This window comes from Micropterus salmoides, unplaced genomic scaffold (genome assembly GCF_014851395.1).
Source record: "Micropterus salmoides isolate LMB-PRFRI ecotype aquatic unplaced genomic scaffold, ASM1485139v1 Ms_hic_scaffold_8, whole genome shotgun sequence".
NCBI classification, from domain to species: Eukaryota; Metazoa; Chordata; class Actinopteri; order Centrarchiformes; family Centrarchidae; genus Micropterus; species Micropterus salmoides.
In genome coordinates, this window is record NW_024044570.1 from 7,753,327 (window position 1) to 7,825,194 (window position 71,868).

Below are 71,868 nucleotides of genomic sequence, written 5' to 3' on the forward strand. Positions count from 1 at the left end.
TGTTTACAACTTCAACAGCTGACTTCTCATGTTTTTTGCCCCACCAGAATTTGTCTACAAAAATAAGACCAAATTTGTAATAAAACGGAATTATTCTTTCAGGTGCATTATAAAACATTTTGCATTATCTCTTGTAAAACTGAGTAAGTGCCACAGTGATTGTCAACATTATTTTTACTTGGACTAAATACACATATACAGTGTCATTGTTGATTAAGTAAATTATGTAATAATAATTTAAAGACAATTAAAGTCAAGTAAAATCTTATAAAATATAAAATAATATATAGGATCTACTGGAACTAAATGTATCCATTTGCAATGTGAATAACTTTGGTAAATTATTTAAATGTTGAGAATGCAGAAGAAAATAGTACAACAAAGGAAACCAAGGAGTATTTCATAAAAATAATTCACACCATTGCTCATCAAGTCAACCCTAACATGAAAAATCAAGAGACGAATTTGTAGTAATAACAAAATATCTTTTGATTGTGAGACAGAGGGGGCAGAACAAAGTGCAGGGAGGGAGAGTAGATGTGTAACAAGGTGTTTTTTGCACATTAAAGCAACAAATGGTTTGCTGTTAGACTCCCAAAAATAAAATAAGAACCTGAAAATGTGTATTGAAATATGGCTTCTTTTAGGGTGACGATATCTTGGTGGAAAATTCTCTACCAGAATTTCTAGTAATGAGATTTGGTGCTACCACAAACAGCTCATGGCAATAAAAACGCATACTAGAACTAACATAAACAACATAGCGTAAACACCAAATAGATTAAAATCTAGATACAATTAAAAAATCAAGAAACCAGTCTGATATGTAGGTTGTGTGTGTGATGTACTGAATTTATCAGGTGAAAAGTCATCATTGCTGTGACTGTATCTTATCAATATTACATTGTCATTAATGAAAAAAAAATATTTTCATATGTTCTGAGGCCTGTGGATTTTGTATGACAACAGTTAAATGACCTTTGCAGAGTGATTTAATTTAAGAAGCATGTGTCAGGTCTTAAACTGTACCTGCACCACAGCAAACCACTAGAGGGCTGTAAAGGGAAAACTATCTACATCTTTGGACTTCCAATTTGGAAATTTCACTTCGGGCTTCCAGAACTGGGAATAAGACAAGAGAAGCTTGTCCCTTTTCCTGTTTTGCCATGCCCGGTGTGCAACAGAACAGGAAAAAAGCATTTTAAATGTTTAATCATTAAAGAAGTGTGCGGTGCAATAGTCAGCAGAGAAAGATAGTATAGTATAGTATTGTAAGACTTCATAAGAGAGCTGCAAGTTCAGAAAAAGTCCTTTGTGTCTCTGAACCCACGCAGTAGTTTTATTGGTGTTGATGTCTATGAAGATTCTCAGTCATCCAGGTCATAGTTATCCAAGGATTGGCTTTAACCTTCGTTGGATATTGGTGTTGATCATTTTCTTTTCAACCCTCTTTTCTTTTCAGAGTGTTTTTTACACACCTGAGACCAAGTCCCTTTAATGCATTTTAATATAACTTTCAAAAAACACAAAAAGTTGAGAAGCTTTAGTAAAATAAACAGTACTATTGTCAGTAAGAACTGCATATGAATGTAAAGTGTTTTAGAGTGAGTACAATAAGTATTAATGTGTTCTCCAAAAACATGAGGTTCTTTGTTTTATTACATTCATTGATTTTCTGTGACTTCAGCATGTCAAAACTGACCATGTTTCTGCTTTCAGGCTTCAAGTCAGGTCAAGTCTTACAGAAGAAAACATCAAGTCATCATTTCTTTTTTTTTTATTTCAATCTGTTTCCTTGATGTACATATATAATGCTTTACATATAAGCACCAACTACATTTGTACAGTATTTGTAGTAACAGCATCCTTACTTCGTGAAATTGTCTTTGCTACAGCCTGACAAGAAAGTCTTACAGTATAATAAATGATTTCTAAAGAAAACACAAATCCATCTAAGAATATTACACTGAGCCAGGGAGAAGGCTTATAGAAATAACTGTTCTTATAGAAAAAAGAAGATGGACCGATGGTGAGCTGGTCTATCCATTCCAGAGGAGAAGACGAAGTAGAACATCAGTGCTGAGTGATTAGAATAACAGTGTGCCGACAGCAAGTGTAGATCTTTGCTGTGGAACATACGTGACTGCCGACTCCATTTTTCAGCTGCCTGCCGCTAGAATGTTTGATCTAGCTCTAGTTCTTCATGTCAACCGCGGTGTGTGTGTGTGTGTGTGTGTGTGTATTTTCACACACATACACACACACACACACACACAGGCCTGTCCTCCCCCGCGTGAGGTAGTGCGGGAAGTAGGGAGGCAGGGGAGGGAAGCTCTTATATTAATGGCTGCGGTTAACCTGAGAGGGTCAAACCCATTGGAGCTGTTGATGGATCTGGTCTGCAGGAGCTTTCTCTTGCCCACTCTCTCTCTCTGTATCAAACACACATACTTGCACACATGTGTGCAGGGCTGGTTGCATGACCATCAGTCTCTGATTGTCGAGTCACAATGTGATGATCACTGCTGTACAGAGAGATGAAGATGACGGGAGAGGAGGGGAGGGGAGGTCAGGGCAGGGCAGTGCAGGGCAGCGGGGACACAGAGATGAGCAGGGTTTTAGGCACCGGCAAGTTTACCAGAGGCAGAGAAGTCTCTGGATGAGGTAAACCTCACTGGGTGGAGTCACAGAACCAGTGTTTGTGTGCTGGAAAAAAAGGAGCTCTGGTCAAAATAGAAACAAAAATACCATTTTATATGACTGGATTTCATTTCCTCATTCATTTACAAAATAAAATTTGTTTTTGTTATTGACACAAATTCTTTCCAAAAAGACCCAGATGACTATAAAAAAAAACAAATGGCCTAACATCAATGTTTCTGATTTGCCAGCTTTATGGTTAAGATACAGTTATGTCCAGCGAACTAAAACCATTTGGTCAGTGGTAAGGAAATATCACCAACTATGGTCTCAAAGTCTTCACCCAAGCATTCACCTTCACATCCCACCCTAAGATGTTTGGTGGGCCTTAGGACTTTTCTTCTCAGCTGTCATTCTCATGGCCACAAATGTTAGCTTGTCAGGAAGTGTTTGAAAAAATGAAAGATATTCGTGGGTTCTGGTGAGGACAGTTTCCTCAGAAACAGCAAAAGTCATGACAGACATACCATGTAGTACATACATTGAACTTGTTTTGGTGGTTGGTTAGGAGGCTGCAGGTGTATTTTTGTTTGCGCTTGCAAATGGGTTATGGTTATAGCTTGGTTATAGTGTTATATGGTTATTCAACAAGGTAGCTCAAACCAAGGTCAGCTTGTCACAGAGTTTTTGGTTTGTACGTTCTGGGTGGTGGTGGTGGTGGTGCAACATGGCGGATTCCGTGGAAGAGGACTCGTTCCCGCTGTAGATATAAAGGGCTCATTATAACAAAACATGATTCTTATTTTCAGGTGATTATACACAATTGAAAACACACTTACGAATAATATATTCCATTTCTAACACATTAGAGATCCCTCTAAATCTTAAACACTGGACCTTTTAAGCATCGAGATAAATCAAGTCGTATATCATGCAACTGGATTCAACAACAGACAACAGAAAATTGCAGGCACAGATGCCCAAGGTTTTTGCGTAAAATACTTAAAAGCGCAGAATAAACATATTTCTGGTGCTGAAGAAAGAGAAGCTTTATGGATTTTTCTCACATATCAATTGTAACGTTTACAAGATTCTGTACATTAAAATGAATGTTTAATGCTTCAAACCAACTCCAAAGTCATGTTTAAAGACTGGATTACCAACACGGCAAAAGTGGACCCCAAAATCCCTGTCATTGGATTTTTGTAATTTGAGAAATTGAAATTTTGCACTACTAAAGTGCAAGTATCAATTCAAGTGGGTTCTACATTAGCAGCTAATTTTGTGTCCCGGTCTTATAGAGTGACCTTTATTATTTTAGTTTATATTGTGCTCACATAGTACATGTACCACTGTTATTCCTAGTACATTGTTATTTAAATTACCACAAAAAAGGGACACACTTATACTCAGAGCCATGTGATATATTCTAGCACAGGGGGAAAAGTTCTCTGGGTTTCAAAAAATATAAGATGCCATGAATAGTTACCTCTGTGCACTTTACTTAATGGGAACAAGGTACAGAGGGTTGGAAGATCAACAAAGGCCCAAAAAAGTACCAAAAAATACCTCACTGCAACCAGTCAAGGAACACATCCAACACTGTTCCATGGACACTTCAGGATCAAAGCCTCTATGTTATGATGCGTACAGATAACGTACTTGGGTTTGTACTTTTGAATGGCAGTGACCAGGAAGTACCCCAAGGAAACAAACTTGTTTCCAAACCGAAGCATCTGACACAAATTACAGCCCTAATTGAATCAAGTCTACCGTTCCAATAGAAAGGGTTTCCCTGAGATGCTATCCAATGCCGACCGTGATCTCAGAGCAAAACAAAGGGATGATGTCAGTAAGGAAACAGAAGAGAAAGAAGACATGCTCCAATTACGTGACAGCGTGATAGATTAAAGAACAAGTACTGCATGTTTGAAGACAAACGTGTAGTATTGGGGCCTCATGGAAATGGCTACTATTGACGAATGAAGAGATTAACTGTGTTTAATGAGCTGACATGACTGTTTCCAAACTACAAAGGTTTTGATGGAGTTTAAAAGATAAGTTTGTTTAAATTCTTGTTGTCAACCAAACCGATGTATGTACTTTCTAATGAGTATTGTCTGTGTATCTAAGTCCTGATATATCTTATTCCTATGGGCCTTAGAGTTCCATTATTGTCCAAAACTACTAAAAACACATCAGACAATTTGCTGATTAATCAATTAACCCATTGAAGATAAATAAAAATTATTTTGATAACCGATTAATTGCGCATGTCATTTATTCCGCACAAATGCTTGTTTAGCTTCTCAAAGGTAAGAATTAGCTGTTTTTGTGTTTTTATTTTTTTTAGAACCTCTCTGTAGACACCAGGAACTTGTGATGGACATTTTTCAGCATTTTCTGAAATTTTAAATACTAAACAATAATTAACAATTCAATGAATCAATAAATAATTGACCATATAATAAACAATAAAAAATGTTGTGGTGTAGTTATGTGCCACTGAGCAAGACCATGCCTCACGAACACGTAAAATCTTTATACGAAGTAATTGGGAATATCTGGGCACAGTTTTTAGCAAATGTTACTCAAAAAAAGCAAATAGTGTTTTTTTGTTTATGAAGTATTTTCAGCTGCAGATTAGTACACATTTGTTGCTCTAGTGAGTATTTACAGCAGGGTGGTGTATTTGGGATTGAATAAAAATAAACTACAGTTCCCATCCATGGTAATGAAAGAACAGTGTAGCATAATGATGTGTTTTTAGTTTTTTAGAGAATGAGGAGGAATAAAATATATATTATAGGAATATAATATGTATCAGACTTTAGATTTACAGACAAACACTTCATGTTCACAGATCAATTCATATTGGTTTTGGTCTTTTCGTAAGGTTTGCTGAGAATAAAAATCCAAAAATTTACCACACTTATCCTTTAAACACTATAATTTTAACAAAAAAGTGCAGTCATGATGACAACGATGGAGTGAAGTGACATTCATTTATTATGCTTCCACCAGATAAATTTACAAAACATACTATTTTAAAACCTGCCTCTTCTGCCTGCGTCCTGTACCTGTGATACAGAACAGAGGCAGACGACAGATATTACAGAGCTTTGCTGCAAAGCACACAGACACCTCAGTACGTCGAGTCAGTTTGTCTCAATGCTGCTCATCTTCAGTCCTGAGCTGGAACGAGGGAGGAAGATAAAAGGCGCAGGTAAAGGAAGCTTATTCACAGTGCTTAGAAATGCTATAGTGGTTTGGGACCCCTCCCTCTGGATCCACATGTACCCACACGGGGATCCAATCCCACAGGCACCTGGAGTTGTACTTGCTTCCCCTGCCTTTCACACTTTCTTTCTGTCTCGATAAAGAGGAAACACTGAGGACTTCCCAACCTCCATAAAAAAACAACAACAAAGAAAGCTTATTCATATCAGAGCTCTCACCTCCACCGAAGGGTTCATCAACCATCTGGTCTGACCAGAAAGGACAACAGTTTGTGGGCTGTAAAACAATGCACTGGACATTACCCTGAAAGTATGAATGATATGTATATATCGCTTTAGCTAAGCTACATGAAAGTCTAGAAAAACTCCACCTTTCAAAAGTGTCTTTGACTACTTCATTGTATTTTACTAATAGTATCAGTCCACCCTACTGTAGATCTGCCTCAGACCAGAAACACAGCTGTTTGTGTCTGTCACAAAGCATTATGGCAATTTATTTTTTAGTTCATAGCTTTAGATTATTGACTTGCAACTTTTAGAAAATGCTGAAAACCACAAATCCTCACTTATTTTCCATTTAGGTACTTTATCCAGACCTTATTTTAGTGACTCAGTGAATAAAATGAGTTACAAATGACGCAGATGTAAATAGCAGGGCAGTATTATGTGAAATTGGCCATTTCACTCCACAGCAGATTTTTATTCACAACAAATAAGTGGCTAGTATCACTAGATGGTCTTGTTATATCTGGATTGAGTTTTTTTGAACATGATTTCAGACTCTTTGGACAATTCCCACACTTGGTAAAAACTTCTTAAAAATATTTTTCCATACATTATCCACACTTTCCAGACATGCACAGCAGCCCTGATCACATGGCCCACGAGATGTTGGCCGTGTGTTCCTTGGCCTTCATGCGCAGCACAGCGATGCTGGACGAGCGCCTCTCGAACTCGGGCTTGGTCTCAAAGGCATGGTGGCCGTTGGCAGCTGGTGTTAGGAGGGAGTCTGCACTGAAGAAGTTGTTTAGGGATACATGACCAAACTGGTTCTGCTGATTGGGGAAGCCCACGTAGCTGTGGTCTGCGGCACCGGCAGCTGAACGAGGCGAGTGCGAGTAGGAAGTGACGCAAGGAGGGGAGCCTCGGGGCAGCATGCAGGAGGAGACCACAGAGCCACCGGGAGCAGGGCTCGGCCACAGGTTGTTAGGAATCTGTTGGGTGAAAGAGGGTTTAAGGGGAGAATGAGGATCCATACAGAAATAAGCAGATTTTTTTAAAAGAAAAATGCTCTGACGTAGTTTGAATTTAGTCACTGATGTGTTGCTACATGCAACGTAGCTGTTGAAGTAATATTGTGTTAAAAGTTTAACAGTGGACAAACATGCACATTTCTAACATACACAGTGAAAACTGTAATGGGTTGTTTCACCCATATTGCTTACTCTAGTGGTATCTGGGCATGCAGTGACTTTTGGTTTTATTTGCCCAGGTTATGATAGGCTATATCTATCTGTCCATCAAAATCAAAACACATCACACATCTCTTCTCCAGTACACCATGCTTGATTCACCATAACCATATCTGTATGTCCATACACATATACAGTATACACTGGAACTACTTTCTACAGAAGAAATAGCCCCTGTGAAAACTGCAATGTGTGTGGATTATCCAGATTAGCAGACACTGTTTGTGTACAGAGATGTTGCAGTTTATTTTTCTAATTGTGAGACAGATAACTCAAAATCTGGACAAATAAACCCGAAACTATCAGCATGGCAAGACAACACTTGAAGCAATTAAGAAAACAGGTTGATGAAGTGACCCTTTAAGGGTCGATGGTTAAATGTCATCTGAACGCACACAAAGCCAAACAATTCCAAAGATATGATTTTAGAGGAGTTCACATAATTTAAAATTGTATCATAAAAAGGGTCATGCATCCTCTGTTGGAATTTTATTAGATAACAAAGAGGACAGAGAGGTGATATAATCTCACCTGGTCAGAATACAGTAAACACAACATGGCAGATTTTGAAGGCAGGAGCTACAGTTTACAGAGCAGCATGTCTTGAACTGACGGCTCAGTCACATTCAAATGACTTCATTCACTCTGTGGCAGTTCATTTGGTCTCATTTGCCAAGATTTCAATCAAACTGACAGATTTCAAGTAGCATGCAAATGAATTTGTTTCCTGAAGTCACTGAAATGTGCCACTATAGCTTTCTACCTCATAAATAGTATGTGATATTTAAAGAAATATAAAAACAAATAATTGTGCCAAAAAAGTTCCATGTACTTTACATCAATTAACAAATATACTGGAGTGTCTTTTTCTGGAGTGTATAGATGGAATAGCTGGCTATTGCTCAGCACAGGACAATACCTTTTGCTAAATTATAGCTTACAGTAAAAAAGAAAATCAAATACCACAAACCAATAGTTGTTTGGTAAAGAGTAAAAGTCCTCTTTGACAGTTAGATAAACTTCTTCGGTACCACAAAAGTATGGTTTTAGCTTGAGAATCCGCTTGGCCAACATGTTCTTGACAACATGTGCCATCCATAAACGAGCCACTGTCTTTGCCCAAAAAGCAAAACTTCTGGCCAAAACCTCACAGTCAACAAAACAAAACAAAACTCTTTAAAACCCACAAGAATGCAATCTATGTCCACTGTGTGCAGGGAGACAAAAAAAACCCACTGCCAGCACAATTACATGTAGGACTGTCCATTTAATGACAGTAATCTGGATCAGCTGTAAGAAAGGGCATGGCTGGTATCCAGGGGTATTTATCAGAAACATGTGCGAAGAAAATACGAGACGGTCCAAGAGATTTCTGACCTGGTCTTGGGCCAGGGCATAGCAAAGCTGTGACTCTGACTTTTCCTGCTTTTTTCTTTTCTTTTTTCTTTTTACAATTCTACCTTTTTGAATACAACACTAAAGCTGCTTTCTGTAAGCTTAAAATATTAACACACACCCTGTGGCAGGAGTAAAAGGAGGAGCACATTTCCATCTGAAAACCCTAAAAGGGTTGGAGGCCTAATCTCAGTGTCTGATAGTGAACACCTACCAAAAGGAGGAACTGACATTCTGCATCTCCTCTCACCTCATTTTGTACCTGACCTTTGTCCAAACAGCAAGATGAATGTTCCACTAACATGAAATCTGATATAAGGCCATTCATTTCAGCCATGACACCTCACAGAGACTCTAATCAGTGTTTGGCTTCTTATCTGAAGATGGGTTTTATAAGAAGTGATTTATAGAGCAGCAATTACATGCTCTGATTTACGCAGAAAAAAAACATTCATTTGTTGTGGCTTACATAAACTGAGTATTTTAGAAGAGAGGACTTTGAGAAAGTGAACACAACTTGCCTGTGTGTAGCTGTCGGTCCTTGGTAACACTGATAAATCATAGGTGGCTGCAAAGTGAGTTTTGGCTTGTTGGATCTGCCCATAGCGCTCTCTTTTCCTCCACTTTGCTCTTCTGTTCTGAAACCACACCTTATTGTAAAAAAAAAAAAAAAAAAAAAAAAGAAGAGAAAATTGAATAAGTCAAACCAAATTCTGGCAAAACAATAAATAATAATTTAAGAGATACAGCAGCCTAAAATTAAAAGACATTACTTTTGCATTGGTTTAATAATAAAGTGTGTGTTGATGATTTGTTTTAATTACTAAACATATTTTGTGGTGCATTTATTTGAGCTACATTGATTATTTTAATTGTTTGGCATAGCAACGTAGCTATTTCTCCACATTTATGTTTTATCGTCTAAACTCCTTCTTTCTTTATTTTATGGTTTCTTTTCTCCACAGGCCTACGTGAACGTTAACAAAATAAGAGTCTGGTGATAATTGTAGGCCTACCTGCACTCTGGCCTCTGTTAATTCCGTCCTCATGGCCAGCTGTTCCCTCACATAAACATCTGGATAGTGAGTTTTCTGAAAGACTTTCTCCAGCTCCTCCAGCTGCGAGCTGGTGAAGGTCGTCCTGTGTCTCCTTTTCTTGCTGCTGGACACGTTACTGTCGCACTTGTCTCCCATGTCGTCCAAATCCGTTTTCTCCTGTCCAGTTGTCACCGGAGACGCCCGAACAGTGCAACAATTGTCCATCGTCCTCCCGAGGTCCGAGTGCAAAGTGTCGTCGTCTGTTTTTGGCCCAGCGTAATTGGCTAGAATGAAGTGAAAGTGATAAATGAATAACAATACATTTCCAATTGTCGTGACAGTGCATAAAAATAAATCTGTACAATTCACATTACTTCTTATTCTTATAGTCTATTATTCTTATAGGTCATTTTAACACTAAAATGATTTATGTGTGTTTGTTTTAAATATAAACAAAGATTTTAAGAAATTTGAATAGCGAAAACGTAAAATTATTGCAATAGAAACCACATGTAATGAGATTAACTGAACGCCATAAATGTAACAGAAAAGGTTTGTACAAAAAAAGAAACGACATTTCTCTCAAGCTTTTCTCCTTAACTCGCACACAGATGAAGACTTAAGTGTTGATGCACAAAAAGTTTCAAAAGGTGTTTTTACGCACCGTTTTGGTCTCCGCAGGGCGAGGAGCGGTGTTCGCCGCTCTGAAGCCCGAAGGCCTGCACACATTTCGGGGAAGTCTTTGTGAAGTACTGCGCGCTGTCCAGGCTCTCCATGACTTGGTCCATGTAGTAATCGCTTGCCTTCATCGATTGGCTTTTCAACGCAAACTTATCCTCCATATACTCCATCATCTTAACTGTAATCCGCTCGCTTTAATCAAATGTCACCATAAAAAAAAGAAGAAGAAGAAACTAATCGTCGTCGCGCACCGATGAGCGGAGCAATGCCTTGTAATGCAATAATTCGCCAATGGAGTTAATTTGCTCTGTCTTGCAGGCACAACGTCTTTATAGCCCCAAAGAGAATGAGATCCTTAAAGAGTCCCCCTCCTCTCTGAATATGAAACAGCACCCAACTCCTCCCACGACCTGAATCCAAACCAAACAGCAGTTTGAAGAGATTCTAGATCCGCAACGACTTTGGGAGGAAACAATCAAAAGTGACTTTAATTTACAACATGTTTAGACATCCAGAATGAGGCAATAATTTATCTACAGCTACAAGTTGTGACTGCAAATGGGATTTAATCTGATCACTGTATACTCAAGGTCGCTGGTCTCTGCTGTTGATTCATTTCGTTTTTGGGGTACCGGAATAAAGTGAATAGCAACATGCCCTAAAATGAAAGCATGGGGGAAAACATATATTTAATTTATCTTAATTATTATCCTATGGCCTTTAGGCAAACTGATTTATAGCCTTTTACTTTTATTTAGGCCCTGCCAATTTTGTTAAATCGTAGGCTATATTTCAAGCCTATAAAAGCTTTATGTCAATAATTTAATATTTACAAATCTGTATAGAAAAGCAAATAAGCTACATTTTAACGTTTAATTGGGAAAATTTATTTTGTTTTTGTTAGTTCTATAAATGCGTATTTTAAATGCGTACACTATTAGATTTATGATTTAATTGTTATTTAACAATTAAAATTGCAGGCATGCTTCAGACTTCGCACTCCAAAAGGATTTTAATTAAAGATATTTTATTTTTGACATTTTGACACGCAAAGACAAAAAATTAGCCTAAAATGTTCACGTTCAGAGATTTATTTTCGCCAATGTCCAGTACGTCCTAAACTATAAATTAGATTCCCGAGTTGCCCCGAAGAACTTAAAAAAAAAAAAGTTCAGTTCTTTAGTTTGACAATCTGATCTCAAGATATTCGATAGTTTGGCGCATGTCCATCCCAGCACAGTACTAATTATTCTCTATAAAAAACTTCTTCTATAGACTGGCGCTTTAGGTCAGATTTTTACAAAATTATTGATAAGATTTTGTCCTGAGAACAAGCAATGAGTCAATATGGCATTTTTTTTTTTTTCAGTGGTAACAAAAGCAAAAAGCCTAACCACACATTAAATTAAACAAGACCAGTGCCCTTTGCTTAGTGAGCAGTAACAGTGTATTTCTCTCAGCTTTGGCCATTAATCCTTTGTGAAAATATTGTATGAATAACATCAAATTAGTAATTAATATCTGACATTAAAATGTCTTGTAAATTAAGTATTGAGGTATTCTTGCTTAAATTAAAGACCACATCATCTTCATGCAGGTAAGTTGAGTTTCATTGAACCCAGCAGCCCTCAAGAGCAAACACATACTGCTCAATGGGAACTTTTGCAAAAAGGACAGGAAGAGCTGTTCTTCTATTTCTTCTTATTGGAGGAATTATGTTACCACTAACCAAAGCCTATCTCCCACCTCCACATCTCCACCCAGAGCCACACCACCTGCAATGCACACCATGCCTAGCTTTGGTTCGCTTTGGGGTCAGTGGCAGTTACCTGGAGCTTCATGGTGCCACAGGAGAAAAAATAAAAATAAACAGAGGTGCTCTTAAGTTGCAGGGGGGTGTCTTATTGGTCTTCTAAGATGACCTCGCACACTGACTCACGCTGAGGAGAAAATGTGAAAAGTTCACTGTGGTTTGGTGGGTCTTCGGCTGGAAATTCCTGCCACAATACATGCTGAATTGGCCTGTGAAGTTGGAGGGTTTGGTCACCTTTAGGCCGATCGGTCAGACTAATTCTTGAAGTGCTGCAGCCAATATGTCATGTGAGCCACCTGGAAAGATTTACACCTTCACTTTTAATAAAAACATATTCTGCCAGTTTGTTATAATATTATTTGGCATTCATCATGGTCAAAATATGATTGAACTGAACTAACTATAATTCATTTCAGTCTTAATGTGACTGATCACAGTCCAATACAACCAAACCAGGCCAAACGTGCCACTTCAGAAGGCAGCAACATGACATCATCTTGCCTAAAGCCACCCTTGGGTCTAATTCAATATATTGAAACAACTTCAAACTGCCACGAAACACAAAAACAACCATCAGTTAATTTTCCCCAAAAGCACAAATTTTGTGGAGCTTATGAATGTCATTTGAGCCTGCAGAACATTTGGTTCAAAAAGCTCAATATCAAAAAGTGAAAGCAGCGCATTTGTGCCTTAAAAGTTTGTTTATATTTTGTTTGTTTGTCATATGTTTTTCCAGGAGTCAGGCATTCCTGAGCTCTGAGCAACCTCAGCTCTCAGTTGCTTGACTAAGTCATCTGGGTTCATGTCGAAACCAGAACTAACCCATCAGCAAGGTTTGTCAGACTAAATCTAGATGCTGTGATACAAAGCTAAAGCAAATATTAATAACAATACGATTATTTTCTCATTTCTCAGATCACTTCTTTCTCATATTTTAACAATATTTTCTCATTAAAAATTGCTTTACATATATATTATCAATGCAGCATACAGCATCAAAGAATGGTGACCCCGCAAATTATCACATTTTAAATGCCCGTTAGCATTATGTTTAACATGTTTTCTTCATGTTTTCAATGTTAAAATAAACAACAGATTTAGGTCTTACCAAAACATAGAAAACATCTAGAAGCCTCAATGAGTGCTTGGTTTTAGCTTTGATATTTTTCATTTTAATATTCATTTCATTTAAAAGACAAAATTAGACAAAACATATAAAGAGAAGGAAGAGGGTCAACAGTTGGTTTTATAATAATTACTGAATCCAGTAGCAAAAAGAACTTGCTGTTTATCATTTACACACTAATAAGACAAAAATCAAACAGGCTAAAATAAATCATGCTACTGATCAATTATTTTCAATCTCAGCTCTCACAGCAATACAAAGAATATCATGTATTTATTTCATATATCAGACTTTATTATGAAAACACAATTGAAAGACACATGCATGCACATGTAGATGCATGTACTTACTTTTAAATGTCCTCTATGTACATATTTGTAACATCTAACAAATTGAAGTGATTCTGTTTTACCTTAATCTCCGTTATGTTAATAATCTTTCAATTTGTCTAAACCTCTAGGGGTAATTTTCTCAAGGCTTGCTACCTGGGGCATCAGCCCTGCCTCAATTTTGTGAAAAGAGCAACTGTGACCTGTTTTCATTTAAATCATATTTATAAACCAGCAGTTGTCATTCAGGGATTAAATTAGCTTTGACATTTACCAGAGTTCAGTGTTGAATAGTTTCTGCTTGTGTGAGTGTATTCCCAATTTCTCTGTAAGTTGGGTTCACATTTCCAAGAAAGCTTGCACATTCCTCAGAGTTTATATCCATTTCCCATTTCTTTACCTTGGCTAAAAGAGCTGGTTAATTGTCATGAGGCAGAAATAAATAAGAATAGAAAGAAAATAACTCTTTTGTTATTTGTCTTTATCAGTAAGTGTTTGTGGGATTTGGAGTTACTGTTATTTTAGGATTTCCAGTGCTGAGACTTCAGTAAAAACGCAGTATATGTGAACAATTATACAAATATTTTCCATTTAAAGATTTCCTTCCAATCCTAATCACTCTATTGGTCTTTTTATGATTTACTATTTATTTGATTAATAAATAGCACAATACTATACCTTCAAATCAGCTTTCCTCCTCCTATAGTACAACCACATTTCAGTTAGTATGTCATTCTGCTTGCACACACGTACTCTAGACTGTCTATTGTATGCCCTCCACTGTGTCGCTATTGCTGCACAATATGCTTCAGTATAGTGCTGTCAGTTTTTTATCGCAGCTAATCATCCTGTAAGCCTCGCTGTATTATTTTAGAAATGGTATTATCTTTCCACAGCAACAATTGGCTTCAATTCATTTATATAAAAATCAAACAGAACATTCTCGAAACTCTGCATTAATTTTTTTCCAAAGATAAATCATTTTTTGTATTATATAAAGTGCCCTACCACGCAGTGACAACATAAAATTGACAAAAACTAACGCAGACTTGATATTCACTGTGATTAATTACACAACTCAAGAAAGTTTTTGAGTCTGCTAATTCATTTTCAAACATATGGAAATGAATGGAAACCAATAGCTGACTGGAATTGTTTACAAAAAAATCAAGCTGTAGCATGCATTCAAAAATGGTCAGCAAAAATGTATATTATATATAATTTGAAGCATTTGAAGAAAGTACTTAGAGGGATTCGGATACAAAACCTCTTTCTGCATGACTCCGTGCTGACTTGAGGTCAGGCTGGCAGGGTAGTCTGGGCTAAGAGGGACATTCTTCAACTTATCTGAATGTGTGGTGGAGCACTCATTTCAACAAGTAATGGATTTTGGATGTCTTAGGTTACATATAATTTACCCATAACCCGAAAGTAAACAAATGTAATGAAGACTGGTGGACGACAGTTTATCAATATAATTTCAGAAGCAGCAGTTGTAGAGAAGAACTCTCTATAGAGTTAGGGCAAATCTGAACTTGTGTCAAACAAAACAGCAGTGACAAAATATGCATTTACAGTACTTTCATGTCACCGGTTTGTTTATGTTGTATGTGCAATAAAAATCAGAATTATCCAGTATCACAGCTTTGTAATGACAGTTAGATGACAGGGAAACCTCCCCTTGATGTCCCCCACAGAGCCTGAAGAATCAGTCTCCCCCTGAAGGAGGATAGTGCTCTTGGGTTTCACAACAGCCCCTGAGAGGGCAGGACCACCACATCTCAGACATACGCCACTCTCAAGACAAAAATCCCCATCAGCTCATGTACTGTCAAAACACACCCTCCAGACATGTGTAAGTGAAAGATAAAAGAAAAATAAATAGACATGCATTTCCTGCCAGGGAGCCACTCTGCAGCTCTGACTATTTGTTTTGACATTCATTAAGTTATCAATTCCAGGCGGCGGACCAGCGAGGAACCTCTAAGCCTGAGGTTCACCGCCTCCGGTTGGGCAGTGTTTGCGGACAGACGCCTTAGCTCTCCAAATTCAAATACACAGACATGCCCATTATAATCCACGGCTGAAAATAAAAAAAACATCATTCTAATTCTAACACCAATGTTTGTGCTCGGCTCATAGAAGCAGTAATTTCGAGCCCACTGTTGGTGAGCATGAGCTAAATATAGCCACATAATTGGGAAATTGCACTTAAATCTCTGGGCTTTATTGAAGTCTCTTAAGAGAGCACAGGAGAAGTGGAAAACACAAGTCTTTTCCCATGGCTACAAACTATGAGTTCAACATCCTAAGCAACATGAATCCACAGGTATTGGAGGTCCTGGTTCTTATTTCTTGCCATGATTTTCATATGAAGGGTACCATTTTCTAAAGGTTTGTGATTTTGTCCATGTGTTTTGGTACTGGTTAGCTACGATCACATTCAGGCAGTGACACCTGCGCAGAATCAACATAATGGAACTGCCTGAAGATATTTGGGCTGGTCCAGGTCTTATTGGTCTTCTAATTTTCAGGAGAGGGAGCTCAAGTTTTCAGCTGAGTTTAAAAAGAACAGCTGCAGGGGGATTCAGTTCAGGCAATAAAACAGCATTATAAATAAAAATAAAGAGTCTTCATGGATGGAAAAATTGCCTTGTGAGACTGAAATCTATTAGTTTAAATTGGGTGATTTAATTTTTGTTTTTTGATGCATTCCTTGTAGGGATATATAAAAATGTATCTGGCTTTATGTTGCTCTGGGTGTTAGTTAAGGACAGGGAAAAACGTGATGTGGTTGTAGAATAGCTTGCATTTTACTTGTACACTTTGTCCCTCTTCTTGCCACCTCCCCAGCCGCCGCTCAGCTGGACAGGGTTGTCTCGGAAGGAGATGCGCTCTTTTTTTGACGGAGCAGACGTGACTCGCTTAGGAGATGGAACCTCTTTGCCTAAAAACATAGAAGGAAAATACATGTAAATTGAGCAGTGTGAAATCAATCTGTCATAGACTTCAAATCCTAATTCATATGATTTGTGCTATTTAAATTATATATTTGATGCCAAGCACTCATTGCTGTGTATTTTGTAGTCACTTGTTGCTGACCAGGTCTGCTCTTTCTGTCTGCTCAGCCATGTTATGGTCCTTGATGACATGGATTATTAATAACCAACATTATAAAATAGGTTTGAAGAGCTACCTATGCCTTCTAATACAAAATAATGTAGGAGTTCTTGTAGACCTGAGGATTTTCCCTGGAAGGACCAAGTAAAAACGTGGTTTCATGGAAACATATATATTGAAGATTTGCTCTCATTATTTGCTAACCAGCCAGTACTGCCAATTCTCAAAGCATTAGCTTTTGAAATCTGAAGAAATTATTTCACGTTGGGTAATAAAATCTTGAAGCTTTTCTATTGATTTCAAGAAAACTGCTAACACATAGATTGTTACAACGAGGGATTTGAATTAAGTATTTAAAAAAGTCACATTAGGAAATATATTAAATTATATTATTATATTAAGGAAGTTTAGTCTCAGGAGACTAAAGACAACACTATATTAAATCTCACTGTAAAGTCTGAGCAGGTAAGTTTTGTTTGTGTGCTCCATCTACCAGGAGCGATACGTGTTGTATCAGAGGCCCTTCCATTCCACCTGGGGGATCAGCACATAGCTTTTCAAACACACAGAACAAAGGCAGCGCTTCTGCTGGGAATTATGCTTTCCACGTGTAGAGCCCAGGCCTGCGGTCTCCACGGCCTCCCCACACAGGGAGACAAACAGTGGGGAGGGCTCTGGAGGAGATGGGGGGCCTAGGACGCATCGCAGGTACTGACCTAGCTCTAAATGTCTGCACAGCTGGCACACTGTGTAGAATATCCATGCACTCACAAGTCATACCTAATCGTACCTCTCTAGTTTTTGATTGAACTCATGTCCGTAGTGTAACGCTGTGCTTTTCCTTTCCTCATGATTTGTATAAATCCATTTAAAGTTAAACCACCACAGTCTTTTCTGTTTATTTTTAGAAATTTTTGGCCAGTGTTGGGGGCTGAACTTAGTTTATTAAAGACTTTTGTCCAATTATCTTTTCCAAATCAAAAACAGTTATGCAAAACTTGACACACATGTTGCTCATTTCAACACAAGTTGTGCAGTCATGCTATTAGAAGTACAGAGATAAACAAATGGCCACACATTTGACCCAACCGCTGTGACCAAACTAATTGTTTTCGATCATTTTACTCCTATTAGAGTTGAACAGCGGACAAAATTGAGGGCGCAGATATGCAACTTAAGTGGTTTCCTCTGCACAAGTAATGAAAATATTTTGTGGGCCTAGAATCGCATTTTATGGCACTGTCCCAGCAAGTGGTGGGTATCACATTGCAATAGGTTATAGAGTAGGTTATAGAGTATTTAAGTAGGCTTTACTGCTATGGCAAACTAAGCAAACCTTTTCACTTTAAACTTTCACTTTGATGTATGCATGCCACTTCAGAGGCAAAGGATGTGCACATTTTTGATGAATAATGTTTGTTTTTACTGACTTGTGTGGGCTATAAAAAGATTTTTGTCAAAGAAGCTGCATTCCTATTTTCCTGAATACCTGTTTACCCAGGTAACCCATTTCTTCTCATATGAGTTTTTGATGATGTACCACGGACACCATTAAATGGCATTTCCAAGTTTATGAAATATCTAATTGGCTTTTTGAGAAATGCTCTTGCCTTACACATACATTCATATTTCAATTTGCACTAGACAATTTTGATAAGTGGTGTTTTCAGTGCAGACAAAGAGGCTTTCTTTCTCCTGTCTGTACTCCTGAGGGGAACAACAGTCCGCCTGCATAGCCCGATGACACTCCTACTGCTGCTGCACCTCGTGGATATCATTCTGAAATCATCATCGGAATCCAATTTGGCTTCGTTAACAAGGACAGGGCTCTCCTTCACTTAGATTCCTGGGCTTGTTTAATGTGGTCATCTGCTTTCAGCCTGTCAGTAGCATCTTTGTCACTCAAAATCCTGAGCCCCACTTCTCCTGACAGAAAGGCCAGTCATTCTTCACTGAAAGGACTGTTTTATTTTTTTCTTTCTGCCCGTTTCCTGTCAGAGGAGAAATTCACGGCACTCTGTCCCCGGCCCGACCTTGTGGCTCCCCTCCCCTCCCCTCCCGAAGCAGCCGACCGGTGGGCTGAATAAGCAACAGCCTTTATCCCTGCCTAGGCGCACTCAGGTCTATGTGACCCAAGACCCATGGGTGCATGTGTGCAAATACAGAAATATCTGTGCACACATGTGTTGAATGTACAGGTATATACACACACGTGCACACAAATATATGCAGACAATCACAATCTATGATTAGTTAGGTTTTAGTATGAAACTGCTGAGAAAGTTTGACTTTGGCCAGTCTATCTATACAAACATACTGGAATACCAATTTTGTGTAAAGTTGGTTAAGTATTTTTACTTAGTTACTCTTCAGTTTCTGTTGTCAAATTTTCTATCAAAAACAGGTATATTTTTTTATAAATGTCTAGTAACTTCAACCAAGTCCAGTTGCACTTGACTTTAACCTTCTTCGGATAAATGTCAGCTTAAAATAATAATAAGTGCAATAAATAATACATTTGCATAATACAGTATATACTGGATATGTTATATAAGCATACTGTCTGTTCAATCATATATACGGTATGTGACTACGTGTAAAATAATATTCCATTAGTAATGCCTGACCAGGAAAGTTAATAACCTTTACATTTAGCATTTGCAATAAATTTATCTATTTCTGTTTATCTGGATAACAAGTTATTATGAGATAAAGTTAGAAGTAGAGTCAGTGACACAAATGATTTACTTTAGGGAGATAGATGAAGCTTGTGTTTCAGAACATTTTATGAATGTTGTGTCGTATTTTGTTTAAAGTACAGTTAAAAATGCCAAATAAAGTGATTTTGGTGGGAAAATGGCTGTGAAGATCACAAGACTCACTTGCATGATTCAAAGTGTTTCTGCGAGGATAACTGTTGTCTTTGCAAGACTGGGCAGCTAAACTGTTGTTGGCCCACAATCCACTGGCGTAATGTAGAGGTTCTGTGTATCCTGAGTCCGCCTGCACGCACCACACATGGAAAGACAGAAACACACACACATAAATGAGGCCCAACATGACACGTCTCACGCAAGCAGTCCAGCATTTTGAAAAACATTCAACAACTTGCAGCTCTGCAGTCTGAACATATCTAAGAAACAGGAGGGAGGGGGGCGGGTCCCCTTGCCAGTGATCATAACTCAAACTGCTCTGTAACAGTACAAGGAGACCTGCAGTTTCCAACTTCAAAGACCTCATGAGCATCAGTATCGTTCTCGGGTCAAGGCAAACTGTTCCAAAGTGACACTGGGATTTCTGCAAGTAAAATGAAGAAATTGCAGCCAGTTGATCCAATTGAAAGCGTCACTGTGGAGCTAAACCTCAGACTCACCTCCCCCCTGCCTCTTTTAAATCGAGCCTGATGAGACAGGCTCCAGGGGAGGGAACCTACAGCGCGGGACATGACTCTGACTGGTGAATGTAAATACTGCATACCATCACATATATGCAACTGCCCCCCAGATTCAAAATCAAGATTCGCTGTCATTCTATGAAGTGAATGAACTGCAAGGGAAATGAGAGGGGAGTGTACTCACCACAAGCTGCACTCTGCCTCCATTCAGAATGTCTGAGCTGATCTCCGGTAAGAAATGCACGCTGAGGATATGATAACGGGGAAAAAAGTCCAAACATCTGGGCTGTTAGCTCTTTGCATATTTCAAGTCAATTCAGCAGTTTCCCCTCTTCAGTTCTATACAATTACCTCTGACATATCATAAAATAAACACAGATAACATGTATGATAATGCTACATGTCTATATTATAATTGGTATGTGTTTCAATATACAGTGGTTATTCTAAAGTGTCAGCTCTATCTCTTTAGGCATTTTGGTGATATTTTTTATAGTACCGTACAAACAATTCCGCTTTACCACGTTGAAAATTGCCAGCTAATTAAGTTGAGAGAAATAAGCATAGACAATTGTAATAAAAATAAAATTATAAAACCCACTCACCACTGTTAAATATTCATTACTACAAATAAAAAAATATTCTTGAGTCTCCATCGACTCAGGAATTTGTTTTACTTAAACACTTGGATGTTTGACCACTTTGCAGAATGATATAAGAAGAATCATATGTCTGTCGAAGTCTGTTTTCAAATTAATCTGCTGAATGGGGAAAAGTGTTTACCTTAGAGTTTAAGACTTACAGGCACAAGAAAGATGGAGGGAGAAGATTTTGTGACAACTAGTTTGAAAGCCAATCAACTTATAGCGTGATGTGGAAACTTGAAGCTTCAATACCATCTCGATACACATACACTAAGAAATGGACATTGTAGTGAAGTAGGAAATATCTTGTGTGTAGTGATGTAATTTTGAAATAGAAAATATTTGCAAATTCATTGATTTTGGATTATTCAGCGAGAAAGGAGGAGCAGAGATGTAGAAGAATGTTTAAAGGGGTAATGAATCTTTTTGTGGAAAAGACTATTATATATTTATATAAATAAATTATAAATCCAAGCAGAATATTTTTATGTCTTAAAACATAAGACATATTTAAGAAATATGATGAAAAAGATGCCAGCAGCCCATTAATGGATCAATTTACCCAAATTACAAAAAACATATTACCTCTACTGGCATTAGCCTTGTAAATAGTTTTGGTTTTATTTACCCAGGTTTTGAGATATCCGTCTTTGAAATTCCTTCCACCACCCCAATACAATAGAAGTGAATTTGTGGTGACAGATAACTTCAAAACCTGAACAGATAAAAGCAAATCTATGTGAATGGCTAGATATTTCCAGGGGTAAAACAAAAACAATTAAACCAATTTTAGATCCACAACACACCAGATACACCAACGTATGGACCACATTAAGTGCCTCACCTCTCTGAGTCCCTGTCAGAGTGAGCAGCCTGGGTGTGCAGCCACTGCTGAGCTCGCTCCGTCTTCTCTGCCTGCTGCAGGCCCAGCTCAACCTCGCGAACTACAATCGACAGAAAACATACAATAAATGTTACCGGCAATTTTCTTTCCTTCAACACCTCTTAACATTCTTGATGACAGTGGTGGCAAAGAATGACTGCGCTGCCTAATCAGCAAAAGCTGGGGTGAAGGTGGCATGTTTCAAGAGACGACAAGAGACGTAATCAATACAGTGAAGGAGTTGTGTTAACAGATGCTCACCAGAGTATAAGCTTAACAGATGAACAGCTCATGGGCCTGATCTGTAGCAACGTTTGACAAGTTTCACAGTAAATACATCCGGCAAGGGTTCCCAGCACTGGGTCAAAGATCCCAGCATTTATGTTTGGGCTTAAGGTGGTGTATTTGTTTGGAGGAGTCATGGGCATTACCATAATACATTTAAAGTTGCTGAAACATGCAACAAGAGAGGATCTGCTTTTTCCAACAATTGCTGAGGCTTGTGGTTCTTTATAAAGTTAAATCCAAGCAATGTTCGAACTGTTAAAGAAAGAAATCTGAAAGACTGCTGATTTACAAGTTATGCTGAAATCCCATAATAAGGTCATAATTCAATGTAAACATTTATGTTGGGCTGACAGTAATGCTGCCGTAGATGGGTGTAAACTGATAATGAATTTTGACAGCCCAATGCTGGAACTAATGATGCATTTATTTAAGTCATTTACTTGCTTTTGCTGAGCTGTAAAAAGGAGAAAAAAGCCTTACAGTTTTCATGGGTTAATTGAGAAGCCACACTAAAAATGTCAAGTGATAGATGCTTCCCCCCGGGGCAGCAAACGCCAGAAAATGGCTATTCACACTTCCCAAAGCTGAAAATACACACAGAGACAGGGCACAGGCAGTCTGGAAAAGCCCTTAGAGAAATATGTTTTAAACAGCAATTTGCTCATATAAGTACTTAGTATAGCACAGTATGTATGATCTGTACTGCCGGTTCACAGTTTTTATAAACTGTATGTCAGTCATATCATAGGATTCATTGTGGATAGAACAAAAGTAGCAATGTGGATAGATCAAAAGTTGCTAAAAAGCCTGACAATACAGCCTTGAAATCCCTGGAGGTGAATGCATAGTGTAGGAAAACACATGTTCAGTGTGTACACAGGGACACAAAATGAAAAAAGTTAACATTTATGTTGCACTCCAGTAGCATGGAGATACTCTTCTATCCCTTTCCTCCCCCACACCCTAAAACTAAAGCCCTCTCCTGACCCCATCCAACCTCCTGAATGCCCCTCCAGTACTCCTCCAGGACATCAGGAGGGGGCCTGTAGGAGTCACGCCTATTAAGAGGGGCTCTTAAGTACATTAAGTGATCTCCTCTCCCCTGGCTGAGGAGGGGAAAACTCTGACTTAATATCAGAGAGTTGGGGAGGAGTAGGGTGGAGGCTCTGACCCGCAGCAGCAAACCGGAGCTGAAAGAGAGACACGATGCTGGCACTTTAGAGCCTCCGCCCATCCAACCTCATCAAGAAATAAACAACGTAGGGTCAGGCAATGGATCAGGACCAGTGTAGACCTTATTAAGAAATGGTGCCATGAAATGAGTTGACAACATTTTGTTGTGACAAACAAGTTTTGATACACTGAAATTATACTTAATTATATTTATTATACTAATCATTAGACCTAGGCAATTTAACAACCCTTTGTCAACTATGTAAAAATGCTACTAACAAATCTTGTCAATGGTTAGCATTCAGAGACTTGACAGACTTGCACCTTGGCCTGCTATGTACTTGTACTGGACCTGCCCTTAAGAATGTGAAACCTGACTTTAGACCTACTCTGACACACTAGAAACATGGCAAAAGACTTAAAAACACTTATGCTATGTCTAACCCTTACTTTGAGAGAGAGAGGAAGAAGAATCAGAGCGTGTCTGAAATTTGAGGATCTTTACTGCTGCCCCAATGTACAGTGGCTCTACATGTTTCTTCATTAAGTGTGCCAGTGCATCTCAAACATATACTATGAAGAGAGAACTCTACTGCCTGACATAAATGGAAGCCCGGGCGAGAAATTGAATGCATATGAATGGTGGTAAATAGTCTGACATTAAGTTATTTTGGATGATGGATGATAAACAAGATGATTGTGTTTCAGTTGGACTTTGTAGATGACTTGAAGTGTGAAATCGAGTTAAGTGCTCGGGAGGTAGGGGTTCCAAGCTAAAATAAAAATATATACCCTTGTGTCCCTCTGACATGAGGACGGATGTTTGGTGGAGTTGGATCTCAGTTTGGTTGGAGGGAGGTTGGAAGAGTGCGTGTGCTGGGGAGGGGGGGTTGAGTGGAAGGCGTTGGTAGAAAGTAAGAGGAGAAACAAGGAGAAATGCTTAGAGGCATACAACATGTTCAACATCTGCAGCACACAGACACTTGATGAGACAAACCATCTCAAAAAAGGGATGCATATTTCTATATTTTTTGCCTTTAAAATAAAATGTCTTGTGGCTGTGTTCCATTCTCTCCCACTCTATCTCTCTCTCTCTGGGTATGTAAGCTGATACCCATTTCAAGTGGGTTACTCATGTCCAGCACATCCACACAAAGAGCCCGGATAAAATAAACACGCCGCGTCGGATATCTTGGAAAGAATCTGTCATGGGTTTGGGGCTAATCACCTCCAGAAGGGGCTTGACTCAAAGACTGAAACGTTAGCCCCTGTCGGGGAGAACTGGCTGGGCCGGGCTAGGCTGGCTAGGCCCCGGGCACTGGGGGACGGATCCGGAGGAGGGGCTGTCTTCCACAGGTCAGGCCCAGGGGAGCAAGAGGGGAGGCTGGCTCGGGCCCATTTACAGACACCCGGGATCACAGCGCCAAAAGCCAGTTAGAGACACACAAGTCTGACACAGCCGTCGCCATTGCCTCATGGTCACCCTGTAAAAAGTCAGCAGGAGTAGTCTCCTCCAGAACCGAGTTGGTTCAGGTTACACCTTTTACACGATCCCTCTCCGTCGAATCAGAAAACCAACTGAGGACATGGGGTACTAAGCAGAGAGGGAAGGGTGATGTCTAAACAAGTGACCCCCGTTACTTTATCAGCTGATGTAGCTCCTTCACTTCATTGCTCGAGAACACCAGTCTTGTTTGATGAATTATCAAGACAAGGGTGGAGAGGAGAGATAAGGATACTGGAAAAAAATGAACTGGAAATATTGTTGTAATGTAATAGGTCATTTGGATGGAAACGGCCCCTGACTGCCAGTTGGCTGAGAGCTTATCCACAGCTGTATTGTGCTCAGACACAATTCCAGTGTTGGAAAGTCGACATTATACACCTGCAGTTCAAAATAAACACCTGAAAACATAATGCTGTTGAAATCAGTTTTTCATGTTATTCAATCAACTGCCATTGACCAGATGCTAAAGATGCGAAAGTGCCTTGTAAGTTTTGCAAAAAAAATTTTTGAATCTTTCAAAACATTGAAATAACTTGTTGCATGATCTTTGGCTGCACAGCAATGTATCACTTGTAAACGAAACAAGGTTACTCCTTCACAACTATCTACAAACAAATTACTAAAGCAATCCACCCAAAACAGATAAAGTGGAACGAAAAACATCCCAAAGTTGATTTGTTAAACATTTTTTCCAAAGTGTACCAACATGAAATGACAACCAAACATATTGTGTTTCTCCTCAGCTAATTTAGGGGTATTTCATGCTTATGGCAGCATTGGACCAGAGAGACACCAGGCACTTCACTGCCTGTTGGCAAACACTGTTGTTCCAGCGTCCCTTTGACTGCTGGATGACCGCGAGCGTCCTGCTCTCTGGATGTGAGGCCTTGACCCTGGTGGGTGGGGGTAGGGATGGGGTGCAAAGGAAAGTTAGAGACAGGCCCTCATGATAAAAGCCGACTTCCCCTGTCCTCCCTCCTGCCCTCCCTCCAGCTCTTCCCTCCCTTTAAAGTCTGGCTGTGGATGTCACAATGTCAAATCATCTCTCCACCTCAGGGCAGGGCAGGAGGCCACAGCAAAAAAAAAAGATGGAAGGAGAATTTTGCGTCTTCTCAGACTTTATACCAACATCAACCTGTAAAGTATTTTGAAGATTGTTTTACGATCCATAACAATAAGAATTTAGTGTTAACGAAGACTAAATGTCCTCTGTGGCAAGTTAAAAACTGTTTAGCTATATGAAAGCTGAGAAACTTACAAGTACACAATTGGGTTTTTTGAAGATTTTGTGTCCAGCGAAATAGCTTATATCCAAGGGTGCACCTAACTTTAAAAATAAATTTTGGGAGTCTTACCTTTGTATGTGCAGTTTGTCTGATCACTCCCTGCAAATCTTTCTTTTCCAGAATCATGACAGACTTTCAGACTTCATTGCAGTGATATCACTGTCCATGTTATTTTAACTGATGGAAACTATTGCCAAAACTATTAAAATAATACCAATAAAGTAATAAATAGTATTTTTCATAAAGTTTTAATTAAGTAGAACTCTACAGTAGTCTACAGCACCGGTCTGTACAGAAGTTCATGTCAGACCAAGAAAGACTTAGTAGTAGTAGTAGTATTTATTGTACAGGTGTTACTACAGGGTAACCAAATGTGTAGCATGTCCTACCTTTTATAAGATTTCTGTTGTATTGTGCTTGCCTGTTCGGTGCCTCCACTGGACACAGCTGGTAACTGCAGTTTTTGAATAAGGCAAGACGGACAATGGGATCTAGGAGAGTAAGAGAGAGAGGGTCAAAGAAGGACAAGGCAGGCCTAAAACCAGAAGCAGAAAACTAAGACCTAACATTCGGAAAATATTAAAACAGTGTTCTGGTTCCACTGAGGCAGATGCCATTAGGAGTTAGTGCCGACATAGACCTGTGTGTCCGTGGAGCAAGATGACAAGAGCCCTGCTATTGGAATCATGCATTTGCAATTCTGATCAAAGAGCAGGCTCCCTCTGCATGACCATGGCATGATAACCATGGCAGGACTACTGTTTCTTGGAGCAGAGCAGAGGTGAGGTCACCTTTAACTTCAGCCGCACTCAACCACTACAATGAATCGTAATGAAAATCATCACAGGATGACTTGTCAAGAGGTTTCTTGGCAATTGTTATTTCCTTTGCAAGCTTTTAAATAAGGTCCAATAAGAGGTGACAGGCCCTGGCTTCTGCTGTCTGTTAAGGCTCATTACTGTACATGGGGTGGAAAGGTTCACTGCTGTTGAAGCATGGTTGAAGAATCAAAGACAAGAATGAAAAGGAGGAACAATTAGTGTGGATTTTTTCCCTTTTAGAAAGTACAATTGATGTCCTCACAGCAGATCCTTTTATGCTATGAGGGAAATTTAAGAAGTAAACCATGAGAGCTTCTGCCATATACCATACCCTTTGTAATCTTTGCATGTCTTCATTTTGCAAACAATAATGTGATTTCTCAACCTGAAATATTACACACACCAGAAAAGAAATTGCAAAGACAAAGCTCAAATACATATTTTACACTTCTACACACTCACCCCTCCGTTTCTTCGCCTGTTGCTTCTTTGACTTCATCTTCTGGGCTCTCTTGAGCATTAAAAGAGCCGTGTGGCTGTTAGTGAAGCCCCTAGAGACACAAAGGACAAAAAGTGTCATTCCACATACAAAACACACACACACAGATACAAACAATCAAAACCTAATCATGCAGCATCAGCATTTTATAACTTAATAATTTACCATTCTTCCAGAATCTTTTCTGATCTTTCAGAGAGACCACATACCACTGAGGCTGAGGCAGGATATTTGCTTCTGAAATCATAAATATATTATTGTCCCAAAACATGAAATGCAGCAAAGTATACATTCACATTTTGTAATTTTACAACACATATTAATATACCATCATATGCACTGGATATAAAACTGTCAGAACAGCAGAAATAGTACTACCAGATTTTTAATGATATGAAAAGAGATTATTAGACACAAACATTTTTGTATCCCACTGTTTCCATTACAACAACATTCTTCTACTGCTGACTGCATAGCAGGTCCACTCGTACAATTTGGTTTGAGTATTTTGCATAAAGGCTGCATTACGTAAGGTTGAATAGGGAAAAGTTAATTTCATGACAGAAATACGCTGAATATGGACCTAATTTAAACATGGGTCGTCGTGATTTTCATTTCAAAACTTTGTCAGACTGTCAATTTATATCCAATTTCAACACAATTTATTGTCCATAGTGCAAGTATACTGAACATGACATGACAATAAACAATCTTGATTATCACGTCATTCTCAGTAATTTGCTTTTGGTTGTGACGTATATGACTGTGTGTAGTTAAGTGTCACAAATGTTGAGTATGTTCAAAGTGAGAAAATTATGAATCCAGTTTTGATGCCTTGCTATTGCCTATATTATGTGGCTTAAGGCCAGGCTGTGCTCGTAACAAACTAAATAGGAATGAAAAGCCTGCCTTTCAGAGAGGGAGGCAATATGCTGTGAAACACACAAATGCCGATAACAGTGCACACAAAGCATTCACTGTGTTGCACTTACATACTTTCTCACCTCTGCAGACATGATGTAAACAAAACAAACATGCCAATGTTTTTTACTATAAATGTAGTCAAATGTTTATGTAAACAGTTTGAAACAGAAATTAAGTAGATTATGACCTACAGCTTAGTCAGTATTTGGGCTGTGGGTTGTCCTACCTGATGGAGCCCACTGGAGAAGCACAGTCCACCTGTCCTCCAGCCACCCAGGCCTGTTTTGACCCCCGTACAAGTGGTGGTGGGGATATGTACTGGGAGGGTTCAGGAAAGGACCCAGGAGGCTGAAATACATATGTAAATCAGTATCAGCATTAATTTACAGGTTGTATCACTTTATTTGAGTAGATTTTTATTAACTTAACTTTTTAGACAAAAGTTTATACAGCAGCTCTTTATATTAGATTTAATTTTTAATTTACTGGAGTGGTTATTTTCATTTCATTAAAAGTAAAAACTGAATCCTTGTTTGAGTTTTTTTCAGAGGGTTATGATGCTGGATCTCCAAATGGAAAAAATAAGCCTAAGCTCTGTCTAGATAAAATTTCTTCTTCAGTCTACCTTAGGGCAAATGAAATATAATTTACATATATATATATATATATTATATACACACACACACACACACACACACACACATATATATACACAATATAATGTCAGTCACATTTAATTCAAGTGCCTGTATGTTTTATTTTGAGGTATCTGGATGACACTTTAAACCAGAGCAAGTTTTCACACTTAAGGAATGTTCATATGTAATTCAAACTAACAGTTTAATTACTCTCCAGATCCCATTTTCTCTTTGTGGAAGCTCTAAATTGTTCATCCTTGCCTTTGATGTGTACCTCAGTGTCAACACATTGAGGCTGGCCACGACAGCAGCTGCACCACATCAGCTGGCCTAAACCGGCTACCATGATGTACAGCACTGAGCACGCTCCAAAGAAAAGATCCAACGAGAGGTAAATGAAGGAAAAAAAACATGACGACAGTCCACCAGCGTGAAAAATGACATCTGCTAGAGCAGAGCAACCCTCCAGGAAATAATCTTGTTTTTCAAGAGAATAAATTCAAAGATCAATCAGGGAGAGTAAGACAAATCCTGGAGGGGGCGATAACAAAGATGAGAAAGAGACAGGGCAAGAAAATTGCAAAAAAATAGCAGCACACACAGCTCCCAAACTTATAACATATTGGGTGACCCATCGAAAAAAGATCAAAACAAACAGAATGCCTGCTCTCACAGATAAATAGTCTTCTAGTTTGTTGTGGGAAAGACTGGTATATCTGGTAATCCACAAAATTCACTGGCCACTTTCACTATAATACCAGCCCACCAGGTTTTAAGAGTATTGCAGAATATCCTGTGACAGTTGCTTTACCTTCAGAGACAGTGGCTGCTCTGACCCGGGGGAACGTCTGGGAGCAGAATTCTCAGAAAGCGGCAATGTCCAGTGTTTCTCCAGGGCTGCCTTTTTGAAAATCAAAATATTCTGATTTTATTTATATATATATATATATACACATATATACACATATAATACATATATATATATATATATATATATAAATTTTTTCCAGACAACAGACGAGGAACAAAATAAAGTGTCTGATATATAATATGTGTGTATGTGTGCACATACAGGTTTGTGTCTTAGTATATGTTTCTCTGTTTTTGTGTATGTGTCCAAATTTGGTCACTTTATTAGGTACACCGTGCTAGTGCTGGGTTGGACCATATTGACATGACAGCATCACGCAGTTGCTGCAGATTTGTCGGCTGCACATCCATGATCTTCCATTCAACTACATCTCAAAGTTGCTCTATTGGATTGAGATCTGGTGACTGTGGAGGCCATTGGAGTACAGTGCACTCATTGTGAAGTTCAAGAAACCAGTTTTAGATGATTTGAACTTTGTGACAGGGTGCATTATCCTGCTGTAGGTAGCCATCAGAAGACGGCCGTATGATCATAAAGGGATGGACATGTCAGCAACAATACTCAGGTAGGCTGTCGCGTTTAAATTATGTTCAATTGGTACTAAGAGGCCCAAAGTGTGGCAAGAAAATATCCCTAATACCATTACACCACCACCACTCGCCTGAACAGTTGATACAAGGCAGGATGGATCCATGCTTTCATGTTGTTTACGCCAAATTCTGACCTTACCTGAATGTCCCAGCTGAAATCGAGACTCATCAGACCAGTCAATGTTTATTCAATCTTCTATTGTCCACTTTTGGTGAGCCTGTGCAAACTGTAGCCTCACTTTCCTGTTCTTATCTGACAGGAGTGGCACCCAGTGTGGTCTTCTGCTGCTGTAGCCCATCTGCTTCAAGGTTCGACATGTTGTGCGTTCAGAGATTGTATTTTGTATACCTTGGTTCTAACAAATGGTTATTTGAGTTATTTTCTGTCATCTCGAACCAGTATGCCCATTCTCCTTTGACCTCTGACATCAACAAGGCATTTTCATCCACACAACAGCCGCTCACTGGATATTTTCTCTTTTTTGGACCATTCATTGTAAACGCTAGAGATGGTTGTGTGTGAAAATCACAGTAGCTCAGCAGCATCGTGGTGATGGCGCAATGGATAAGAGGCCTGCCTTTGGTGTGAGAGACCCAGGTTCAACTCCCCACTGTGACCCATGCGCCATGTGTCCCTGAGCAAGACACTTAACCCCTCATTGCTCCAGAGGCGTGCGACCTCTGACATGTATAGCAATTGTAAGTCGCTTTGGATAAAAGCATCCGGTAAATGAATAAATGTAATCTAACAATTCCATTTTATTTATAGAGCGCCAAATAACAACAGTTATCTCACAGCGCTTTTCATAAAAGAGCAGGTCTAGACCCTACTCTGTGATGTTAAGACCGTACTCTGTGATGTTAATAAAGTAGTAAGTGGCCAGTGAGTGTACGTATCTATGCAGATTTGCATGTGTGCAAGATTGTGTGTGTTTATGGAGAGTTTGGGGAAAGTCTATTTATGTATGCATCTTATATTTATATTTATATTTTATCCTCCGTACAGGTTTGTGTGTCTGATAGGGCCTAGGGTAACGCATTACTTATCCATGAAAGTGAAGAACACATAAACTTGTGCTCATACCTCATCAAAGACAAACTCATTCACGTCCACCTCCTCAAAGGTGTCGTCCTCTACGGTGTCCAGGCATGTGACAGCAGCCAGAGCAGATGTGAGCCTCCTCCTCAGAGTGAAGCCCCTCCAAAATGCCTGGAGGTACCCAAAGAAGAAATGGTAGAAAACCTTCCATGAATCATGAGGCACACGTAAATATTGTGTGTTATCCCATTAGGGAAATAAAACATGTTAACCTCTCTTTTAATTGCAAAGTGTTCTGCTGTCTGAACTCTGCATGACTCTGGGCTGTTCCGAGACAAATGGAGCTCCAGTGTGCCTCTAAATCCTCCAATTCCCAATGGGCTGGGGGGGGCACACTTCACTTCAAGTTGAGTCGAGCAGGAATCCTAGAACTCTTACTACCACACTTCTTTGGAATCTAATTAATCACTCTTTCCCCTTCCGCCCCCCCAACCCCCCCGCCCCCCACCACCACATGCACACATACTATTCTACTACACTACCACCCCCAACTTCTACCTTAGAGAGCCCTAAAGGACTCATCAAACACTTTTTGTGTTGAGAAGGGATTTGGGAGAAGTGTTGAGTAGCATGTTTTTCAGAACAGCAGCTTACACCTATATGCAGAGGATTAGCCGAATAAGCCTCCATAGCACGTATGAGGCCTAAAGATGGATGTTCAAGGGTGAAAATGGACATTTTCAGATGTCCACTGTGTGAAAGAAACTCCAGGTTGCAGCCATGTTACTGGAAAATTCTAGTTGAAGCAGTAAGGCCTTAATTATACATTGACAATTTCAGGCCAGTCTCTTGTCTATGCTAAACTAAGCTTGTGAAATATTGGAGGTTTTGAAACTAGCAGGCACACTGACATATTGGCAGGTTTTATGCAGATAGGGTGCTGAAAAAATCAATTGATGAGTCAAATGGTGATTAATTAATATACCAAAAATATTATTTACCAATTATCTGATACGGACTACTTGTTAGTTGCTGCCCAAATGCATATGTCCTTAGTTCTTTAATGCATCCATGAACATATTCATGTAATGGAGAGATTAATTCCACTGGACTAATACATGATTATTAATTAATCAAACAGGTTGAATGATTCAGGTCAGATATTCTGAAAGTAGAAGGCAGTCTCTGGCTTCTCATGCTCTTTGGGTATGTTGTGCTTAATTTAATTCAGTTTTATTTTACACCAGATCGTAACCTTAACCATATGCATATGTGTATAATTTGCAGAGATCCAATAATTCCCACCATGAGCAAGCACTTGGTGACAGTGGCATCACTCAGGGTGGGCAGCCATCTGCCTCAACTGGTTGGGTGAAATGAGCACATGATTTACATACGCTACTTCTACTGGATAGTTCTTTTCTGACATTGCTACTGTACTCCGCACTTGCTGCAAAGGTAACATAACTATGTCCTTCCAAACTGGCATCAGAGGAAAACTGGTGTTGGTGGAGGATGTTGCAAAATGACAAAATAGTATGTATGTAGTAAGTATGCTTTTTATGTAACAAAAGCAACAACCACAGTGGACTAAAAAAAGGTCAGAATCTCCAACAAAATTCCAAACAGTTTCACCTGGATGACAGTTGCTGCATAATCTTGGCTCCTGTTAATATAGGAAGGTCCTGGCTTTCCTCCTCTTCCTCCTCCCTTCTCAGCTGTGGAAGGGCTGCTGATGTTCCCACATTTCTGTCTGTATTTCATCCACAGCTGCTGAATCACGACTGCTGCTGTGCTGCTCCAGAGAAGACACACACATAGACAAATACACACACACAAAGTGAGGGATATACATGATGTCATAGCACCTTAGTCTTTCAAAACATTTCTGAGACAGCAGGACTCTGGAGAGTTTAAGCCTGTCCAGAGCCACCCTGCATATGAAAGATCTATTGTCCTCCCAAAGATACGGCAGCGTTAATGATGAAGCTGCGTGTTAAAATGAATAAGATGTTCAACATCTTCTGCTATAAATCACATAAAGGAGGCTCCAATGATGACAAATGTTCTGCAACAGAAAGTAATAAAATGCGGAGCTGCTATAAAAAGTATAAAAATTTCATTTTTTTAAACTGTTTGCTTTAAGCCAGCAGTGTCCACTTGTGTACTTGTGTATGCTGTTATTAGAAACACTACATCAGCTGATCTCACTGATCTGTTGTCGACAGTGCAGAGTTGGATGGAATGGGAATACTATTGACTCAGAACATTTGGTGAATTACTTTTGGAGGTCCAGGTCTTGATGGTTGGACACAGGTGCCATTTCAAGATTGGAGGAAATAGTTTTTCCCTTTGTTGTTAAGGAGTGAACACTGCCAGAGTTAGCTTTGCTAACCGTTGGCCCTGTCTTTGGACCTGTTCTAACATTGTCGAATGTTTCATGCTGACTCTCTGCAGATGAGTTCCCTTCGAAAGTCCAGTAGCTGCATTTGATATTGTTCCTGTCTGGAATAACTGGTGGAATTTTTCCAGTGGACTCTATTTCTGGACACTCGATAACCTCTTCAGCATTGGGACTGTCAATGTCGATTGTTTCTTTGGGTGTTGCTTGACCTGCAGCCCTGTATTTGTCAGCCACAGTGGTGTCACCATATTCATGGGCAAATCTCTGGTCCTTAGCCAGCTGCAGAGCCTCAGTGAAGTGTCGGCAGGAGGTCTTTACAGCATCCAGGGAAGATGAGGCATTACTGTGAACATATGCACACAAAAACACACCGTTTTAGGCATGGATGCTCACTCTTTTTAGAATGTCTGCATGTACTGTAACACTGAAGAGCCTGTGACAAACAGCCACTCACACACGTTTCAGAAAATTACAGTAACATCCTTACCTAGCTCCATTCGTCACGAATAAAAAAACAGATCTACTCAGTGGACCTATGCAGTGATTGATGGTGACTGGGTGCACCCTCCTTTTTTGTCAGGAAAGCTGACAACTAAATGGCAGCACTGATTAAATATTATACATTTAGTGACAGTGTACTAAGCTTGATGATTTTGCCAATGCTGCATTAATGTAACCTTTCCTCTTTAAAAGCTTTTATTTAATGTAAAGATGAGCATGTTAGTTTTAATTAGATTTTGAATTGATTTTTGTAGTGGTGTGATTAGTTTGACATTGGCAAATCCCTGCCTGTATGAGATGGATTTGGTACTGTTCAGATTTAATCAACATACTTGAAAATTAAGAAAATGTTTTCCAATTTTTAAAGAAAATCATAGGTGTAATCAAAAAACCACACCAAAGAATATTTCTGTATCTGTAAGACTTTTCTAAATTATCAATGGTGTTATGAAATGAAATTAATGATTCAAACAAACAAAATTGTAATTCTAACAAAACGTTTAAAGGTCTGCAATTCACATGAGGTTCAGAGTAATTTAGTTTAGACCATACTGTTATGAAATAGTATTAAAAAAAGTGTAATTCAGCATGCTTAATTTCTTGAGAAATTCAATCTATTCTGCTGCAACACAGGAAAATCTAATACAGATGCAGATGCTGACATTTAGTTCTTACTCTTGACCAGTTCATCTGAGGTGAGGTCAATGAACTGTGTGTGTGTGTGTGTGTGTGTGTGTGTGTGTGTGTGTGTGTGAGTGAGTGAGTGAGTGAGTGAGAGAGACAGAGAGAGAGAGTTGCCTGCCTGCTCTGTGTGTGCCTTAATACCATATAATGTCTCTTTCATTGAGGGGATAAACTGACTACAAAGCACTCTCAATGGAAACTTAATGAATCTATTAGCAATGCTAGGCTCTCCTTGTCTTCAACCCTGAGGGGGTAGAGACGCGTCAGTACCCAGTCAGTCTGGAGGGCCCCGTAGCCTTAGGTAGTACAGCTTCTTCTCTACAAAGACATAGCCATTCATTCTCAGTGGGACAAGGGGAAAAGAAGTCGGGAGGTCCAAAAGGATTGTGACCCCACTGACACTCGTCCCCCGTACCTGCTGGTTCACTCCAGGGTCACCATCAACATGTATACCACTGATATAAGAGGGTAGGAATGGACGAATGGACAGGAACAAAAAAACGTTTTTACACAGTCAAAGCTGCAGTATGAAATTATTTTCCACAGGGAAATAATAAATCCAAGAAACATATTGAGTATTGCTAATCTGCATCTGTCTGTAATCATGTGTGTAGATACCAAAATCCATACTGGTTACTTATCTTTTCAATTATCATCTGGGTGTTCCCAGTAGAAGACATACACTCTTGAACAAAATCTTAAGACCGGGGGAAACATTGCAAGTACTCACATTTCGCGCTGGTGGATCATAACCGGGTTGTAAGTATTGCTTCAAAATGCCAAAAGAAGAAACAGGAGCAAGAGACAAAAAATATAGAGTAGGCCATTTATTGAAAACTGCATTTAAACTCAAACAGGCTGTTCATCAGCTGATCAAAAGTTTAAGACCATAGCCCAAAAATAAAACCTACAACAGAACTAAAAGTGTCAAAAAAGGACTCAGTAGTGAGTAGCCCCACCGTTCTTGTTGATCACTTCAAACACTCGTTTCGGCATGCTTGATGCGACTGTTCCCAGGAGGCTGCTGGGAACGTTGCTCCATGTGGTGAAGATGGCTTCACGAAGGGCATCCGTGGTCTGGAACTGACGTCCATTTTTGTAAACTTCCCTTGCCATCCATCCCCAAATGTTCTCAATGGGATTTAGATCAGGAGAACACGCAGGATGGTCCAAAAGAGCAACGTTATTCTCCTGGAAGAAGTCCTTCGTCAGGTGGGCGTTGTGAATTGCAGCATTGTCCTGTTGAAAGACCCAGTCATTACCGAACAGACAGGGGCCCTCAGTCAAGAGGGATGCCCGCTGCAACATGTCCACATAGCCAGTCGCCGTTTGACAAATTTTTTCTCGTCAGAGAATAAAACTTTCTTCCACCTTTCAAAGTACCATGTTTGGTGCTCCCTGGCAAATTCCAAACGGGCAAGTTTGTGGAGTGGGAGGAGACGTGGCCTTTGAAGACGTTTTTGTTCTTGAAGCCCTTCTCTCGCAGATGACGTCTTATGGTTATTGGGCTACAGTCAGCATCAGTAAGTGTCTTAATTTGGGTCGAGGATCGACCTGTGTCTTCACGGACAACCCGTCGGATCCTGCGGCTCAGTGCAGGAGAATTTTTTTGGGGTCTACCACTTGACTTTTTTGTCCCATAACTCTCAGGATCTTTTAAGAAATGTAAAATAACTGTCTTACTGCGTCCAACCTTGGCAGCGATGGCGCGTTGCGAGAGGCCTTGCTTGTGCAGCTCAACAATCCTGCCACGTTCAATGAGAGAAAGCCTTTTTGCCTTTGCTATCAAGAGATCATGACAGTGTGACTGCCTGAAGATCAATGACACGAAAGCCATATTTTTGTGCAGATTTTACCTTTTTATGCCTATGGTCTTAAACTTTTGAACAGCTGATGAACAGCCTGTTTGAGTTTAAATGCAGTTTTCAATAAATGGCCTACTCTATATTTTTTGTCTCTTGCTCCTGTTTCTTCTTTTGGCATTTTGAAGCAATACTTACAACCCGGTTATGATCCACCAGCGCGAAATGCGAGTACTTGCAATGTTTCCCCCGGTCTTAAGATTTTGTTCAAGAGTGTAGTATAATGAATTTATTATGTTTTTATTGCAGATTCTACAGCAGTGGCTATACAGATGCAGTTTACCTCAACCTCAACTAGATGCCAGCTCAAAAAAAAGTGGTGGCGTGTGAAGTAATAAGCTTTACAACCTAAAAGCAAAAATATTCTAGCTTGTAGTTGTGGTATGTTTAGTGAGGAATTCCCTCTCTGTGTTTCTCTAGTGTCTCCAGGGAATAACTGTAACTTTGGAAGATACTCACTTGATTTGTCTAACTGAACTTTGAAATGCATCTTGAAACAGAGCAATGATTGAATTTTGAAGAACAGGAAGAACAACTTGAACGACCAATGACTCTTTTAATGGACTCCAGTTTGTCTCTAAGAAGCTGTTGCACTGTTCGGTAGCAAGAGATATATGCAAGAAAATCCGGAACATGGCCAGGAGAAGAAGAAGTCAGAAACAGCAGGATTCTTTTCCTCAAAAACAACTTCTACATGGATTTTTTTCACTCTAGGACACAGAAATATTTGTTTTATCTTTTGTGCTCCCAACTTTTGTTTATCTTAAACTTTGGTGTTTAGATTAAGAGCCAAATTCATAAAAACTCAATTCTAAGTATTCTACGTAGAAAATAGAGGCAGTTTGTAAGGAACAGAGGATTTAGCCTTCACCTACACCGTGTGGAGAAACATTGTGAAACCAAACCCCATGATTTCCCACCTTACAGTCACCAGTGGACTGGCATGTGACTCTCCTCTCACCTCCCCTAAACCTCAGACAGACACAAGGTCAGGCCAGGGGTTAAATGGCTGTGTTGGTCCTTGCAAAATCCCCAGAATGGCTCATTGTCCAGAGGCTAGGAGGGTAGAGGGCACACAGTGAGGGGTGAAGCAAAGGGAGTGCCATGCTAGCCCCCAAGCCATAGGAGTCCTCGGTGTGACCCATACGAGCAGCCGCAGCCACGTTTCATCTTTTGTGCTGCGTAATTTGGAAGGGTCACGAAGATAAGCAGAAAGTTGACCACTGTTTTAAGTATTGGTGGTCCGTCTTGCATAGGAGTGTCAATGTGTGCAGAGGCCAGTGACATTGAAGGACTTGTGAAAATAGATGGACGTTGTCTTTGGGCTCGCTACGCCCTATGTATCAGACATAACAAGAAGATAGCTAACATTCCTGACTGCTTTCTGTCTGTCTGACAAGCTACTCAGCATAAGATAAAATGTGTAATATGACCTCGTTTACTCTTTTCAAGTGTGTCAGTTAGAGTTTTACCTCTCACCTGCATGTTTCATATTTTTTCTTCTTACTACTTTATAAGTGCTATCTAGCAATCATATATTACAGATTGACCAAACTTTTTATTGCAGAAAAATTAGGATGGTGACAAGATACATTGAAGGGAGAGAGAACATGCTATTCCTGACATTGGAACTACAATGCATGCACAATTATTCTCAATGAATAATTATTTCTATGCATATTTTCCAACTCCAAACCATATAAACTTAAATACTCTTGGATATACTTGTAGTTAATCATTTTCAGGTGTATTGAGGGAGGGTGTTGCGAAAATTGGGCAAAGAAATACCTGAAGACCGATTTTTCAAAGGTTTTATGGACAGATGAAATGAGAGCAACTCTTGATGGTCCAGATGGATGTGAACCACTGATGGACCACTTCAACTCAGGCGCCAGCAAGGTGGGGAAGGGGTACTGTTATAGGCTGCTATCATCAAGGATGAGATAGTTGGATGTTTTCGGGTTGAAGATGGACTGAAACTCAACTCCCAAACCTACTGACACTTCCGGGAAGATGCCTTCTTCAAGCAGTGGTACAGGAAGAAACCCGCAGTTTTCTAGAAGGCCGTGATCTTTATGCAGTACAATGATCCATCACATGCATCCAAGTACTCCGCTACTTGGCTAGCCAGCAAGGGCCTCAAAGATGCCTGAATAATATTTTTTATTTTTTATTTAACCTTTATTTAACCAGGTGAGCCTCATTGAGATTAAAATCTCTTTTGCAAGAGAGACCTGGCCAAGACGCAGCATAAAAGAACATAAAGGACAAGTTTCCAACATATAAAAGACATCAATCATACATACATACATAAGTAACACAAGCCCCTTTGTTGAATAAGGCAGAATACAACTTTATAAACAGCGACACTGACCAATGTTCACCTGCTCCATATCCTTCAGAGCTGAAACAAACTGAAACTGAAGAAATAAAGGCAGTCAGTTTCAACGAGTTCTGAAGAAGGTTCCAAGCAGAAGGTGCAGCAAACATGAAGGCTTTTTTACCTAATTCTGTTCGGACACGGGGGACCAAAAAGTGTGGGACGTCCTTTGAACGTAATCCATAATGGCCTTGAGTACTTGTTAAAAAGATACTCAAATAGGTAGGAGCTTGTCCAAGAAGTGCCTTATAGATAAAACACCGCCAATGAGTGTACCTTCTTGCATAGAGAGAGGGCCATTTACCTTTATAGTAGACTTGGGCTCTTTCCTCACCTGACTTGAATCCTACTGAGAACTTGTGGACCCTTCTCAAACTTCAGATTTACAGTCAGGGAAGACAGTACACCAACCAAGACAGTACACCAACAGCAACCACAGCATTTGGGAAGCTGTGGTTGCTGCTTCAGTGAAAGTTGATCAAATCCTATCCAAAAATTGTATTGAATTATGTCTTTCTTTTCTGTCTTGTTACACTTACTCTAAAAATTGGGAATAAACAAGTAATTTGATAGAAATGATTTTTGTAATTTAGTTGCCTATAATATAATAATTCTGCACACTAACAGTTGGCTAATAATTGTGCACACTTTTGGATTGACTGAAAGCATTGTGTTTGTTCAACAATAAAATTAACCCTGAGGAATACAATTTGCCTAATAATTGTGCAAGCAGTGTAGTGTACATTTATTACCCTTTTTTCTATTAGGACACCTCAAAACCATATTTGAATGATCAAATATGAGCTGAAACTTTCCCTCCTCCCTTCCCATGAGCTGCTTCAGAAATCACTTCTCAGTTTACCAACACAGATGATGTAAGTGTGTTACCTAACTAAGCGGAAAATCTGCAGTACATATAGCAGATCCATGGTGTCAGTATTACAGACGATGATCGTGATGAAAATGATGTTATCTGAGTTAACAATAAGCACTTCCTTTCACAGATTTCTTTTTCTTGATGGGTCCGTAACAGCTCTAGAAAGGATTAGGAGGATTGGGGTCAGACACCGATCCAACCACTTTCTCTGAACCTGCACTCATCGAAACTAGACACACAGCAGACAGTACAAGTACACAAGCAGTCAGTCATTTGTCTCTTACCTGAGCTCCCTGTTGTGCTGTTGCTGTAAATCATGAGTCTGCTGAAGCTGAGCCTGACAGAATGTTAGGAAGCTTCCTATGGCCAAGCTGACTTGTTGAACAGCAGGCGGCGATAGAAAAGAGTCTGTCTCCTGCTTATCGATGGCCCTCAGGCCAGGCACTGCTCTCTGAAGAGTGGATCTGAAAAGGAGTGCAAGCTGAATAAAATATCGGTGGCCATGTTTTAATTACCTTAATTTTTTGTTATTATAATAACAAACAGTCTTATATTAGAAGCAGCCTTCTAAAATTGAAAACATAATTTTCTGCCAATAATTATATTTCTGTATATTTTTTAAGACACACAAGACCAATGTGGCTCATACTATCAATACATTTAGTTAAAAAAATTAACTAAGCTTCCAATTATATTTACCTTTAAATTTATAACTTTTCAGCTGACACACACACACATTTCTGTCTTTTTTAATAACTATAATATTGCTGCTACTGTTCTACATAACAGTATAGCATTTTGAAAGCACTCTTCACCACCACTGCAGTGAATACAAACAACTTGGTGAGTCCTACAGTTTGTATAAACAAGAGTATATTCAAAGACGATGAAAGCACTGAAGACATAAACAGAACTCAAAAAAGAGACTGATGCAGCGGAGAAATTCTCAAAAAGAGTCTCACGTTATACAGAGAGGTTCTGTCGTGGCAAAGGATGAAGACATGAAGTTTTTACCAAGGGGTAGCTATTCTCTTTTTAGCTTTATTTTTGATGCCACTCATCTTATATGCTGTTGTGCATGCTAAGTACACGTTTTGCCCTCCGGACTAACTAGACTAATCTATTTACAGTAATTTGATGAATTTGCTGAACTTTTCCACTGGTATAAATGATGCACACTGTGATCTGGTATAACAATCTGAATACATTTTGAGGCAGTTAACACAATTGTTAACTTTATATTGTATTCCAAATGGTATATATTAGGTACTATCAGACAGTCTTCAAACTAGAGGGGAGCCCTGAATGGCTACGAGTCTGGGGGAGAGGTAACCGCTGCCTGAGGCTAAGGATGTACAAGCAGAGGAATCCCAACTATCTGCCAGAGAAACATACTCAGAGCATCCTCCAGCAGAGGCCAAATGTGGTCTGTGTTCAGTGGGAAAATGTGGAGCTGGAAACTCTACAGGACACTAGGGAACAGCAACAGTTAAATCCATAAAAATACAAGCCTTCAGGCTATGAAGTCAATTTTTTTAAACATTTTGAACAACTGGGTTTTTCAGAATTTTTTCCCAGAGCACCATATGCTCTTAAATCTAGTCTACTGTGTCACCAGAGGAGGATAAAACGTGTGTTGAGGGCAAACCTTTCAATTCACCATCTCATAATATGTGTTTTTGTGAATCCTTATTTCATACTGCATTTCTTTACATGTACATCTCATGATATTTTACCATTTCACGGCTATAACAGATTTTCAAGGGTAGATCTTGCTGGATTATTTAAAACAGTTTAATTTTACTGTCATAAACAATTGCTCCCTACAGTTTATGTACCATAACCACTGACTGTACAACTAATAAAGATGAAGCATAGAGCAAAGTATTAAATCCATTGAAAAAAATAAACAATGCTGACAAAGCATCTGCATGTGGTTTATTTTGATTCAGGTACTTTCTTCCGACCTTTGCAGAGGATTTAAACCTGTAACCTGAATGGTTCATACTGTATTTTAATACCATGTTTTCCCAACCCTCCTGCCACCCTGAGACAAAGACATCATCGCAAAGTACGGGATCTGTGTACTGTCAGAGGGATACGGTTCTGATGTGGCCCACTTGGTCTCTCCGACACAGATCGGGATATGGTTCCAACCCTTTAGGCATGTTGTCTGGCTGGCTGTCTTCAAATGAAGCTCCAGAACCAAATAGGACCTTTTGATCGTTACATGAGCTCATTGAGGTGGGGAATGTAATTCAATTCAGGAATGGACGCCACTTGGGAGAACGCAGAGTAGACCTCGGCACTACAGTCTTCATTAACTTTTTAAAGCATAAAGCAGTGTTTCTGTTGTTGTATACTATGTATTTGTCAAGTTAAATTTAGCCAAATAAATAAAACTCTTTATTTTTCAACAATTTAGATGCTATGAATCTATTTCTCTCCTTATAGCTATATCTACATTGACTACACTTGGATTTCAACTTGAACATTTCCTAAATTGATATAAATTTCATCCTCCTTTCAGAGGACACTGTTCTTGGCTCACATTCCTTCATCCTCCTTCTCGTACGAGCACAAGTCCGTATTTCATTTAGTGAAGACTTCCTCCAAAACACATGCTCTTCAAGTGGCCCTGATTAATCAGGCCCAGTGTTTTCTTCTTCCACGTCTCCTGGATCACGGGCTGCCTACAGGGAGTGTAATTCTTAGCGCTTGCCTTTTGCTGCTTTAATTTAGCTGGCGTTATCACTGGCTGGGGATGAAAGGGTCAGAGCATGAGTATGGAAATACAGAGGGTTAATTCCAATGTTGGCATTGGAGGTTAGGTAAAGTTCATTGAAATATTAAGGTAATGTTTCAGTTAAGGCTTAAGGCAGATAAAATGTCCACTAGTCATTCATGTTTTTAGGGGGATTTTTGGACAGACAAAAAAAACAGAAAATCTGCAAATAAAAAATCTAAATGTTTTGTTCAAACCGTCAGCAGTATTGAACCAAATACATAGTAGCACATAAGGTGAGAATGTTTTACGTGTGCAACTGACTTCAACTCTTCTCAGTTATGATGTCGATGAATTAGAGGTGCAAACACACAACATCAGTTAGCTAAACAACTGCAAAAAATGTAGGCTATTTGGAGGGGCAAGCAAAATATAGTTTTTCATATTTTGGACATTTTGCTGTTACTAAATGGGTGTGAGTAGCTCTGAGGAGCCAAACAACTTTGCAGAGCTCTAACAACTGACATCATTGCTCATGACAGGCCAATGAAGCATGAAGAATATAAGTGGTCATTGCATATTTTCATATAAACTCACTGCAACATCGGTAAAATATTCAGATATGATAAGTGAATGAGCAAATTGACGCTAAAAAGATAATTGATTTTTCTGTTGTATCAATATTTTGGGAATTACGAGCACTTAGTGCGATGTACGTACACACAGATGTCGGTTGCAAGTCGCAGTAATCTAATAGCGGACGCGAATCAGAGTGCTAATCCTGGGAAGTGAACAGGAAGGTCTGTGTTCTGGTGGAATGTTTAGACTACCTAAGCCAATAGACCGAATTTGTGATAGAGAAATACTGGCTTTTCTCTGGTATGTTCCTTTGAACATCCATCACAGTGAGTGATATTTCAAAGCAAAGGAAGCTGAAACTGAAACTTTTGTCCAAAGAATTTCCAGAAAGAACTACGGAAATTTCTAATTACACTATCTTGATTTGAAACTGTGTAGCAGATACTGCAGAGGAGAAGGTGCTAAAGTCATAGTTGAACAGCCTTCCGAAACATTTGAGAGTACTGAGCAAATTCAAATCAGCTTTATACAATAGCATTGGCTGATTTGTCCTACAAGCAGACACATGGATTATACAACAACATATATGTAGATCCTACTGTTTAAAACAATAGCCCATGTAATTTGCTTTAAATCCTCCAATCAGTTCTGGCCTTACCTCCAGCCACTCTCTTGCTGAAGCGGATTCCCTGTGAGGTGGACCTCGCGTAGGAAGTGACATCCTTGCAGACTCTCACACACGTTCTGGAGCTCTGAGAGAGAAGAGGAAAAACATTGCCTTGTCAACGTCTATATTTCAGTGTATTCTTCACTTTCACCACTGTCTTATCTCAACTGGATGAGATAAATAGAGATGTGTTCCAGAGACTTGAACTTACTATCGACATTTATTTCCATGGAGTCATATACTGTACTTGGACAGTTGGCACAGAGAATATATGAATGCAGCAGTGTCATGTAAAATATATGGAATCAGAAGTGTTTACACACTAAAGGTTTAGTGCATGTAAATTTATAGCTTTGTAACTTCTTTTATTGTTGTTGAAATCAATCTGTGAGTAAGGAACTGGAAAGACATGTGAGCATACAGACAACAAAATATAAAATTATTGTATAAAGTACTCAGAAAAAAAGATGATGAAACAACACAGGTTTGGAATTTGTCCACATTACATGCACTATAGAAGTCGGTCTGTGTTTATAATGAGGAAATGGGATTTATATAGACTCTTTAATCAAGACCTGATATGCAGTTGAATCGAAGATCCAGATTTGCAAGGGACACAGAATCAGACATGGAGGGCAGCTGGGTAATTCTAGGAAACACAGAAACACATATAATCAACCTTTTGAAAACTACACTACATGTTAAGCTAACATTTGCTTGTAAACACCGAAACGTTCTAAAATAATGTGTTTGGTTTTTAAGTTGTCTAGTTTGCATGAGTCACCTAAAAAAGAGAAAACATTGCAGTAAAGGTTATTTGTTTATATTATGTTTTTATCACATAACAGACCTTGTGTAGTACTGGTGGAATGTACCTGTTTTGGGCCACAGAGAGATGTTGCATATGGGGAAGCCAGCAAGCACTGAGTGCTGTCAGGGAGGAGATGCTGTTGTCATCTAGATGCAGCTCTCTGAGGAGGACCTGGTTGTTCAGACTGGGGGGCTGATGGATAAACAGGGTGAAGTTGTCAGTAAACACTAGTCACACTGTGGGGTTAAACTAACTTTACACTGCTGCTGCTGCTGCTGCTGCTGCTGCTGCTGATACAACAACACCTAAATGACCCCGTCCATCACTGTCAGTTGTTGTAGTTCTGCTGTGTTTACAGTCGACAGTACTGCCAAGTTAAGCTCTGCTGCGATCAAGGGGTGCCTTAGGAAATACTAAAGGTGTATATATTGTCATTCTAATTACTATTGTTTGGATGTGTTTTTATTTTGCGTGCACTCTTTTTCCTGACTTTGCCTCTTCAAGCAATTACCAGTGAGTTACTCTCCCAAAAAAAAGAAAGATAAGCTTCAGTAATTGGACGTTCTCTTTTGCTCAACTCTTACTAATAGAGCATTCTCATGGAAGATATTTTGACTGCTGTAACTGTAGAGTAACTAATAACATCCATTAGTGCCTTTCATTAAGGTGTGCCAGTGAAAGGGCCCTGGCATTGTGCATTCTGACTTTCTTCTAGTTCAAATCTGCGATTGACAAATTCAACAATGCACTTTGTGTTTTAGTTTGATGTTCCTCAGATTTGCAGGTCAAAGTTCAACATTGTTCAACTTGCAAAAGAAACAGAGTTCTGTTGGTGTTACGTAGGAGAATGGAGCGTGCCATTCCGTTTTGTACAATGTTATGCTAAGCATCATCACTTTCAGATCACCTACATTGAACTTGTTATATCCTATCCTTTTTTGGTCCAGAGGGGAAATTTTATTGGACTAAAGGAAAATGTGATGTTCTTTATTTAATCCGCCCATTTGTAGTGTGATAAAGGTGGTGATAATGTGATGATGAAGACATTTAAATCTGTCCAGAGAACTGATAAACCTCAGCTTATCCATGACCTTTGAAGGACTCAGGAGGTCACTCGCTATACATTTAAACCTCATATTCTGTTTAGGGTTGCAGAGAGCTGGTCAAATCAAATCAAAGTTGGTTGCGTGTAAGATTTTCAATTTTGTTTTTGCTATTTTTCCACAGGTGGAGTAAACTTTGAAAATGTTCCTTGGCCATGACATTAAGTTGAGTCACAGGGAAATTTAGGCAATGTGTACTGCATAACAGCAGCCTGTGGTTTTGTCAAGATAATCTGTTCAGTCATGATCTGTTCAAGATTATAATGTGAGCCCAAAATTGGCTTCCTCTCTTGAGTTGTTGATTTAAATAAATCAGCTCACATGTATGTAACACTTGTGAGCTTTTATTTTGACACCGATACCAGATGTTCTCTTATCATCATTATGGCTATGTTTCTGTATCTTGATAAGAAAATGAAAAAAAAAACATCCAGTTATACACAGAAAACAAGAATTCTCCATTTTTGTTAACTATACATAATTAGATGTTAAAGTTTTTTCAAAATTAGATTTTTTTAGTGATTTTCCATGGGAAATCCCCTCATTCCTACATACAAATTACTTACGTCTCTACAAGATGAAACAGAATGATGTGGGCTCACTTCAATAAAATCTGTTGAGTTACTGGCCCCCTACACCCCTCAAACATCCAAATCAGTTTCTGTACAGATGTTACAAAATTGCACCACTGAACACTGACATCAGTTCTTTCAGTGATCAGCCGTAGCTGTTTTTCTTACCTCAGTAAGACTGTTGGCTCTCAGGTCCAGTGTGTTGAGCAGAGCACTGTTCTCCAGACCCTCCACGCTTGCCAGGTGGTTATGTGAGCAGCTCAGGTGGAGGAGAGTGTACACTTCCCTCAGTCCTTTGGTGCTGATCAGTTGGTTGTGATCCACTGACAACCTCTGTAGTCTCCTCATAGACTCCAGACCAGCTAGGGATGAGATGGAGATGAGAAGCCACTTATTCAGTTAGAAAAACAGCACAGGGTGAGTCTGCATATACGCAATAAACAAACCATGTCTAAAAACTTAATTTGAAATTACAATATAGATAATGAGTTATGATTCCGTTTTAGAGGGGAGTTACAACAAAATGTTACAGTAGCAACAGTTCAATGAGTTTAACCTCTTGCCTGGCCAATATCTTTTTATGACTTTAGCCTCAGGGCTCAAGTTGACTTCAGTAAATAAATCACTTTTCAATGCAGACTGCAGTAAAGTAAATTAAGTCCAGGTCTGAACAGAAGAAAGGTGACACAAAGAGAGATGCTGCCCTCTTGTGGAGTATTGCAGACTTGCCAGGAGTTCGGCACAAAACGGCTCAAGCTGCTACATACACATTCCAAGGAAAATAATGAATCAAATTCTAAAACAATTGGACAACAATCTGTTATTTAATTTAATCCAAGTTAATGTTTCATAAGGTATATTAATGAATTTTCCAGGTCTCACCAATGCGGGTGATGGAGTTGTGTGAGAGGTCTAGAATGTCCAAATTTTCAGCACCAGTTAAACCACGAATGGACGTCATTTTGTTGTGGCCGAGTCGAAGAATTCGTAAATTAGTCATATTTTCACAGTCGACAAATGAGATGTCATTTTCCTGTGACCAAACAAATGAAGATCTTAGGACACAAGAAAATCTGCCTGCATTGACTGTCTATTATATAGTGAAATTTCTAAAGAAAAAGATATAATGACATTTAACTGACAATAACAAACTTCTGCACTACATAACAGTAGATATACAAGTAAATAAAGATCTTGGATTACTCACTGTAATGGCATTAAGATAGTAAACTTATTATATATTGACTGAATTTCCACCTGTACATCGACGTGGCAGAGCTGTGGTAACTGGTTGATGCCTTCCAGGGATTTGAGGCCACAGCGTCTGAGGGTGAGGGACCGAAGCTGTATACACTGAGCAAGAGTGGATAAGTTACAGCCAGGCAAGTCCTCCAGGGTCACTGTGGTCACCTGAAAGAAGGGCAAAGATGCTTTAAGGTTTAGGAGTGGAGAGGTTAAGGTGGCATGTGTGACATGGTACAGGAATGTATCATTATTATATCAAATATAAAATTTGAACTATTCAGAAATATGTTACTGCTAATACAGCGAATACTCTTTAACATTGCTGGGTGAAATCAGTAATAAATATGCAATTCAATGCAATTTTCCTTACAAATACAGTAGATTATTTAACACTACATTTCTGTATTCAACATTATCCTTTTTTTCCTGCTAAGTAATTTACTGTGCTAAAGTATCTCACGATTGCATGCTCTTAGACAGCTCTGGTGGGTGAATGTCTTCTATTCCCAATAAAAGGATTTCAGTTGCCTGAGTTCTGTGTGTAATTGACAAAAACAAATTACATCATTTTTTGTGCATAAAAATGCCCAGAGACGACTTGCACAAAAAAACAAGTTTTGTGCCAAATCCCCTAAACCAACATGTCGGAGTTAAAACAACTTCATCCTTCATAAATGGTATTGTCAGTGTGTCTGTGTGGCTGAGCACTTGCACAAAGGTTACCTCTTGCAGGGATTTCGAGCCTGTGGACTGAAGCAGAGAGTCTGGGCAGAGAGGTGGCAGACTGCTGGGCTCTGCAGTCCTCCTCTGCCCTCTTCGACTCTGCACAGATCCTTTTTGTTTCCTCCTGTTCTGAAGGCAGAGTTTTGACCAGGGGATGCAGTCGTTCATCCATGACAGCCTCTTCTGCTCTGTGTGCTCTGGGAGGCACACGGTAGAAAAACAGACACAGCGGAAGGCCTTGCTGCTTGATTTTCGCAGGCAACAGTTTTATCTATGGAGGCCTGACTGATCTTGTCTAGATTATGTTGTTGTGGTAAGATTCCAGTACTGGTGGTGCAGATCGTAGACTCGCTGCGTAAAAAACCAGGGCTTGAGGAAGTCCAGGTGGAACTGTCTTCTAGTTGTGAGGTCAGGGAGGTTTCAGTTTTATCTATGGAGGCCTGACTGATCTTGTCTAGGTCATGTTGGTGTGGTACGGTCCCAGTACTGGTGGGACAGGCTGTAGACTCACTGTGTAAAGAACCAGGGCTTGAGGAAGTCCAAGGGGGGCTGTCTTCTAGTTGTGAGGCCAGGGAGGTTTCAGTTTTAACTGTATTCTTTTTCTCATTTTCACCAATCATGCTTTTCTTTCTCTTCTCTTGCCACTCATTTTCTCTAATCACTCTTTCTTCCCTTTCCCTATCATGCACCAATCTCTTTGTGCTCTCCTCCTTTTCTTTGATTGTTATTTCTTCTTCTGTTTTTTTGTTACCCTCTTTTGTGTTTTCTCCTGCCTCTACTTTAATTATCTCCTCCTGCCTTTTTCTCTTCTCCTTCTGCTTCTTCTCTTTATCGTTTGTTTTGCTCTCGTGTTCCATCTTTCGGTTGTCCACACCACACCCTTTATACCCCTCCCTCTCTTCCTTGACCCTTATTTCTTCTTCTGATTTTCTGTAATGCTCTTCGTCCTTCTGTTTCATCATCTCTTCCTCCTGCCTCCTCCTCTGATTTCCCTCTTTGGTTTTCCTTTTGTCTTCATTTTTCCTCTTCTCATCCTCTTCAATAGATCTTAGTTCTTCGTTCATTTGTTTATGTTTCCCTTCCCTTTTTCTTACCACTTCCTTCACCTCTGTTTTCTCCTCCATCTTTTTTCTTTCCTTTTCTCTCTTCCTGCCATCTTTGTTCTCCTCCTCCTCCTCCTTCTCCTCCTCTTCCTCCTCCTCCTCGCTCTTTTTCCTCTCACTTTCTTGCTTCTTTTTCTTCTCCTCAAGTTCTTCATCTACATTTCCATGTTCTTTTATATCCCTCTTCCTGATCTCTTTATATATCTTCTTTCTATCATCAGCATCCTCCTCCTCTTTATTTTTCCTCATCTCCACCTGCTTCTTCCTCTCCAAAATCACCTCGGTAATTCCCCCCTCTTCCTCTATTCTCATATTTTCCTCTTCTCTCTTTTTTCTCTCCTCCTTCTTTTGCTTCGCCTCCTCCTTCTTCAGGATCATTTCTTCTTCCACTTTTGTCTTCTCTTTCTCCAGCTTCTTCCTTGACTCTTCTATAATTTTTCTTTCCTCCTCTCTTTTCCTTTCCTCCTCCTTCTTTAACCTTTCCACCTCTTCTTTCATTTTCCTCTCTTCTTCCTGCTTCATTATTCTCATCTCATCGTCCAGCTTCTTCTTTTCCAAATCTATCTTGTTTCTTTCCTCTTCTCTCTTCCTCTTTTCCTTCCTGTCTATTATCCTCTTTTCCTCTTCCTCATTTTTCCTCTCCTCCTTATTTTTAAGTGTCATGCATTCCATTTGTCTCTCTTCCTCCATTCTGCTCCTTTCTGTCTCCTCTTCCCTTTTCCTCTTGTCCTCCTTGTCCTTCATTCTCTTCTGCTCCTCTTCCCTCATCTTCCTCTCTTCTTCCACTCGTCTCCGTAAATTCCGGATCAGTTCCTAATTGGTAAAGATAGTTACAAAAGTTACAACAAACCATTTCATTGGAAACATTTCATTGTTAGTACATAAAACAATCCACAAATAAATTGCAAACAATCTTAACACTTACACTTTGAGTCACTCTTCGTAGTCCAGAGTCCAAAAGGTCAAATAGGTCTTTAAAAATTGTCAATACATCCCAAACTGCCAATATAACCCAAAGCCAAACATCTAAAGAGGAATATGGAACTATGTGTAGATTATAATAATCTGGTATTTGATGTGAATGAACCTCTGATTTGAGGAGTCAAACATTCCCAAAAGGGTATGTGTTTTCTATATTCTCTCACGGTTCTGATTCCAAGTTGGGAAATAATGATGAATTCAGATAATTAACTTTGCTTAGAAGTCCCAGTACTTTATAATTAACCAGGGAGAGTGCCTACACCCAGGGGTAGCCTCTGTGGGTTGACCATCTGGTAACATCAGCCAAAAAGAGGATCCAGGCCTACCTGCTGAAGAAGCATCTCCTGTTCAAGTTTTTCCTGTGCCTTCTTCTGCATCAACTCAAGTTCCTTCTGATGGAGCTGGATACAGAGAGAAATAATTAAAAAACATGATAATCTTAAAAATTACATTTTACATTATACAAATTTCTCTTTCATGTTTGTATTTGCACAGCATATGTGGCATATATGGCAATATCCTTCTAAAAGCATGTGTGCAAGGCTGCAGTTTCCTAAGTTTGTTTCCCTAATTAATACATATATTATCATAAATAAATGAAGTACCAGGTTCTATTTTAAATTTTTCAGTAAGATGGATATGAGATATGAGACATTGCAAATTAGCCACTGACTCACCTTTTCGGCCTCCATTATCTTCTTCAGCTCTTTCTGGAAGTCTCTTTCTATTTGTCTCTTTTGCTCCATCTTCTTCATCTCCTCACAGTGCCATTTCTCCCGCTCTGCCTCGTATTCACTGCTTTTCTTCCTCTCCTCTTCATTCAGTGAAATCTCAAGGGTCCTCATTTCAAATGCCAAATGCTTCTCACTCTCCATATATTCATCTGTTCCAGCTTCATCTGTGACACAAGTACAAGTACAAATATGAAGGTTAAATCTAACTCCCACTGAGCATGTCACCCTTTTCTCTGCCTTCCCTTTTACCTTCCATTGCACACGATGCAGTGAAAATAAACTGCTTCAAAAATAAGCATAAAGAAGTAGACATGCTTTGGGCAGCACTTGGGCAGGGCAGTAGGAATGTCATTCAGACTAATGGTGTTATGGTCTTTCAAAATGTTGATGTTTTAATATTATTAAAAACCATATATTTTTATGTCAAAGGAAATTATATGCAGTCATTAATGAGAACGTAAAATAGGACAACAGTGACCTCTTGTGGGTATCACCGAAGAAGTTTCTATGCATTATCAGTCCAGTGCAATGAAAAAGTAACAGAGGAAAGAGATGTAATTTAGCACACCTGTAGTTAACTACAATATTTAACATATCATGCCATGAACTTTTGAATTTGAGACTTGTGTCACGATGTGGGATTTACACAGCACTGCCTCATTTTTCTAAACATGTACTGTACCTTCATTGCTGGGACACACTGACACATTGTGAATGAAAGGAGCCATGGTCTCTGTGGGTGCAGGAAGAAGGCAGGTGTAGGTGGAAGTTTCATTGTCCTCATTTTGTGTGTCACAAGCGACCTGTATCAAGCAAGACAAACATTTAGAGTAAATTGACAGAACCTGTGGACTATATTTTTTTTAATTGTATTTTGGATGTGTCATACAGTAAAATACTACAGGCAGACATTTACCTGCTCATTAATTTTCATCATGTCATTACCAAGGTGAATAGGAACATTCATCATGTCGTCCGTGTGATGTGATTCAAAGTCTGAGATGCAATTCAAAGAAAATACATATTATCCATCATCATGAATGTGCCAGGTTAAATTGGTAATTTACCAGCCATTTTTTAAAACAAAATAGCTAATAGCTTATAGAAGCATAATGTTGTATGATGTATTTGCTATTTAACAAGTTGTCACACCTTCAAATTCCTCAAGGATGAGCTTTTCACAAACTGCTGCTCTGCTTCTTGAGGTTTCAAAGTAGCTGAGCAGAGATGGTGGAATATCATCGAAGTCCTGTTGTCAGAATGTTGTTTTATTGTTAGTTTGGTCACATCACAAAAAGGTTAAGGTAAATGTTTAATCTTATATCTACCTAAACATCCAAACATGTGTTTTACTAATCTGGTGGAGATGACTGTTGAAAAACAAAAGCCTATATGGTCAGGGTGATAGATTTGTTGTAGGTCAGCTGATGGGCACAGAATGCTTCTAAGCTGTCCATAACCCATCCATGATCTATACCAACTTCCAAATTAATATTCTTGATAATTTTGCAGTGCATTTATACAAATACATAGTAAAATGGTACAGAAGGAATTAGCAAGTACCAGCCTTGACTGATAGCTGCTACGTGATGAAGTTAACTTCCAACTTTCACAGGCAAATTTGAACCCAGGTGAACCCAAAGACTTGAACATAAAACATTATAAGATACATAAAATATACAACATAAATAAAACATGTGCTAAGATCCACCATACAAGCTAACATTTAGCTTGGAGTCAACAACACCTGTAATTTAACGTTGACCTTTTTCAGAGCTGTGGCTTCAGCAGGAGACTACTTACCGCCTCATCCTGAAGTGAAAAACTCTCCTGCTCTTCTTTAGTTTCATCTGTATCTGAGAGGACTAGATTATTCAGCTCCCGCATGATTGTGTCATATATCTCATTAGCACCCGTCATGGCCAGCGACTCGTTTTCTCACTTAATTTTTACATTCAACCACTTGAAAGTTATCTTTAGTTGCTGTTATAATCGGCAATTCCAGTACTTGTTGTTTATCTAAATAATATGCTGTTTAGCACGTGAAGGCTAGTTTAACATTTGCTAGCATGCAGAAAAAGATCCGTTCGCGTCTGGGAGATACTTCAGTCTCTATGGAAACAACGCTGTGAACTATGTAGCCTCGCTAGGGACAAACCGTGCAAAAGGCAAAGGAAATAGTTAAGACTCAGATAATCTTGCAAATCACATTTAGCAGAATACCATCTTTACGTATAGCCTACATATCACTATTGATTATTGTCTTATATTTTATTAGTTTGTGTATTTATATTTCAAATTATCATATTTAAATTATGGTTGCTATGGCAACCGGCAGCGCTTGTAGAAGCAGCAGCTGATAGTTCCTTCAAACTTCGCTGCTATTTCGTTTCTTATCTGTGTTTTTTTTTTTCCGGCTTTATTGCCAGAACATGCGTTACCTCTGACATAAATACAAGTCACTGCAAGATGAAGACGGGTTTTTTTTGGATTAAAGAGCAGCAGACCACGATCCACCCGTCCCACACAACCTGACCATGGCGCCACGGTGGGTGCGGTGATCGCTCAGAGGAGAGGGAAGAGAGCCAGGAGAGGAGCCATGCTGGCCCAGCTGTTACTTAATTCTGCTCCTAAAGAGCATTTCTGGACAAAATGGGACTCATGTTGACCAGAGATCGGAATTTAGCTGTCAGCGCAAGGCTCCAGCAAGATGAGAGGAAGTGGACTGTGTTTTACATCGATGATGCTTGGTGCTCAGATGCAGTCAAGATGCGCTCTGTTTCCCAAACTGTTAACTGTGAAGATGAAACTTTAATATCATCATCTGGTTGCTGCTGTTTACATTCACCTCAGATGCAAATTCAAATGCTGCTGGTAAAACAGTGTAAATTTGCTGTCCCCTCAAAATAACACATCACACAGCCATTATGTCTAAACCACTGGCAACAAAGGTAAGTACACCACTAATTACCACTAACTACCAAATTGGGACCAATTAGCCATTTTCCCTCCCCAGTGTCTTTTTGTGTTACAAGGTCTCAGGTGTGAATGGTGAGCAGGTGTGTTAAATTTGGTATTATTTCTCTCACACTCCCTTATAATGGTCACTGGAATTTCAACATGGCACCTCATGGCAAAGAACTCTCTGAGGATCTGAAAAAAGAATTGCTGCTCTATATAAAGATGGCCTAGGCTATAAGAAGATTGCCAAGACCCTGAAACTGAGCTGCAGCATGGTGGCCAAGACCATACAGCGGTTCAACAAGATAGGTTCCACTCAGAACAGACCTTGCCATGGTCGACCAAAGAACTTGAGTGCACGTGCTCAGCGACATATCCAGAGCTTGTCTTTGGGAAATAGACCTATGACTGCTGCCAGCATTTCTGCAGAGGTTGATGGGGTCAACCTGTCGGTGCTCAGACCATACGCCGGACATTGGTCAGCATGGCTGTCGTCCCAGAAGGAAGCCTTTTCTAAAGATGATGCACAAGAAAGTCTGCAAACAGTTTGCTGAAGACAAGTATAAGGACATGGATTACTGGAACCATGTCCTGTGGTCTGATGAGACCAAGATAAACTTATTTTGTTCAGATGGTGTCAAGCATGTGTGGCGGTAACCAAGTGAGGAGTACAAAGACTAGAGACTAGAGTTCATTGAGGGAACTATGAATGCCAACGTGTACTGTGACATACTGAAGCAGAACACGATCCCCACCCTTCGGAGACTGGGCCGCAGGGCAGTATTCCAACATGATAACGACCCCAAACACACCTCCAAGATGACCACTGCCTTGCTAAAGAAGCTTAGGGTAAAGATGATGGACTGGCCAAGCATGTCTCCAGACCTAAACCCTATTGAGCATCTGTGGGGCATCCTCAAACAGAAAGTGGAGGAGCGCAAGGTCTCTAACATCCACCAGTTTCGTGACGTCGTCATGGAGGAGCGGAAGAGGACTCCAGTGGCAACCTGTGAAACTCTGGTGAACTCCATGCCCAACAGGGTTAAGGCAGTGCTGGAAAATAATGGTGGGCACACAAAATATTGATACTTTGGGCCCAATTTGGACATTTTCACTTAGGGGTGTACTTACTTTTGCTGCCAGTGGTTTAGACATTAATGGCTGTGTTATTTTGAGGGGACAGCTAATTTACACTGTTATACAAGCTGTACATTCACTGCTTTACATTGTAGCAAAGTGTCATTTCTTCAGTGATGTCACATGAAAAGATATAATTAAATATTTACAAAAATGTGAGGGATGTACTCACTTTTGTGAGATACTGAATATGTATATAAATAACTGTATATATTGTTTAATTTTACTTTATATGTTACCATATTTTAATATAGGCCCACACTTAATTATATGTTGTGTGTGTTGTGTAGCATGAAGGAACTACAAATTTCGTTTCGTTATGCAGCCTCGTGCTGTATCATGACTAAGAAACAACCTTGAACCTTGTTCCTTGTAAAATAGCTGCAACAGCAGTTTAGATAGCATCCGTGTATTTACACTGTCAAGGGTATTATATCGATAGTTTATATTTATACTGCATTCTCCAGTCAGTATTGTTGTTGTGCTTCTGTATTGGTGTTGGCACTGCTGATTTAACAAAAAGGGCAACAAGCAGTTGGAGAACAGCAAAATGATTTGGTTGAAGCACTGCTTAGTGAAAATAAAATGTAGTGTCATGGTCTTGTGTGGGCATTTTGGACAGCCAGCGGGAAGGGGTCAGTGAGCCTAAGACCTTGTAGGTGAATCACAGGACCAGAAAAAAAAATGTGTTAGGATGTGAACAATGCACACTTTTTCCATGGCATTTCTGATCACAAAGACCAGTTCCTCTCTCCCATGGTGAAGTCTCAGCACTTGTGCTGTACTTCTCTTTGAGGAGATTCCAGTGGCCCACGCAGGTTTTCCCATACACATTCCCTAGGGCTTTCTAAAAGGAACCCAGTCTCCTTCCTCAACGTTTCAAAGAAGAACAGCGTGTCCTCCATCCCAAACTGTTTGCTCCGGAGACACACTAAGGCCTGTTCTCCTTTCTCGTGACAAAAACAATAACAACAGAATGGCGCCAGATCAGACTCATTTTTTCTTCAAAGCCCCAAACTGAATTCCCCAACGACAATGAAAGGCACCACCACAACTACAACACTTATGTGGCCTACAAGGTCAACACCATCAGAATCCTCACAGGTCCGTCCAGCATAGACGTGCTTTCATAAAGGTCATTATGGGTCAAAGCACAACTTCAGTCCTGAGGCTGATGGGCAGAAACAGGACACTTTGGTGCTGCTCCTGTTGTTGGAGTCAAACTGCCTGTCCCTTATGTTTCATTAGGTCCTCTAAGATTCATTGACCAAGTTCAATTGCTCAAAAAGGCTCCATCAGCAAGCCTTGTCCACTCCGATTAGGGCCAGACCCTTTGTCAGTGGGCAAGGTGTCCGTCGCTTTTGTCTAAGTGCACAGAACCCCGACAGCAGCCAGACAGGGCCAAGCTGCAGATTTATACAACAGATTATGCCAGTCAATGGCGGCTCCGGCCAAAACGCAGCAGCGGTTTAGATAGCATCCGTGTGTTTACACTGTCAAGGGTTTTCTGTTACTCGTCTGTTGCCATTATCTTGGCAGCCATTGGGCATATCAAGCCTATCATTTCCATCTGGGAGCTTTGACGAAAGATGGGATTAAAGGGAAAAATTACCACCACTCCTAAGTACCCATTAACTTTCTCTTGCTGTCCATTTTGAATGTATAGGTTGCAATGTCAAATATTTAATAATAATGAGATAATAACTAAATTGTGCTTTTTTGCTGTTGCATTCATTTGTCTCATGTGTAGGCCTTGTTTAATCAATTTACCATCTTGTATTTATTCAATCATAGGAACATAAAATGAAAATATCATCCAGAAATGAAATATTTCTTCATGCCTGAACTTAAGCTGACATTTCAATCCCCCGTGCAGGAAAATGAATGATTGAAATGAATGATTCTTCTCAATGTACTGAGCCATATTATAGGCTTCTGAGAGTAAGGCGACTTGTATGTAGACCTGATGGTAGTTTAAACATATTAGGTGCATGTGAGGGGGAAATGGTTAAGTTAACTAATCCTGCATGAATGCCGTGGTAAGCCTAATCACCTCCTAATGTTGCATTCTTGTAGTTATCTGCTGTCAAATCAAATTCTTGCTTGTGCAACCAATGTCTGATGTTTTCACGAATCTCCAAAGCTATATAAGTACAATTGGTAAAGTTCAACTAGTTCATCCTCAGCACCCTCCTACCCGAGATTATCTGTCCTTCAGTGAGATGACAACAGCAGTGAATTGGTTGGACTTGAACACAGATTTGGATTGCCTTTCAAAGTTATCATTCGCTGCCAATGTGACCTTAGCACACCTAAATCTGCTTCAAATGACTGTGGGATTACTGTAATCAGAATCACCTCTAACGAGCTGGGGGCTGGGAATAGTCTGTTCCAAGTTCAATGAGTTACAGCAACGGCTCTAATGGTTTTTATTATTCATTTTCATTGAGACACTTATTCCCAGTTATTAATTTTGTTAACTCTGTATCTGGTATTACAAGGTTTACAAAATGCCTTCAAGGTCAAATCCAAACAACTGCAAGTCTTCTTTGCAGTCACATGCTGAGAACAGCATTTCCCCACAGGCCTATCTGTGATAACATTGACGACTATATTGGCAAAATGATTTGAGAGCTCTCTTGTTTCTTTCACTAAGGGATGGGATACTGTAAATGCACCACAACATGTAAAGACATTCACTGTATAGACACAGAATGACTCTCAGTGAACAAAGACAAACTGTAGAGGAAAATGTCTCAGTATATTTTATGCTACATTTGATTTTAAACAAAACATGCAGAATAGAGAAAAATAACGTGAAATTGTATTTTTTTTCCTTTCTAGATGAAGCTGATCGCTGTGTGTAGTATGTAGTAGAAAGTTAATATCTGTAACGGCAGAGGAACTATTCAATTTGGAACAGAGCAGCCATTCACAAGAGTGCAGTGCAGACTTTTTCACATAAATAACATGGTATAGACCAAAAACCTCATATATAAAAACGTGTGCATATGAGTATGGAAATTATAGCCACCAGATCGCAACCCAACTGAACACCTATGGGAGTTTTTGAAGCAAAGTGTTTGGTAGTACTTTCCACCACCATCGGATGATGTTCATCTCTTTCCCTTTGCCACCATCTGTATATAATATTGTATACATGCGTGTACAATGTACATGCGTACATACATTGCACTGTAAGTGCAATGTATGTAAAAACCTTTATTCAATTGCATCAAAATGGGTGGTGATTGGCAACTTCTCAGGAACTAAAAGCATTGTTTTTAGCTTAATTGATAACCAACAAATTATTAGTTTATCACATTGGTTCTGAAACATTTTCATATACTTTAGTGGAGGGTTTTTCAATCCACGGTGCAGAATATAAGTCTGTAATTCTGTCTTGAGGTTAAAGTATAACATGACAAAAGTTGGAGTAAGTTTCACCTGTTTAGAAATCTCTGAAGTACAAAATGGAGGGCATTCGCATACATTTCTGTTCCGCAGTGCCATCTAATAATTAATTGTGATTTTCTGACATTGTAGTTCATGGAAACACCCACACACATGGTGCCTAAGAGGGATAACATAAACAGTAAGGAGAGCACTTGGCCCAGGTCTGGTGTTAGTGCTGTGATGTTCTCTGTTGGGTCCCATGACTTGTTATTGGCCTTGTGTCACAGGACAGTTCGTAGTGAGAGAGGGCTTTACTGCAGTTAATCCTCTCTTTGAAAAAGCATCTCCACCTCAAGCCAGCAAGCACCAGAGGTGAGCCTAAGCCACATTACTGCCATTATGTTGTTGAAAATGAGCCCTGTGTGTGTGTGTGTGTGTGGTGTGTGTTGAATATCCTTGTGAACTCACCCTGTCATATTGTGTGTGAGTGCCTCTGGGACTCTCTTATTGAGATATTGTGGCTCACACTTCTTGTGGTGATTGAAATCAAATTTAATTTTTCCCAATTCTGTCAGTGCGTGGGAACTGAAATATCTAAGAAATACTACTTTTGAAAATGACAGAATTTCATCCTGAAAACAGTGAAATTTGAACATTTGTTAAATCTTCTAACATCTGATAAAATTAAGTACATACAGGATAATTAACATATCCATTATCTTTACCTTTTGGGCTGTGGGGGACTGGAGCCCACACCAGCCCACACTGGGCATGAGGCAGGGTAAATCTAGGACAGGTCCCCAGACTGTCCCAAGACTAACACACATAGCCAGACAACTATTCCATCTATGAGCAATTTAAAGTCTCTCAACTTAACTTCTAACCTGAATGCTTTTATAGTGTTGCACCCAGAGGTAAATCATGCAGATACAGGGATAAACGCCACACAGAAAGGCCCCAGCCAGCAGTTCTGTATTCAGACCACTAAAGCACCACTGTTCTGCCCCTCGTTAGCATACTGGTCATTTACAAAATAATGCTCTGAAATATGTTGATAGTAATTATATCGTCACCACTAGGTGCTTAAGTGTGCTGAGGTACAATGGTATTTCAATTAAACATGCTAGTCATGTTAATACCATGTTTTTTTGTTTGCAATCATGGTACAAAACTATCATGCAGTTGTATTTCCTGCACCATCAGGATCGTAGGATTTGGGTCATTTCATACTGGAATCAGTAGAGTGTGTGGTGATTAAACATGTATGCCAGAGTCCTACTATGACAGTGTAGTATTATAGAGAAACAGGCACTACATCAGACAAAACTATGAACCAGCTGAAAACAACCATTTACATCCATTCCCGCTACAGACAATCAGACAAATAAAAGAGAGACGTGCAGAAAGTTAAACTTTACAACAAAAACTTAAGATAAAACACAATCACTTTACTGGAAACAGTGCTTGAATGATTGGCAGTTACGATATTGTTGGTCCTTGGACAAGAAATAATAATAATACACCAATGCAAGATTACAGCTCTGTGGTCAGTTGTTGTAAAAAAAGAAAAGCTTGGAAACAGAGATCACAAAAAATCCTTTGGGACGAGAGAAAAAATATTCTTAACCACCCACAGTTAGAGACTAGGACACTTTGACTCAGACAAGACACAACAAGGTGGGAGCCAATGGCATTAATCACCATCTAGTGTTTCCATTCTTATTTCACCATCCAAACTCCAGTCATCAGCGCTTCTCATGACCTCGGCGTCTCATTTTGACTCTTGCCTCACTATTGACTGTTTTCTTGTGTTTTATCAGAGCAGGTTTGAGCTGCACAATGCCTATAATAGCCCATAGGCTTTTCTATTTTTCAAAGGAGCTTCAGCACATGAAATACACATTGTTTTCCCTGGATGAAAACTGAGCTTTTCAAGACAATGGCAAACACTCAAGGTTTGTGAGTTAAAGAGTTTAGTGTGTAACTATGATGTTGTAAATAGTTAATCTAAATATAAATACACAGGATTGGATAACAGTTGCAGGATGTTAGGATTTGGGAGTGAAAACTGTCTGTGATGCACAAACTCAAAAGGCTTTTGGCTACTTTGAAAGTTAAAGTTCATCTTCCACTGTTTTACTGACCTGTAGTTTTAACAAGATGCAGTTCAACAGAACAACAAACAGAAGCTTCCAAAATTACCATACAGTTGAATCACCAACTTTTCACGACTGTTGTATTAACAGCCTTAGTTGTACTGTAGCTAGGTGTACCACATAAAATGGCAACTGAGTGTACAACTTTTCTTAATTTCCATCTTACAGTAATACGATAACAATTTATCCTAAAAGGACAATGTTTGGAGGACATGCAAATATTGTCACTGCAAAATCTGTTCCCTTAACATTTCTTGAGGAGGTGAATGTGAAGAATCAGGAGCGGCATCAAATCATTGATCATCTTTCATGCCAGCTCTGGGTGAATCCCATTGGCCGAGAACTTGCGTCTCTGTGACATGGCGAAAACCAATATGCCTTAACTTTCCATCAGAGGTCTAGGAGGGGTAAACTCGTGACGGCCGGATGGCATCATGTTACCAAAGTCAGGGTCAGTTCATGAAGAATTCAACAGGTTGCTAGGGTAAGCTGCCATCTATGACTGGCTCTGTGTTTACCATCACAAAATCAAACACCAAGTACCTGGTGTTCAACAGTGCATATAATAAATGAATCACTAGTTTTATTCCTTTGTCAAAACAAAGGTTCAAGGCTCATCTGAGACATTTTGGGTGTTTTTCTATGTGAACACACATTTCTCAAGCCTAGTTTGTTCTGAAAAGTAAGGGGGAAAACTACATTTCTTTATTCATGTGTAACACTATATATTGGTTTATAATGCCACAGTACATGCTCATCCACTGAGTTGTCACCCAGATGGCCTACTGATGCAACAGCTCTACCTGACAGCGTTGTTATAGATGGCTTAACCAGCTGGAAAATTACTGAAATAAATAAATAGATTCTAATATGGTGCATGACGAGGCATGACATCAAAAGTGGAGATGAAATGCATGAACATTTGAATGCACTGTAAGTGCAATGTATGTACGCATGTACATTGTACACGCATGTATACAATATTATATACAGATGGTGGCAAAGGGAAAGAGATGAACATCATCCGATGGTGGTGGAAAGTACTACCAAACACTTTGCTTCAAAAACTCCCATAGGTGTTCAGTTGGGTTGCGATCTGGTGGCTATAATTTCCATACTCATTCTATTCTGTGACCGCTCTTGCCATGTGATTGAGGCATTCTTTGTCATTTTGGAAGAGACCACTCCCTTCATGATAGATACAGAATATTTAATTAGAACATAAAGGTGTTCATTCAGAAAAAGTTTGTATAGTCAAGATGGTAGCAAAGATAACAAAAACAGGGATTTATTCATCTTGTATCTTGTCTAACTTTAGTGGATCATAAAACATCAGACATGGAATTAATTTGTAGATGCTCCAGTTCAAGATGAGACAAAACTTTTTTGTGGATGTCAGTTTTTTAGACATGACAAAGGCCAAAATGTGCCTACAACCGACTAGGTAAGCCTTGTTTTTAGCTTAGGCGATTGCCACATATGCCTTTTGCTTTGTTGTAACCCATTTTGTAAAATGGCAAATTGTGCTGAAAAGACGAAAGTGGGCTGGGCTTTATGGTAGGCTCAGTCAATAAAATAGGTTTTTCAAAAAATTGTGAATCATCGCAACCACGAGAGGTCCTTAATCATACAGTCACAAATGTGCACAAAAAACTATTAGGCTGATGGGCCCAGTAGTACACAAGATTGCCCGTAGACGACAGCGGTAATTTGACAAAAACTGTCATTCCTTATAACAGGATGTGACCGTTATGTGTGAAATGGTCCATCTCCTCCAACTTCCACAAACACACACATACACACAACCAAACACATGATCATAATGAATGAAACTATCACAATGACCTTAAGGGATATGATATTTTTATCATTCTCCTATTGGGACTTTAGGCAAAGTGATCTTTTCAGACTTAATGGCTGACATGCAGCATGCAACACAGTCAGTCTGTCTCATGATCCAAACCATTGTGCTTATCATCATACTCCATAAATCAGAATCAACTTTATTATCAAGTAAGGGCCTTTTTGATGAGGCCAGCTGCAGACATAAAGAAACTTTTCTTGTGGCATGGTCTTAATGGACCGCAGGGGAGTCTAAAACCGTTTTTGTCCGTAGTGAGAGCAGTCAGCCACAATAGGTGTGTACAGGTCCTGGAGGGATGGAAGACTGCAGCTAATTACCTTCTCTGCGGAGCGAATGATATCATGCAGCCTACTTTTGTCCTTGGTAGCAGCGTATCAGATGGTGATAACGGGGAGGAGGTGAGGATGGACTCAGTGATAGCGGTGTAGAAGTGTACCATCATTGTCCGGGCTTTGTTGGTGATGGAGCTAATGTTCAGCTCCCATGTGAGGTCCTGGGTGATGATGGTGCCCAGAAAGCGGAAGGACTCCACAGTGTCGACTGGGGAGTCACATAGGGTGATGGGGGTGAGTGGGGCTGGGCACTTTCTGAAATCCAGTACCATCTCCACTGTCCTAAGAGCATTGAGCTCCAGGCTGTTCTGATCTCCCACCCCTGTAGGCGGACTCATACTCACCAGAGATGAGCTCAATGGTGTTATCCGCAAACATCAGGAGCTTGATAGACTGGTGACTGGAGGTGCAGCTGTTGGTGCAAAACACAACATAATTACATCAAGAAAACTTGTTGCCAGGGTGGTGAGAGATCGCTCAAGAGAAGACCTATTGCTGACCAACATCATGTAAGAAGAGGCTCAGATGTTGTCACAGATGAATGGCGAACCTGTGGACAGGACCTAACAGATGCAGTGGACAATTAAAGACAACCACTTCACAAAACGTATTTAAGAAGAATTTGTTTTGATCAGAGTCAGACATAAATGAGATTTTATGTGGTTGTTTCTCCTGAGATGAATTTGAGAAGTGGGAGAAAAGGCCTTTGGTCTCACCTTGGTATTAAAAGCAGCTCATTTGTATAGGAGAAAAGAAGGAAACAACTATGAGATCTCATCTTGGATTTTGCTTTCCTATGGGAATTCACAGAAGCAGGCTGGCACGTGGCATGTCTCCAGTGAGGTGTTAAAGACGTCCATGAATGCTGGCCACAGCTGATAGATACAGTGCTTCAGGGTGGATGGAGAGACAGAGTCTGGCAGAATTCTTTGAATTCTTGCATTCTTCTAGTCAGACAGTGACATCATTGATTCCTTGAAGCATGAGCATCATCTATTAATACAAAGATTTGGTACAGAATACACACACACAAACATAAATTATATTAGTATAGTAAATATAACATTAATAGGAACATCGACATAATTGGGTAACACTTTATTTTAAGGTGTTTGTAATAAGCAGTAATTAACAGTTAATAAGCAGTAATTAAAAAATGATAAAACATTTATAAGACCTTATAAGATGCTTATAAACACAAATAAGTGTTAACCAAAAGACAATTAACTCATTTATTATTGATTATAAGACACTTATAGGCTTTTATTAGAAACTTGTTGACATAAACATTAATAAGATGTTTATTAACATTAATTAGACTTTATAAGGGTTGGTTATTGATAATGTGACAGCCACTCTGTGAGAGTGATACCTCACCACTGTTAACCATCTTTGTTCTGTTGAGGTGATTGCTTTGAATTATTTATGTTACAGAGACACACCTTGCACATTTAAATAGTTATGTTTAGTTCACTCTTTTGTTAAATAAATTACTTTTGATCATTTATGCTGCCTCGTTCCGTCTTTTGTCATGACCCTTGAGCCAGGTTGTGACAAAATATGGACTTTTAGCTTGGGAGCATGTCCGTGATTTTGGGAAGGTTGCTAGTGTGCTAGTTGCTATTCCAAGCCAGTCGGTCATTAGTGCATAAATACCCACCACAAGTAGCTGCATGAAGACTAGGGATGAGTTAGTTAGCTGGGTTGATCTAGATAGCGGGGGAAACTCCATACAAGGTGAGGTTTAGTCCTCTTAATGCGCATGAGGAAGCTGCACTGTCTTGCTGGGTCTGTTGCTGTGGTTTTGATGTGCCAGTTGTAGTTTGTTGTAACGGCAGATTGTGACGAGTTTATCGCAGCTCCATCTGAAGAGGCATTGGAGCATTGTACTAAGGAGCAGCTACTAAAGATTGCGAAGCACTTCTCGGTAGTGATAGGTGACAAACGCTTAAAGAGAACATAATGGTGACTTTGAAGTCTGAGTTGAGAGAAAAAGGAGTGTTGTCTGTGGAAGATGACGTGGAAGATGATTCTCCAGTCTCAACAGTTTCCGCTGGTGCACTTCAGACTCAGAGCTTAACGTTTGAACAACAAAAGAAACTGTTGTTGATTCAGCTTGAGCATGACAAATGTAAACATGAGTTGCAAATTAAAAAGCAGATTAAGGTGGAGAGGATTCGGCAAGAAGTAGAGCAGGCCAAATTAGATCTGGAAGGGCACCGCTTAACTTTAGCAAATGATAGTAAGGGGTCCAGTGGAGATCAGAGCAGGCATTTGTCTGGAGCTATGAGTTCCTTTGATATTAATAATTTAAGATTACTGCCACAGTTTAACAAGAAGGACCCTGATACTTTTTTTGTATAATTTGAGCATGTTGCTAAGGCTAGAGGTTGGCCTGATTCAGATTGTGCATTGCTTCAGTGTGTGCTGACAGGAAGAGCGCAGGAAGCTTATTCATCCTTGAGCACAGAAGATAGCTCTAGCTACGTAGAAATCAAGTCGGCTGTGTCAAAAGGCGTATGAGTTGGTACCAGAAGCATATCGCCAACGTTTTAGGTCCTGGGAGAAATGTAGTGGTCAAACTTATATGGAGTTTGCTCGGGACATAACTGGTCATTTTAAACGTTGGTCGGCTGCGCTGGAGGTCACTAGGCTTACTTTTGAGGATCTGTGTGACCTTGTTTTGAAGCAGTTCAAAACATGCTTCCTGGCCACATTGCAGCACATGTTACTGAGAGAAAGTGTGTCGCGGCTGCGTCAGCAGATGAATACTTGTTGCTTCATAAAGGGAGTTTTAGAGAGCGTGCTTCAACGCGTGACCTGGTGCACCAAAGTTGGAAGCAGTATCGCGAGGTAAGGTTGACAACACTAACTGTAACTACTGTCATGAAATAGTCACTGGAAGGCTGATTGCCCGCTGCTGCAGTTTAGAAAAAAATCATATCATATCTAAGGTTAAGCCTGTGGCAGCAGCGGCGCCGGTTGTTACAGACTATGTATCTGACTTGCTTATAACGGAGCTTGAACCGGATGTCTTGGCAGCTTATGCTCCTTTTATTAGAGATGGTTTTGTGTCACTGGTAGGAAGTGAGGCTAAGGTTCCAGTAAAAATCCTGAGGGACACAGGGGCCTTTGACTCTTATATTGTGCGATCTGTGTTGCTGCTGTCAGAATAAACTGATACAGGTGACTGTATACTAAGCCGTGGAATGGGTTTATTAACAGTTATTTCCTTGTAAGACACATGTAGTGATGAACTTATCAGAAAAATCATAATGTTTATAGACAGCTTATAAAATTTTTTTTTTATTAACACTGATAAGACTTTATAAGTATTTTCTCAAAATATGAATGAACACATTTCTTATTTCATATGAGCATCCTTATGGGCATTTACTAGAAATTTGTTAACAAGTTATATATAGGCTACCTTAAGAACCTTAATAAGATGTTTATTAACATTAGTGACTGTTAGCAATATCCCAAAAGACATTTATTATTGGCTTGTAAGACATTTATGAGCTCCACCCAAACAGAAGTTTGTCCCCTTGTACTTTGGCCTGGAGTGGAGTCAGAGTAGGGATCCCTCTTTATTAAAACTTATTTAAGACTGCACCAAATTCCAAGGAGGAGTGAATGTTGTAATGTAATGTCATTAAATCTGTGATATTAACAATAAAATATTAAGTTTGTATCTTTACATGAATATATCTAGTTTTGAATTATTATGCATTTGTATAAAACAAAAAATGTATGAAGTAATCACAGCCAATCTTCTTAGGTACACACACACACACACACACACACACACACAACAAACCTATTTACTCAGCATAAAAAATTATTGTGAAGCAGGGGAGGCTGGAGGAGTCTCGTTGTCTCCAACTTCCCTTCCTCTTCTGTTGGTCTGGAAACCCCTTGCATTTCTAACGTGGAACATGTGGATAAAATAGGTAAGGTACTTCAGTCTTTACAGTTTTATAATTGCACAAAAACGAGGCTTTACGTGTAATTTGAAGATAACATTGTTATAACGTTAGTGGATTTATACTGGAAGCTGGAGTAATGTAACTATGGCTAAAAGTTACTTCTATACCATGCGAAGCTTAAGCTGCTAGGTGGCTATAGTTGCTTCATGTGTAAATGAAACTCTGCAAGTGCTGATAAAATAGTTGGTTCAAGTGTAAAGTTAATTTGAAGCTAATGTTAGCATGCAGCTAAAAAATAAGGCATGTCGTGTAAACTAACATTAGCACTTGGATTTTTAGAGCAGCTTGAATAATGTCTTAAGGTGTTTTCTTTCAACCTGGACATTTGAAATTGGTCCAAGAGACCACTGCCCGAAAGAAGCTACAATGTAACATTAATAGGCAGCTGCACACCTTCAATTTACATCCACAACATGTGCTTGTTTTGCCACTGACATGCTCAGGCTAAAAATTATTCTTAGTGCCTGACAACATTATGGAAAGGACCCCTGCAGAGGTCGACCTTTTGTTAAAGAGCAAGGTCCTTTTTGTTTTAACATGAAACATCCCTTAAATCGCCAAATCCACCAGACTCCATTCAAATTCCCTGTAATTTTATCATCATAAAACACACTTCATTTAAAGTCGACAGAAACAAGATAAAACTATCAGAGGCCATCTTGGTTGTCTTTCCGTTGTTCCAACAACCACCACTCTGGTTTGGTTGAAATAAACCCCTAAATTCACCCATTTACATGTAACAAGTATGCTGGCTCTATACATGCTAAAAGTATTGATTATTAAAGGAAGTCTGGTGTGTTTGGTTTGGAGTTGTTTCTGGTTAAACAAAAATCATTTTAATCTTTAACAAAAAGGTCTCTCTGTGTAAGAACCCTTTCTAAAATGTCAGTAACTTAAACTAACAATCTGAACGTGTTAGTGTACAATGTCCATATAAAGCTCACCTGCTACTGTATAAAAATTAATAAAATGAGATTTATTTATAAATGTATAAATGTACTTGCTGTAGCTGTATTAGGAGTGCAAATTACAATTTGATGTGCAATCTTGCAAATTGAGTGTGTGAATGTGTTCTACTTGTCCTGTTTGTTTTTTGCATTTCACTGAGCAAATTGATGGACCTATCAAAAACTAAGCAAAAAATATATGATAATATTTTTTAAATAATAATTATTATTCACTCTTTTATTACTAAGAACAGCAAGACTTCCATTGCCTTGGTAATCTATGGTATGTTCTAGGGTTAATTTTTCTTGGTATTCTGTTTCTCTTCCCCTGTGTCTCTAATTCTTTTCTCTCAGTATCTCATGATGTCTCTCTTTCTCAGATCAAGGAAGAATTCCGGAGGATCAGACTGCGCTACTGTCCACATTCCCAGGGAAGTTGGACAAACACAGGTAGATTGGAAGAGAGGAGCTGTTGGGAAGAAATTTGATGAGACCCTTCACATCATAAAGGAGGCATGTACTTTTAACATTGTAACTGTTAGTTTAAAGGGGCTATATGCAATTTTTTGATTTCAGTGCAAAGTTGCATCGCTTTCCATATTACTTCACCAACTAACGCGACCCATTTTTACTAAGTCAAAGTGTCAAAGCCTGCAAGAAATGATGTGATGGTAAAAAGCAAATGTGGAGCAATTTGTTTACTATACTATAGTAATGCAGCCAGCTAACTCTACATTAGCTCGAAACTGCCGCTGTTGCTATCATTCAATTTAGATTTTATTGCTTTTACCGATACTCAGGTACACAGCTTCTCCACCTCTCAGTAGCTGTAACTAACATGACCCACATAATATACAACCCAGAGGAAGAGCCATCCACTAACACCACAGTAAATCTACTTACTGCGGTCTAACTGTTATAAAGTGTGACACAATCGCGTTATAATATTCAATCCAGCTCACTAACTGTTCATCATCCAATACATTTAGCTGTGCTGACATTGCTGAGCCTCCGGTGAAAGATACACAGATAGTAAAGTTAGTTACTGAAAGCAGCAGGCGAACTAACGCTGTAGCACGTCGGCTAAATGCAGTCTCTGTACCGTTATCATGTAACAAGCATGGATTAGTTCAACATCAAGCTGATACTGTAACGTTGCAGTGGGAGTTTACAAAAGAAAAGTAGGTTTAATTCTCTTTGGTATATTTGACAGGTTTTTGATGACAAAGATGCTTCAGTCATCCAAGAGGCCCTCCCTTCATTTGCACTCAACATATTTGTGGTCAAGAAAAATCAGGGAGGGAGGTCTCAAGAAGTAATGAATAACCATCGCAGGAGCAATGGTTCTTTTTGGTATTCCCATTGTAGCACAGGATTGCATCAACCTAATAGGCCTTATTTATGGCTTGGTACTAAACTATCCAAAGAAACGGAAATACACCTTTTAAGGTTTTTCAGAAGATCTTCGTGGAGCTGGAGGATGAGAACCAAAAAATGTTCCCCAAAGTCCACGATCTCAAGATCATCTTACTGACCTAAAAGCCATACCCACTATTTTGTCAGTGGGTAATATAATTTTTTCCTTCACTCACATTTACCTTCTTATTGTAGGGTTGACGTAAGGGTTGAGAAGGGGTTGGGTGTTGGCGTACCATTGTATGTTGTGATTGTGGTGTGTGTGTGTGTGTGTGTGTGCCAGTGAAGGGCATTAAGTACATGGTATATGCTCTTGAACAATGTCTGATGTTTTATGTTTGATATGCCGTGTATTTTTGAATAATGTCGATATTTATATTGTATGTATTTGTATTTATTTGTATTTGGGGACTGCAGATGTAAATTAGCCTAAGGCTAACTCTGGTGTAATGCATCAAATGTTTACATTTATGTTATTAATTGCACATGGTCCCTTCTAAATAAAAATCAATCAATCAATCAATCAATTCAGACATTGTTGAAGGTGGAGGACTGAAAAACACACTTGTATTGAAAAAAATCTGTACAACTGTATTTTTGTTTGAAAATATCCATTGCCATAGGAAATGTTTTAATAATGTTGTTTACAGTTAATATAAAAAAAAAACGTATTTGTAATTGCACTTTTTATACTTGTGTTTGAGTGGAAGTTTAATATAATCTTCTTTTGGTTGCTGCGAAAGTTATGAAATGTAAAAAGAAATGTTAATTTTTCACAAAAAAATGTTGCTTCACAACTATAACACTAACTTTTAAAATATTTTTTCACATCCTTCTTGTATTAGTTGTTTTTATAAAGATTTATTCATCTTAAAAAGACACCGTTCCCACTTTAGTTTAGGGAGCTACAAAGGAGCATTGTTAATGGTTAAAAAGTGCATAATAAAGGATTTACTAATTTAAATAAGACACTGTTCCCACTTTAGTTTAGGTAGCTGCAAAGGAGCATTGTTAATGGTTAAAAAGTGCATAATAAAGGATTTACTAATTTAAATAAGACACTGTTCCCACTTTAGGTAGCAGCAAAGGAGCATTGTTAATGGTTAATAAGTACATAAATAAGGATATATTAGCCTTTATAAGGCAGTAGTATAAACCTCTTTGATTACTGTCATTAAACATCCTATTAACATTGATAAGTGGTCTATAAACTGTTAACAAGTTTATAATAAGTGCTCATAAATATCTTAAAAGCAATAATAAATGTATTTTAGGACATTACTAACACTCAGTAAGTCTCATTAATATTAATAATAATAATAAACATTATTAAGGTTCATGAGGTATATATAACTTGTTAACAAGTTTCTAATAAGAGCCTATAATTGTTTTATAATCAATTATGCTTATATTGACTTATTTATGTTTATAAGCATCCTGTCTTATTAACTGTTAATTACTGCCTGAATGACTCTATCACTTGTTTGGTCTATAGATGACAGAAACAGACAGCAACATACCATAAAGAGATGCTACTAAGGAGAGATCGATAACTATTATTGTGAAATTAATCTGTATCCTCTGCATTCAAGATGACAATAGGATATGATGATGCAATATAAGAGCTCACATACTGATATGTGCTAATAGTATCTCACATATGTTTTAGGCACAGTATTACAGTATTCTTGTGCAGTCATTCAACTTGTTACTTCAGTTAGCCAGATTTTCATTAGAAGTTTAATAATGGTAAAGTACTATTACTTGCAAGCTTTATTTTATGCATACTATAGACAGAACACCTACAAATAAATGTTGGACTTTGGGTGAGGGAAGTACTTATTGAATATTCTCTCTTCTTTATGCATTTTAAAACCAGAACTCTCTATTCTCAGGCTCTGAAAACTCAGAATGGCTTAACCAGAAGTTTCACTTTATTAGAACCTTTCCTTTCTATTGGCATCTTTCACTGATCAGACATCAGAGTGCAGCATGCTATTATCACCTTTCTTACAAGTTACATGCATTAGTAGCTTGCAGTACATTGAGCCCCAGCTAATACTGTTTACTGCATGCAGATTAGACTGAGATAGTTTTGGAATAAAATAAATTGAAAAAAATAGGTATAATTATAATCATTATTATTTTCTCAGTTTTACTGACTACAACCTTAATATGTAGTTCAAGTAAATGAAAAGGGGAGTGCATCACAGTAATGACTTTTTTAGACATTGCAGAGATAATAGGAAATGAGGGGGGTAGATTGGCAATGACATGCAACAATGGTCCCCAGACAGGTGGGAACCAAGG

General features: G+C 39.1%; 2 protein-coding genes across 2 annotated transcripts; both read right to left on the bottom strand.

The window, feature by feature from the left end:
* Window positions 1–5,631: 5,631 nt before the first annotated feature.
* On the bottom strand, window positions 5,632–11,129 carry alx1 (ALX homeobox 1). The gene is made up of 4 exons (XM_038705062.1): window positions 10,448–11,129; window positions 9,763–10,067; window positions 9,268–9,396; window positions 5,632–7,093 (listed from the first exon to the last, which is right to left on the bottom strand). The coding sequence occupies exons 1-4, from the start codon at window positions 10,635–10,637 to the stop codon at window positions 6,752–6,754; spliced, it is 966 nt and encodes a 321-aa protein (XP_038560990.1). The 5' UTR covers window positions 10,638–11,129; the 3' UTR covers window positions 5,632–6,751.
* A 1,671-nt stretch (window positions 11,130–12,800) lies between these two features.
* On the bottom strand, window positions 12,801–53,461 carry lrriq1 (leucine-rich repeats and IQ motif containing 1). The gene is given in 27 exon segments (XM_038706880.1): window positions 12,801–16,679; window positions 19,735–19,855; window positions 20,431–20,491; window positions 21,735–21,834; window positions 26,417–26,518; window positions 27,311–27,399; window positions 27,513–27,584; window positions 28,498–28,619; window positions 29,721–29,810; window positions 31,455–31,580; window positions 33,045–33,204; window positions 33,692–34,156; window positions 40,402–40,581; window positions 44,080–44,173; window positions 44,664–44,737; window positions 44,964–45,091; window positions 46,743–46,936; window positions 47,457–47,607; window positions 47,832–47,984; window positions 48,543–48,748; window positions 48,751–50,458; window positions 50,953–51,027; window positions 51,304–51,524; window positions 52,043–52,163; window positions 52,277–52,356; window positions 52,513–52,609; window positions 53,164–53,461. Coding segments are annotated over 27 exon segments (5,241 nt in total). The 5' UTR covers window positions 53,281–53,461; the 3' UTR covers window positions 12,801–16,545.
* Window positions 53,462–71,868: the final 18,407 nt, after the last annotated feature.

Bases quoted from the DNA above. Each gene is read 5' to 3' on its own strand.
- alx1 (XM_038705062.1), bottom strand. From the start codon at position 10,637: ATGATGGAGTATATGGAGGATAAGTTTGCGTTGAAAAGCCAATCGATG. The intron at 10,068-10,447 runs GTGCGTAAAAAC...ACTTCATTCTAG, and splicing joins GCCCTGCGGAGACCAAAACG to CCAATTACGCTGGGCCAAAA. The intron at 7,094-9,267 runs GCAAGTTGTGTT...TTCACCCAACAG, and splicing joins GGACCGACAGCTACACACAG to ATTCCTAACAACCTGTGGCC.